General features: G+C 38.8%; 1 protein-coding gene across 1 annotated transcript; it reads left to right on the top strand.

The window, feature by feature from the left end:
* Positions 1-12,208: 12,208 nt before the first annotated feature.
* Positions 12,209-21,684, top strand: LOC149188595 (uncharacterized). Its single transcript, XM_089410005.1, has 2 exons — positions 12,209-15,266; positions 21,353-21,684. The coding sequence occupies exons 1-2, from the start codon at positions 12,209-12,211 to the stop codon at positions 21,682-21,684; spliced, it is 3,390 nt and encodes a 1,129-aa protein (XP_089266131.1).
* The last annotated feature ends 50,405 nt before the right edge of the window (positions 21,685-72,089 follow it).

A 72,089-nucleotide genomic window follows, 5' to 3' on the forward strand; every position in this document is an offset into this window, starting at 1 on the left:
GCAAACAAACAAATAAAAGATCGAAGAGAAAAAGAAAAATGGTGAAAGCAACACGAGTAAGAGAACAAGCAAGAAAGAAAACAAACATACAAAGTAAGAAAGCAAACATGCATGCAAGAAAACCAGGTAAAGAAAACACTACTCCTACTCCTAAGCTAACGGTGCATGGGTCTGATCACATGAAGTGATATTTCCAATGCAGCCACTGACGCATTGGTCGACCCATGTTGGTGAAGGAATGGTTCACGAACAATGCAGTTGCGTGAACCAACAAACATGAAAGATATGCCAATGAAGACAAACACACTCTGAGTCTAAATGTGTTCACAAAACATAGATGAGTGTATGTGTGTGACATGCAATCCGTGGACTTACCATGGTGATGTGTGACACTACATGAAGATGTTAAGAATACACATTCTCTTGACTGTGCAAGCAAACAAGAGAAACAAAGACAACTTGTGTCGCGCACGTGTGCTTGCTGTGAAAGATTCCTCTAATGCATGAGTGATGGGATCATGTAGTTCGAGTGGAGGAAGCGAAAGCTATTTGTGGGATTGATATTCAATGCATACAGATGAGTGATGATGAGCCTTGGGTGTTTCAACAATTTCCTGATTGGAAGTGAAACGAACCTCAACACAACGAGGGCCTGACATAACCATCAGCTCAGGTTGAAGTGCCTCGATAGTCTACGGGGTTTCGACTTCGTCAACATATAGATCATCATAAACAGGTGGCTTTGAAAAATAAACAACGATAGAATCATCATCATGATCGAATATAGGAGTATCTGGATCACGACAACTATGATCAGAGAAATCAATAATTTCGTCAGCATCCTCATGATCATAAAAATCAAACAGAGGGGTAGATGAGAAGTAAGAATGGTCACTCTCTGCGTTTCCTGAAAAAAGAAGATGAAAATTCAAGTGGATTTTCAATGAAGCATTTGTCCTCTCCACTGTCAAATGATGAGATGACATCCGGTGTATTCTATGAATGATCAACAATAGGTGCATCTGTTGGTGGATTTACACAAGAAAAATCAGTGATGGCGGAATCACCGAAGAGGTTAGGGAAAAGCGGAGGAGACGCAGACAAAAGGAGATCATCTTTCATCACCGGTTGATTTTCAGGTTCCTAGTCATACTCATCATGAATGACAGCACAGGTTGGTTGTGCAACACCAACTTCATTTATGGCTTGATCCTCGTTCACAACAGGTGCAGAGTCCAGAACAGAAGAACACAAGACAATGCAATATGGAGGATCAGTAGAACACGAAGACAGAGGCTGAGGTAGCAAAGGCACATGACAACCTATGGGCTTCACAACCAAATCTGTGTGAAAATTGAGAGAAGTGATGCTGGGAGCATATGACAATTGAACAGACGTGTGTGCATGTTCTCCCACATCACTCTGCAGTGGTGAAGTTGTTTAATGAGGGGACAACGGACATTCACTTGTGACAACGATTGTGTCCATTTGTTATTGTGTAACTCCATCACCAAAGTATGCTGAGTGAGGTTTGAACATCAACTTCATCTTGCGATTGACAGATTTGGTAAGGAAATATTCAAATCTGTCCATGAGATACTGGAATTTCATCTAAGTTTTTAGAGCTTCAAAATGCAATACACGGAAGCACTGCCAAAAATCCATATGCGATTCTTGTAGAGTCTTCCATTGTTTTAACATTTTTTTGTCAAGAGATTCTGGATCAAAATGATGGAAAGTAAATTCAATGAGATCACATAATTTCTCAAGTGAGGGTACACTGCCGGGAGGTAGGTTGTGGCACCATTGTTGTGGGGGTTTACGAAGTGTGCATGAAAGCAAGAAACTGGCCTCTTCATTAGAGAAGTCGTCTGCATTATCAATAAATGCATAGAAGTCTTGTAAGTACTTGGGCCAGGCCACTTTTCCTTCACCATCATATGTGAATTCTGACAAGAGATAAAAAAACTCCCTCCTGATGTCGAGATGTTCAGCATAAGAGAAACATCACGGAGGGATGAGTCTAATGATATCCATGATGGATATGTGAAGATTCAAAACAGGATGTAAGGACTCAACTTGTCATCTGGCCCTCCTTTTAGCACCAGAAATGTTGACAGTGTTGGACTCGCCAACATGTCAGGGGATCTCCCTGGTAAGAAGTCCCAACTAGACCTCAAACCGTTTGGTGTAGGAGTCCTAGCAGTGAGTCATACAGTATCACCTTGACCACAATTGCACGCAGAGGAAAGTAGGATGTCCTTATTGGTGGCAAGGGTGTGACAAGCGCAACAAGCCAAGGAAGGTACATGAAGGGTTCTAACACATGGAAGGTGGATTGAGTGCGCCCCATGGAAACCTGTGGAAACACGTAGCTTGGAAGGGAATACACGAGAAAAGATACATCACAAGCTAGAAGGAGGTGAACCAACAATCTAAAGTGATGGTTAAACCAGTGACACATCTCAACAAGATTCATACATACATATATAGAAAGATTCCATACATACATGCGTAAGAAAACAGATACATATATCGTTAGTGTAATCAAGAGAGTTGAAATACAATAACAACATATGCATGAAACGTGTTGGCTCTGTTATATTAAGAGTGAAAGATCCAATCATACAATACAACCATGACCAACCACTATTTCCAACTGCAAAACATTACAGTCACTGCTACCTGCTCCTCCAAATAGATGTACTAGCTCTGCACTGTGGAGAAGCCAAGGCTCATTACAATACACTCCAAGCTTTCTCTAAGATACTCCTATTGGAATCTTGGCCACTAAAAGCCCTTACAATGAGTTATGAAGTTTTATAAATAGCAAAGGGTGGAGTGACCCTTGACATTCCCCTTTGTGACTCTTCACCTACCCTCATGACTCTTCAGCTACTACATGACTGTTACATTCGACCATCGACACTTGGTCTTTCACTTTTACAAGATGCTACGTTACAATCTACGCATGTACCCATGCGAGACAAAATAGGCTTGAGCAAGCCATGCAAGACACTACTATGAATCAGACAACTGTGGGAAGACCAACTCTTCGACATCCTCGCGATGATCGACGGTGGTGAACTAATGCCAAGCTCGGTAGTTCGTGAAGGTGTCCACGTGTTGAATGGTCACATCTTGCTGAAAGTGAACTCTTTCCTCTATTGAATCCAGGTACACTGATCTGGAACCTTTGTCCAACTCATCTGCTAACATGCACATCATGGTCTTGAGTCCAACTAGGTCGGTAACATACTTATGCATAGTGTCTGCGCAGATTTCCAAGTCTGTGATGGTGGCTACACACATCAACTTGTCAAAGTACATGTACAACTCCGTTCTGACTTGGTTCTTTGACTTCACTTTGGTGAGCGTACCAATAAATGGGATCATGTGTGCACGCATAATGACATCCAAGCTTCTGAACACCCGTGCATGCGAAGCCTGCAAACTGGTGATGAGCTGTGTGAGTTCCTCATAGTTTCGAATCTGACTTCAGATGCATGCCTTCAACTCTACAGCCTTGGGCTTCATCATCTTTGGAAAATTAAATGGGGCTCCTTTGTATCTCATTTTCCATGTCTGCATGTGGTAGAAAATAGTATGCATATTTGACAAGATGCGTTCTCTCCTAGTAGCACTGGAACCAACTGTTGAGATGGACAACTGCCTTATGCATGGTACCGAATATAGAATACAAGATTCGCATAACTGTCTCAAGGGACGATACTTCATCTAGTATCATTCTCTTCAACTCTGCTTTAGCAGATGATGTGACCTATTCTCCTCCCTGCTTGGCCGCTTGTAACTCTTAAGCCATTCGCTCATTCCCTACTATCAAGAATTGGACACTCGAGCTGGTGGCTTCGGCATATGCTCTGGTAGCATCGGCTAATGCTGTTGGATGCTTGCACATATTAGATATGATCACTCATTCTGAAAACTGCGCAGGATATCTGTGGGCATCTGGAGTAGGCACTCTACGCGGTTGCACAACTCTGTGTTGCGACTCGTCGAAAGATATGTTGTGCATCTTCGCTTTGGGACTGTCTTCAAAGATCTATGTGTCTCCTTGATCGCTTGGGACTTTCTCTACTTCCGGATCTGGTGAAGTTGGTGGGGTGACTTTTTGGTTATGAGGCATGAGGTCTATATCCTAATCTAACTCTGAATGCACTACATCCGTATCCATCTACTCTAGCATCTGTTCAATCTCTTGAGCTAAGTCTTGCTCCTGCGACTGCTCACCCTGTCTACTTTGTTCCACCTACTCGGATGAGTCTATAACCTGTATGGGTGCAGTTTTGTCAATCTGTGCATGTTGCGCTTCCTGTTGTGTTTGTCCCTTCTGCACTTCCTTCTCTCTTATGTGCAACTCCTGTTCTCCCTGGAGTTTCTGCTTCAACTCTTGCAACTCCTTTTCTGCTTCCTCCATCCTCCATCCTCCATTTATCTCTTTGCCTTTGCACATTCCTCTTTTCGCGTTGTTTCCTCTTAGCCTCAATCTCCAAAGCTTCTTTCATCATGAGTGGACCTGCTTTGAACTTGCGGCTTTGTGCTGCCTCTACGTTGTCATCGACCTTTCTCTTGCCTTTGTTGTGCACAAGTATGTTATCTTCTTTTGTTGTTGATGATGGTGCTCTCCTAGATGTTGCTTGACGTTGTTTCGCTAACCATTCCAAAACTATGCCGACCAGTTCATTGAGCTTGAAGAAGTTATGACAATATTTCCATGGGTCTTCCTCAACCCAATGACATGCCCTGTGGATCCAAGGAAATTTCACTCTCGCGCAATGGTCCTTTACAAAGCAACGCGGGTCGTATGGATTGAAACGTTTGGTGCCAAATGTAAATCTTTTGAAATCTTCCGTCTCGACATCAACATGCTTGAGATTCCGTATCTCGTACAAACAAATTTGCAAAGAAAGAGTGTGCCAAGGTGCCTTGTTCTTCCTGTGCAGTCTAGTTAACAATCCTGTTGAGATGTGATACGACACTTCTTGCATGACGAGCTTGTGCATGGAAAACTTTGGTAAAACACGCGGGGCTTCTCCGCGCTATAAATCCATATGAAGGTGCCAAGGGGTGAGGCATACCAATCTGCCATGTCGATCAATGCCTCCATTACTGCTTGCGACATGCAAGGTGTATCCTGCTCAAATATCATTTTGTACACCGATGCGACAAAGTGTTCTGAAAACTGTGTGATGACTCCGCGGAAGCTGCATTCGGAGAATAATCTGCAATAAGTGTGCACAAGGGTTTTCGAAGGTTTCCATGCCCACTTCAATCTTGGGAACTTCTGACGAGCACAAATTGCATCCAGTATGTATGTGGAAATGTATATCTGTGCTTGCTAACCTTTGGGCGGATGTTGGGCTCCTGTCACTTGTTCCTTCAACCTGAGAGCCAACATGTTGGACCAGTTGCATGACCTTCCTTCGCTGGTCAGTTGGTCTAATGAAATCACCCATCTCTGCTAGAAGGTCTCTGTGTTTTCTTGGCCTTATAAGCAACATGAAAAGATGACTAAGTACTGATATGCCTTCTGCAATATCTTCATCTTGTAAACTAGGCTGGGTGTTGTCCTGAACTTGCATTGCTCTTTCACCCAACTCTTCAAGATATCTTTGGAGTTTGTGTTGCTGCGTGTGCTGAAGGGTTTCTACATTGTGATCACTGGCTATGGAAAGTGATACATCTCCTAATAGTCCTTTGCCTGAAGGTAGCAATCTTTGTCCTGCTGGCACTATTCAACATCATCATCTCAAGATTAGTGTGCGAGACAATCTAATGTATCATTTCCGCACATGGAAACACGGGATACCTGCATGTAATCCGGTACAAGCCAGACTTGTGGATGTTGACATAGACCCTGTGGTCTTCCATATCTTCCTCAAATGTGCCTAAGAATGTGTCGTTGATGTCCTGCCATTTCAACCTGATGTCTCTGTCTATGACCATCTTGGTGTCTTCGTAAACGGGCAAACCCATAGACACTTGTTCAACTGCATCTCCAATTTCACTTCCAATGGTGTCCTTTGACCCTGCTCTATTGGAGGCCATTGTACCTATACTACTGAGGGACGGATGAACACCTGTTATAACTGGAGACATAGCAACACTCATGGAAATAAATATGTCAGTTAAAAATAAAAACAAATTTGAGTATTGACATACAACATACCTGGGTGACTGGCAGTAAAGATTGCGCAATTTTCACTAAGAGGTTGGGAGACTGACTGCCAACACTGCACAAGGCACATTCCAGGATGTCAAGAGGTTACTTGATTGTTGGAAGTGCACAATGCACAGTCCAGTCTGCCTGCTAAGGGCTGAAACTACGCAATGCGCAATTTCATTCAGCAAGGTCATGCATGCCCAAAAATTTCGTATCTCGCAATTTTCTGGGTCAGCAGAGAACTGCCTCCCAAAATCGTGTAATGCAAGCATGGAGGTCAGTGATGGCTAGGTTTGTGCAATTTCTAGAGGGAAGGCAGAACCTTCACTTCGAGAAATGTGCATTTCTATCTGGGTGAGGCAAGGTCCGGGCGAAGGTAGCCCAGACCTGCTGACGGACAACTGAAAGCATGAAGAAGTTTGAATGCATGGCGAGACTGAATGTAAGCAAGAATGAATGATCATTCATGCAAACAGTGAATGAAATATTCAGAAGACGGGAATGAATGCTTGTGTGTGAAATGAGACGTCGCAACGATGACCGTTAGTGAAAAAATAATGTCATGCATGTGACAATAGTGAGATGCAAACAAAAACTGAAACGATCCTTCTACAATATAATATACATTAAAATGACAGCGAGAATTCAACAAAACTAAGAAAACAACATTCGTACAAAGCGAAAGAAGCAAAGCAACAGAAAAGCAACAAATGACGTGAAAAACAAACTTACCTTGAAAAAGCTGAGTTGAATGTGCCGAAGACTCCTAGATGCAATGTGGGATGTCAAAGCTCCATGATCGATGTAAGGAATGAGATTTGCAACGTTAAATAAATAAGTTTGAGGCTTATGATGCGCATGCCACAAATCTGGGAAAAAGTGACACTTAGAGGGAAGTTTCTAAAATGATCTTTGCATGTAACCTCTAGCTGCTAAAAATAGATCCCTAAAATTTAGGTATGCTTTTTGCATGTTGCTTTTGCTATTTAGGGAAAAAGAAGCCCATGCATGCAAATCAAGATTGCTCGGTCCCGGAGGGAACCAGACAACCTGAAGGCACATGCAATAGTCTGCAAACCTAGGAAAGGGATTTGCGCAGTTTCTGAGCTGAGCAGGGTTGGCTGTCCCTCGGGCATTACACAATTTTTGGGGTCAGCAGGTCATTCCCTCCTAGAATTGAGAAATTTCTGGGCTGAAGCCCAGTGACTGGCTACATTGCTCAGTTTTCTGAGGGAGCGCTGCCTGGCTAGATTGCGCAATTCTGGAGCCCAGCAAGATTGCACAATTTTTGGAGGGAAGGCTGGTTCCCCTCCAGAATTGTGCAATTTTATGAGTGAACATCTTAGCTAGAAATTTTCCTAAGTCCGGAATGGCAGCCTGTGATGGGAAACAAGCAAGTAGACATGCACAGGCTAGCAAGCCTTTGAAACTTAGCTGAAGCCTATGTACTTGACAGTGCAAGACATTTTGCTAAGGATGGTTGGTAGGGAGGCTCCAAAACGAAGCTAAGGAAAAATTTTGGAGGGTGGTTGTAAGCACTACAACAACTTGCAAAATCCTTCCTTGCATATTTTTCTAGTCCTTCAAACCTCCTATAGAGATTGGCATATATTTTCCTCTTGCTCTTAAATTTTCTTCTATGTTTTTCACCAAAATCTACACCATATGGATGCCAATGGCGCTTGCATGGCTTCTTCTACCATTTATGTCGTATTATAAATCCTTGATTGTGATTTTTTCCCACAACTTAAATCCCATAGAACACCACACTTTGTCTTATTTTTTCATCAAATTTTGCTACTGGAACTCATTACTAACAATTACCCTCCTCTCTCCATTTCCATTTCTAAAATCCACCCCTCCCATGACTTAACTCCCCTAATTTTGTTGTTGGAACCCACTACTAACAATTTCCATCCTCTCTCCATTTCCCTTTCTAAAATCCCACCTTGTAGTCTATTCATGTTCTTGAGACTTTCAAAAACCCTGCTTTCTGCCTCGAACCACTGTATATTATGCAACAAACAATGTTTATCGAGATCAACATCTTTCTCTAAAACATGCCCTTGAAAAACTCTACTTTCTATTCTAGTATGATTTTGAAACCTTTCAATATCACTCCCCTCGGCTCTATTGACATCCAAAAAGACATCACAATTCCTACTTCCATATTTTGTCCTGCTTGTAAACCCTTTAAAAACCCTAATTTCACCATTTTCTCTCTTAAAACCTTACAAAACCTTAATTTTGTCTCTAGTCCTACCCTCAAACCATTCCCCAACCCTGCCTAGCATATCGGCACAACACTTAAACCCCTATGAGAATTTATGGAATATGCATGAGATTTGAAACAATTACAATTCACTTGTCACCGTTTGTGTATATATCTTTTGAAGTGAGTTATTCCATAGTCTTTGTATCCTCAAGGGCCTTGGTTACCAAAACAGGTTTATTATGTTGGGGAGGATAACAAGAGATGCATCAAATTCCAAATCTGATGCATTAGTTTCAATGTCTCCCACTATTTTGTATCTGCGGAGTAAATGAAATGGATAAGAACCATGGATTGGAGTTTTTTTCCCACTTTGAAATCTGAAAAAAAAAAAAGTTGATCTCCTTGTGAATCCAGGGGAAGAATTCTTTAACTTTCTATGTCGTTTTGTTTCTTTCATAGTATTTTACTGCCATATTTTCAACACATTAGTTTTTTTTCTTCAAATTTTGTGTTCTTGATGTCAGAATATCCCATCATATTTAAAAACACAATCCTTTATACATGTTATTTAACCAGAGCAGAATGTTTTTGAACAATCCAAACGTTCACTATAAAAATTGTATATACTGGAATAAAAAAACAATTGACCAAAAATGGATCTTCTCTGTATATCTACTAACAAACACGAACATGCAAAGAAATATAATTAAAAAAAAAAAAAAAAATTCATCATGTATATTTCTCCTACTTTTTAGGAAAGCTCAAGACTACACAAAAAATAATTGAACAAACAAAAGGAAGCATGATTTAGAGTGGTCAAACTTTTTATTTGAAAATCCTCTAAGGCTTTACCTGAAGCTCTCACTTGTTGTATAAAAGATAAAGCAAATTAAATTTTAGACTCCACTTTTTTCTATCTGGATAAATTTGCCTTTTATTGTTTAAAGAGATAATTTTTTATTATTATTGTTGGAATCTAGGGACACACTTCTTGTTGAGATCACAATGTTCCATTCTTTAAATTTTATTTTTGAATGAAGAAATAGATTCAATGTCCTAGAAAATCCTAGGGCACTAAGATTGTGCAAACAAAACAATTTAAAACTAAGATTTTCTCAATTCCTGACTCAATTTCAGAAAAAATCTACCATAAATTTTACCCATAAATGGACCAAAAAATTGCCTCATTAAACTGCTGCATTCTGAAGTGACACCTTACCTTTAACTTTATAAGTACAAGTGATAATAAATTTAAGTATCATAGTGTACAATGTGAGTAACCTATCTTCTATACAAAGTAAACAAGGTGAATACAATAGAAGTGAAGATTGAATGATGTAACTCTTCCATTTTGCATTAATATAACTCATCATATTCTTAATCTCAATTCTTAAGTTCAATTGATCATGTCAAATACCCAAATCAATTTATGTTTTCAATGGACATGGAATAAACTAACTTGTGTCATAAGAGCATAAAGTGGAAGTTTGATGTAAGGGCATAAACTCTGTAGTTGGTGCTTCAAAGATTTTTTGAGACACTAGAATCTATTTATACATTCAAAAACAAAATTGTACATACCAAAAATAAAATAAAATGGCCCAAAAATGGATGTTCTCTATCTATCTATCAACAGACAGGGACATACTGAGAAATAGGATTAAAATAATTTCAAAAAAGAATCATCATGTCTATTTCTTCTGCTTTTCCAGAAAGCTCAAGACTAATTGAACAAAAAAAAGGAAGCATGTTTTAGAGCGGTCAAACTTTTTATTTGAAAATCCTTCGAGGTTTTACCTGGAGCTCTCAATAGAGTGATAAGTGTTGTATAAAAGATAAAGAAAATTAAATTTTAAACTCCAGTGTTTTTCTATCTCTAGATAAATTTGTCTACTATGAGATTAACTAATTCTATTCTCTAAAGAGGTGACTTTTTTGTTATTATTGTTGGAATCTGGCTACACACTTTTTGTTGAGATCATAATGTTCGATTATTTAAATTTTATTTTTGAATGCAAAAATTGATTCAATGTCATGGAAAATGCTAGGGTGCTTTGAGATCACAATGTTCCATTATTTAAATTGTATTTTGAATGCAAAAATTGATTCAATGTCGTGGAAAATCCTAGGGTGCTAGGATTGTGTAGCCAAAACAATTTAAAACTAATATTTTCTCAATATCTAACTAGATTTCAAACAAATCAACCATAAATTCTACTCATAAGTGGAATAAAAAATTGCCTCATTAGAGTGTTTCATTCTTAAATGACACCTTACCTCTAACTCTATAAGTACAAGTGCTAAGAAGTTTAAGTATCACAGTGTAGAACCTGAGTAACCTATCTTATATACAAAGTAAACAAGGTGAATACAATATAAGTGAATATTTCATGATGTAACTCGTCCATTTTGTATTAATATAACTCAACATGTTCTCAAGTTCAATCGATCCTTTCAAATACCCAAATTGATTTGTTTTTTCAATGAACATGGAATAGATTGACCTCTATCAGAAGGGAATAAAGTGGAAGTGTGATGTAAAGGTATAAACTATGTAGTTGGTGCTTTAAGGATTTTTCAAGACACCTAAATCTATTTATACATTCAAAAACATGTTCTAAACAATAAAATGCCATAATCTCATCTAAAATTGTAGCGCCAGATTCTAATCAAGAAAAAAAACATATAAGACCTTTTTCATATTCTTTTATATGAAAAAAAAAATTAAAATTTCAACCTAGTCACCTTTAAAATTGAAAAGTCAGATTATTAGAGGTTTTTGTAGATTCTAGTTAAGAAAAAAAAATATAGAAAAATTATACAAAACATTTTTCATATTCTTTTATATGAAAAAAATGGTTAACATTTCAACCTAGTCATATTTAAAATTACTATTTTTTATTACTTGAAATCCATTTTTAAATACATAAACAAATTCAAAATAAAAATACTAAAAATCAAATATTGAAAAACCATCCACACATCCCATCTATATAAATTTAATAACTTAAATCTTATTTTCCAATAATTTTTCATAAAATATCAAACAAAACTCATAAAAACCTCTATAAATTTTAATTTTATTAAAATTTATAAATTTCATGGAATGAATTGAAATTCAAAACATCATACCTTATCAAATTCCCATACAGATAATCCAAAATTAATTTTAATTAAAATTTCGAATTGTATTTCAAAGCTCAACTCTATAATCTCATAAATCTAATGTTCTTGTCTCTGTCACAATTTTAATTTTTCAGGGAGATTTGACTTGGTCGCCTTTGTGAAGTTGATACACTCTAAAGGAGTATACGTAAGTCTTGGAATTGGACCATATATTGAATCTGAATGGAATTTCGGGTAAGTACGTTTTTGACATATGTATTATGTATATTTGCATGGAATATATTATAAAAATTGAATTATATTTTAATATAGTAAAATAAAATTATATCATCTTTTAAAGTTGAATAAGATTATATTTTAATCATATTTAATATATTATTTTTATTGGAGTAGGGAATTGAATTAGTAATTTCACACCAAAAAGTGTTTTAACAGAGTACTTTATCACCTCACATCAAAAAATATTTCAACAAAAACATCTCATCACTGTTTATCCAAAATCTCATAAACCAATTTTAATTTATTTTATTTAAAAATATAAACACAAAAACTCACATATTTCCACTCCATATATCTTTCATCTTTTCTTTGTGAAATTATTTAATGATCTCATTAAAAAATCATGGTCTGAGCTGACAAAAAACAAAAGTCCTTCCACGCTCTTGATGACCTTTAAGGACAAAATGGATTACCTGAGGAGAATTGTGAAAAATTGGCAATATGAGAAAAGGCAATCAAATAGAAAAGAATTAAGAAGTATCCAAGAGGCTTTAGATAAGGCATCAAAGGCTTTTGCTTCTCAGAGTCTGTCATTGGAGTCGAGATGCCTCATAAAGGAGCTGCAAAAAAAGAAAATCAAAATCATGGAACAAGAGGAATCCTACTGGCGGCTAAAAAGCAGAGTGACTTGGATTAAACAAGGGGATAGAAATACAAAGTTCTTTCATAAGTTCGCAAATGCAAGGAGAGAAAAAAATACCATTTGGAAGATAAGAAATGGCAATGGTCAGCTTATTTATTCTCAGAATGATATAACAAATGAGGCAGTAAGTTTCTTTGGGAAGCAATTTCAAAGGTCTGAAGTATGCAACTTTAAAGATATCTTGTGGGGTATCGAAATCTTCCCAAAGATGTTTGATGAAGAAGCAAATGATAAAGTCTTCCAAAAAATCTCTGAGGAAGAGCTGCTTGGGATTATGAAATCATTTAAAGCTGATAAATGTCCAGGGCCGGACGGCTGGACAATAGAGTTCTATATCCATTTCTTTGACCTGTTCAAAGGTGATTTGCTAAAAATGGTTGAGGGTTCAAGAATAGCGGGCAGTATAAACTCTAAAGTTGCATCCACCAATATCGCACTCATCCCAAAGAAAGATGAAGCTGAGTCTTTTATGGATTACCGACCGATCTCTTTATGCAACATATCTTATAAAATTATTGCGAAAATAATCGCAGAAAGGATAAAAGATTACTTATCTACGCATATCTCATCAGAACAGCATGCATTTCTAAAAGGGAGGAATATACAGGATGCAGTGGCAAGCACCCAGGAAGGACTATTTACTATACAGAAAAGGAAAAGGAATGCAGCCATCCTTAAGATTGATCTCCAAAAGGCATACGATTGCCTAGATTGGGGATTCCTCAGATGCTTATTGGTAAAAATCGGCCTAAATACTGGTATGACAAACTGGATAATGGCGTGTGTCGAGATGGTGAATTTCTCGGTGATCATAAATGGAATCCCCTCCCCTTTCTTCTCTGCATCCAGAGGGCTCCGACAAGGATGCCCCTTATCGCCTCTGTTATTCATTTTGGCAATGAATACTCTTAGTCTCCACATAAATAAAGCTGTTGAAGAATCCAGAGCTTTTCCGCTTAAAGTTTGCAGAGGAATCTCGATATCTCACAACCTGTTTGTTGATGATATCATATTATTCGGAATGCTATGCAAGATTACTTGGGCATGCTTCTTCGTCATCTTGGATAATTTTCAAAAAGCAACAGGTCTCAAGATCAATTCTGAAAAGTCTGCCTTTTTTCACAACAACTCGAGCCAGGAGATGATCGATTGGCTGTCGGAGTTGTTTGGAATCAATGCCCATCCTATCGGGCGTGGGCTGAAATACTTGGGCTTTCAGCTAAAAGCCGCAGGGTACAAAAAGGAGGACTGGGGTTGGATCTTAGACAAATACCATAAGAGAATTTCCGGCTGGCAGTACAGATATCTTTCTCTTGGAGGCAGAGTGATCCTTGCCCAGTCGGTGTTAAATCAGATGATGGTATATTGGGCTCATTTATATGCCATCCCAGCAAGCATAATTTCGGCAATGAATAAGCTCACGGCGAGCTTTATTTGGGGAGACCGTGCAGCGAAAAAAAAATATCATCTATCTTCCTTAGCCAATTTATCCAAACCAAAGAAACTCGGAGGCTGGGGCCTTTTAGATTTGAAATCTTTCGGCAAGGCATTACTGTGCAGGACGCTATGGAGAGGAGTGTTTGAGGATGGGCTGTGGAGTTACATTATTCGAGGCAAATACCTAAGAAGGAGGAGCCTGGCACATTGGCTCAGGAGAAAGCAACTGGGCTCTCCAAGAGGATCGCCTATATGGCAAAGCTTATGGAAAATTGGCATGTATTTTCTGGAAAATTTATCCTGGCATTTTCAATCAGGTAAAAATATTCTCATTGGAAAAGACTGCTTTATAAGCGGTTCTGATGTGATTGAGATACAAATGCCTCTGCTAAACTTTCTCCACAGACATGGTATTTTTTACTGGGAAAATCTCATTGCAGAATGGAACGGTCCCATTCCCCAATGGAAGGAAGCTGAACATATGCAGATGCCAACAGACATTGCCTCACAATGGGACAAAATTAAACTTCGACTCAGGAACTATGGAATCTTTCGTTCAAAGGAACATGATAGTCTCACCTGGAGAAGTTCTAAGGTTTTATATCAGGTCCAAGTTAAGGATGTTTATAAAGACTTGATAAGAAAAGTTCCTACGCTGCTCAATCCCCCCTTTCTGTCCATTCTATGGAAAACAGGCTGCCCCTTAAAGATGATTTTGTTTTCTTGGCTGGCATTTCACAACAGGAATCTTACTTGGGATAACTTAAGGAAGCGAGGTTGGCAGGGGCCGGGTGTTTGTCCCATCTGTTGGGCTGAAGAAGAATCCAATTTCCACCTTTTCTTTGCCTGCAAGAAGACTCGTCTTTTATGGTGGAATTTGGAGCATGCCCATGGTGTCCAGCTCCTACCTCATTCTTCGACGATTGATGCATTCTTATGGTGCTGTCTTCAAAAGAAATCATGGAGATCAATCTTCATCATTACGGTATGGTGCATATGGAAATGGCGCAATAAGGTTGTCTTCAATGGTAAGATCCCCCAGCACATGGAAATTCTTTCCTCCATCTCTTCTATTTTTGAATCAATCCCGCAAAGTCCTCCTAAGATGCCTCTCCAAAAAGAATGTGGGATTCAGCAGGACCTATCTGTCATGCCGAGAGCCTTCTTCGATGGGGCTGAGCAGGAGGGCCAATGTGGCTGCGGGGTTTATATTGTGGTAAATGAAACATGTAATTTTCAGCTGTTCTGGAATGGAGGCAGTGGCTCAAACAGTAAGGCGGAAGCAATGGCCCTTGCTGGTCTCCTGCATTTTTGCCTTTTTCTCAATCTTCAGGGTGTTTCCATCTTTGGTGATTCAAAGGTCTTGGTAGATAGTCTCTGTGGTAAGAACTTTATTAGAAATCTGCAGCTCTTGGGTTGGATTGAGAGGATTAATTTTTTTTGGAATAGATCAAAGGGGGTGTCCATTTGTCATATCAAGAGGGATCTTAATCATGTTGCAGATGTCTTATCCAAAAAAGGTCTCCGGGTGGCCCCAGGTTTATGGTTCTTGCAGGTTTCTTTTGAGGGCAACGTTATCTCCATTCAGGACTTTCTTCCTCCTGATTTCTAATCCTTGTTTTGATCCTAGCCTCTCTTTCTTTCTCTGGTTTTGTTTCAAAACTCTGACAATATTTCAGGTTGATGAAGGTTTCCTTTCGCTAATTATGTTGTTCTAGTGATCGCAGGTTGTGCTTTCAATCCTCAGTCGATGGACGTTGTATGCCAGATCTTGTTTTCTTTTTTGGGGTTTTGTGCTTTGCTATGGGCTGTGTTTTTCGCCATAGCTTTCCTGGTTTAATTAGGAGTTTAGTCAAGACGTTGTTTATTGGGTGGTTTTGGACTATGTTGTTCAATGGGAGGTTTTAGACAAATATATGTGGAACATTTTCGTGTTTTATTCCTGGCATGTGCCTTGGGGTAAAACATCTTATATGTTTCTTCTTTTCAAAGTCATGAGGAGTTGATAATTTGTCAATGTTTATATTACTGATATAAATGAAATATAGTTTTTTTCGGCCTGAAAAATATTTTATATGTTGCAGTGGATATCCGTATTGGCTCCATGATATCCCGCGGAAATTTTTCGAGAAGATAACATCCCATTTAAGGTATGGATATATTTCATAATTTTATCACGGCAATCGTCATTATTTTAATTTCTTCAAATTTCAGATATAAATTTGCCACTATATTTGTGGGTGCAGATAGAGATGCAGAGGTTTACAACCATGATTGTAAACATGATGAGAAAAGAGGGTCTATTTGCTTCTGATGGAGGCCTTAAAATCGTAACACAGGTTCCAAAACTTATTTCATTAATATTTTAAATTTTTGCCTATAAATATTTAATTTAAATTATCATAATGACCATTTAAATTAAATGAATACAAAATACTATTAATATTTTTAGTTTAGATTTAATGTAAATATTTAGCACTACATCACACTCTTACCAACCAGTATAAAGTAAAATTCTGAAACCACTTTAATAATAATATATACTAATATCACAAGCATAGAAAACCTGCGAAGTATTAAACTTTTCTCAAACAAAAGCATCGTTGTTTTGTTTTTAATTCAATATTGATCTTTCTTACATTAAAGAAAAGTATGTGTGCTGAAAATCTATGTCGATCTTTGTGTGAATGTGATGTAGCTACATAGAAACTGCACAACAACCGTAGACACAAACACAGGCAATCCAATGTAGGCCTTATCAGATTCGTAATATGGTCTCTGTCAATATTCTCCTTCTACATATTAAAGCTGCCAAAGAATCAACTAGTGCTAAGCCAAAGAAGCAATATTGATATTAAATATATACAAAATAACACAATTAAAAATAACATAGATAAGTGTTGAAGACTTACCATACACATTAAGAAGCAAGAAAATTACAGCAAAAGCCCACAACGAAGAATTGCAGATAATGCATAAAGTCATATGACCCTTTACAAATGGAATTTCATGGGTTAATTTGAATCTTGCAGGATCTGTTTGGACCAAAAAAGAAAACGAAACCCTCAATATATAATTTTCTTAACACACTCAAAAGGTTACCCAACCCTAATGATTCATTTTGTGCCCTTTCAATCTTCTATATTTGAACTCAAAAACATTACCCAATAAGCCTATAACTAACACAGTATATCCCATTTCAAATTTGTAGGTTGCAAACTAGTTATTACTTTTCAACTTAAAGAGTATCCGAAGGCTGAATTTACTATGATACCACACCAACCCAGCTAAGGGAAAAGAACTAAAAGAACTCACCATTTGAAAACATATAATCCAAAGTTTGTGATTCCCTTTCCCACTCTTTCCAACGCCTCGTATAGGCATCAACAAGACATGTAGATCTCAGTACTAGTAGAGGATATAATTGCATGCAGAGATTAAAAAAGTAAAACCCAACAAAAATATTCAACTAAGCATTGTTGGAGAAAATAATTGATCTCCATTTCCACTTATCTTTGATCTTGCTAGCACGACAATTAAGATACTATATAACACATGGAGAACTTCCAGCATAAAGACGAAGATGTGGAGTTGATGCATGCCGCTTTGGGAAAGTGGAGGATACTTGTGCTAAATACAAAGGAGAACAATATCTTGCTAGCACGACAATTAAGATACTATATAACACATGGAGAACTTCCAGCATAAAGACGAAGATGTGGAGTTGATGCATGCCGCTTTGGGAAAGTGGAGGATACTTGCGCTAAATACAAAGGAGCACAGTTATAAGTAAAATCAAGATGGACTAATTTTAAGATGGTCTAAATCACCTTGGTCTCAGTAGGAAAATCAAACCTGGATAAAGAAACCGTGAGCATTAAGACTAAGAGTAGAGTGTGACCTCATGTTCAATGGACATAAATTCTCATCAAGTCCATCAATCCATACCCCCTCTATCATAAACAAATCCATTTTTACACCTAAAAGGCAATGCCAGCGAAGTTGACTGGTGTATGTTATGCCCAATACCATTGAATAATATTTGATTTGTATACAGTTGTGAGATTGCTTCAAATTCATCGACCCAAGGTGTCCACACACTTCCATGCAGAGCTAGACCATCCCAATATCTTTCTCATTTGCCACACCTATTGCAAAAGTGTTTTCAGAGGATATTTACATCTATAATAGGATCTCATGCAATTTCAAAATCCAAAAATTATCAATGATTAAAATCATTTAAAAATAAATTATACCAGTGACAAATATCATGATCTCCCATAACCGACAAAACCACTTACCGAAGAGCAACAATTCTGGGATGATATCTATGTGGCTTCTTCATACCACGAGTGTTGGGAGCAGACTTACAAGCAACCTGAAACATTAAAAATCATAACGTTAAAACCCTAACATCTGTTGGTCGAAACCATAAAGGTCAAGAACGAAAACCCTATCAGATTTCGTAGAAATAACTAAAATTGAACCCACTTTGTAAGAAAGAGGTCCTTCCACAACTCCTCTTGGATGGCCCAGAGGCGCGAGACGGAGGCGGCCTTGGCTAGGATTTTCCCGTCTAGCCTCCCAAATACCTACAAAAGCATGTACCATCCTTTGGTTCTATCGTCCATAGTCATTTTGATCTGGAGTCTAGTATTGAAGTTACAACTGCATGACTTAGATTAACCATGGTAATCACATGGTATGATGCATGCTCAACATGTATACAAACACCCACATCGGGAAACCTTGAAACTCACTTATGTCAGGTTCTGGAAACATGGCCAAAATTTGGCATGTTAAACCAACAACACAAAAGATGACCAAAATTTGACATTTTAAATCAACAGTGGGAGAGACTCCAATCATCTAATGATTGATTGGATAGGTTGAAGTTATGACAGGAGGGAATGGAGGGGAGTTCATCTCAAAGGGAACACCTTATGGCATAATTAATTAATCATTATAATTATCAATAAAATATTCTGGTTCGGTCAAATTATATAAAAATAAAAATATAATAAAATTAATAATTATAATTATAATTAATGATTAAGAAAATCTAGATCCATCTTAACTCTAGATCTACCAAGGTCTGAGAGGGATCAAATGTTTGGATATGAAAACCTCTTTCAAAGTGAAAAGAGATTTGGTCCCTCTCGGTGCTTGGTAGATCTAGAGTTAAGATGTATATAGGATGATTATATTGATATCTGGATATTCAGTATTATTATAGGGTGAGTGTAAACTAATGGTGTTTTTTCATGACATATTAGTTGTAATGTGTACAAAGGGCCAAGTGGGATTAAATGTCTTGAGATGCAAACCTCTTCTGGAGTGAAAAGAGCTTTGATCCCTCTCAGCATTTGGTAGATATGGAATTAAGATGGATATATGCTAGTTACATTGATATGTGAATTGTAGCCCTACCTCCCATCCCCTTGGATTATTCTCGGGCAGTGGAAGGTGTTACTTTCATTTAACACAACCTCCATAGTCTCATCATGGAAATGGGGTCACAAATGTTCTCTTTTCTTGACTTATTAAAAATTAGAATAAATACTACCATCGTGTTCGCCTTGTCGAGAGCTTGACGATGATATAAATTTTATCGAAATCTGACTCCTAGATCAAAATTTATAGCCATTTAACATTTAGCCCATAAACCCTTGCCACATAAACTAGGAACTACAATGTGGCCCCATGTGATGCCTATGTGGCAACCCCACCCCACCCTGGGTAGCCCACATCACCTTTCTATGCCAACATATATTTATTGTGCCCATGTGGCACCAAATTACTTCTTTAACAGTCCCTACTTGTTTGAAACCTAAAGTGATTTGTAGCGAAATCATGTTATAAAGAAAATTCATGAGGCTAAGCCCATAGATAAAATGCACTTTCCAACCACATCAAACCCCCAAACCCTAAACACCCTCCCTCCAAACTAACTCGAACCCTAAACTAGCTTGAATGTGGGCCCACATTTGGGCCCCAAACTACTCCGAAACTTCCCGCATTTTGACCCTTCAGACCTCCAGCCCTCTAAGGTAGCTTAGCCCCTGGCCCACATATAGGCTTCAAGCTTATCAATCAGGCTTTGCACTCTGAAGGCCCCAAACCTCTAGATTGCCAGTCCCCCGTGCTATGAAATTCATTCATTTTGTTTTTTATGCAGGAGCATCTAGCTCAGGGTGAACAAAACGAACGTGTTTGTCTCACGGGTTACATGTTGACAGGTTGACAGGTCATTGTACCTGAGTCTTTTAATTTCCTTTTAATTTCTAGCATTTAGGACTTGACAGCAAGTTATGTTTTTAATTTCATTTTAATTTCCTTTAGTTTCTGTTTTGAATTAATTATAGAATTAGGTGAACAGACATTAACAGTTATCCAATGTAACTACTTGTAACTGTTGACAGTTTCTACAACTGTTCAACAAATCATACAAAAAGGAACAACTGAGACATTTGCCGGGTTGATTTTCCATCATAGCAAAAAAAGAAAATAAAATTATACAAGAGTTTTTTTTCAGGATCATCTGAGTCCATTCGTAACTAAGTACTTTCTTTCTTTCTTTCCATTCATGATAAATTGAATGCATTTACAAACAGTAGCAAGAACTGGCAATATAATCGTTTTCTACAGGCATCAAAGAAACAATAGAATTAATGAAGCCGAGAGCAGGTGGAAGTGACCACATCGAATCTATGAACGAGGCTACGGTCAAATACCAAAGGCACCTAGCAACAATAAAGAGCTACAGTTGCAGAACACGCTGAGCATTTTAGGCAAAAGAAGTCACTAGAGCATACGAAGGGTTTCATACAAGAACAAAACCATTACAGAATTTACCAGGTACCATTCCAACTGAAACATTGTAATTTCTTTACGAAAATAACACAAGAAGAATTATACAAATTTTTGAATCATTTATAGTCCCAAAATATACAAAATACATTGCATGTTCAACAAGGGGACTGGGTTCAAAACCCCAGTACCGAAAAACAAGAAAACTAACTGTGAATGCTACACCTAGAGAAGACCTGACAGAGAGTACCCATCTCAAAGCTATTGACAAAGTTGAACCAGAAACGACTGATAGGAGAGCCGAGGCTCAGACCCTAGAAACCCCAATTGTTGACAAGAGATAATAAGAAAAGACCCTACCCATTTGAGCAAGCAATAGCCAAACCGGAGTCCACACCTAGAGTGCTCGACAAGCCACCTGCAAAGACAACAACCAGAAGTTAGAACCGTGGAACCTTTGAAACCCTGAAATGGAGTAATGTGCAGAGAGGGTTTGTGAGCTTTTGCTTACCAGAAGAGCAGCGTCGAACTGAAGGAAGGTTTTGACTGGTCACCAGCTAGCAAGGGAGCCCTACTAACAGAGGAGCAAGACCCTTAGTACAACCAGAAAAACCAACTGAACATCTAAAGCATAGAGAGCAGACTTACCACCGTTTAGCCGACGAGTTGAGGCCGAACGTCGAGTTCCCAGATGGCGGCAACTTGATAAACCACAGTCATAGAACCAGTCAGATCGAAGAATACATACGGCGAGAGAAGAAGCCTGGTAAACTCTATTCCCATGGTTCTGTTGCTGCTGCTGGTGATGGGCTTCAATTTGTTGGCGCTGGTGAAATGCAGCCTGAAACTGCTGCTTCTGAAGAGATTGAGACCCAGCTGTACGAAAAGGTGAGGAGCATGAAGAAGAGGTATACAAATATTCAAAACAAGATGGTTAAGGGAGGTATTAAAGAAGATGCTTTTGTTTACAAGAGCTGGCACGATAAATAAGTGTAACAATGGTGCCTCAGCAGTCTTCTGAATGGGAGAAGGGATTGAGAGGGTCTCCGATAGGCTTCATGGGCCCATAACCCATAGGCCTCCAGAGCAATTTATTGGGGAAATGGGATTTTTGGTTCACCCCAAAATCTCGTCCCCATCAAGTCCGACCAAACCCAAAGAAAGGCATTGTTCTGGACAGTCTATAAATCACACGGAAAATGCAACAAGCTGATTATCGACAGTGGGAGCACGGATAATCTAGTTGCCACGGAGATGGTGGAGAAGTTTGGTTTGAAACGGTTGAAGCACCCCACCCCATATAAGGTATCGTGGCTGCAGAAAGGCCATCAACTGTTGGTTGACGAACAGTGTGAAGTCAAGTTCCATATTGGCAGAAACAAGGACAAGGTTATTTGTGATATTATGCCTATGGACATATGTCACATACTGCTAGGAAGGCCATGGTAGTATAACAGAAAGGTAGTACATGATGGAAAGAAAAACTGTTACAAGTTTGTCAAGGATGGGATTAAGCACACGCTTGTACCCATCAAGGAGGAGGAGACAACAGAAACTAGTGGAGTCAAAGCGTTGCTGGTGGGAGGAAAGGAATTTTGAAATAGATCAAAGAAAGCGAGATAAAATACGTTGTTGTGAGGAGGCCAAGAACAATGGTGTTACACACTGAAATTGCAGATTTGCCTGAAGAAATTCAGGACATGTTGTAGGAGTTCAACGACATTGTGGTGGATGATTTTTCGGATAAATTGCCTCCTAAGAGAAGTATCAGTCATCACATAGACTTTTAACCCGGAGCTAGTTTACCGAACAAGGCAGCGTACTGCATGAGTCCTAAGGACAATGAGGAGATTAGAAAATAGGTACAGGAATTGTTGGATAAGGGGCTGATAAGGGAGAGTTTAAGTCCCTTTGCAGTTCCGACAGTTTTAGCTCCCATGAAAGGAGGAGAGTGGCGAATGTGCACAGATTTGAGAGCCATCAATAAGATTACCATCAGGTACAGGTTCCCATTGCCACGAATGGATGACATGATGGAGTGCTTAAGTGGGGCAGCGTATTTCTAGAAAATCGATCTGAAGATTGGATACCACCATATTAGAATCAGAGAAGGGGACAAATGGAAAACAACTTTCCAAACCAATGAAGGTATGTATGAGTGGCTGGTGATGCCATTCGGGTTAAGCAATTCCCCTAGTACTTCTATGTGATTGATGAATGAGATGTTGAAAGAATTCATTGGAAAGTTCGTTATTGTATATCTTGATGATATACTAATTTTCATTAAAACCAGAGAAGAACATTTTTGACACGTTCGAAGTGTGATGGAGAAGTTATAGCAAAACAAGTTGCTGATAAATCTGAAAAAAAATGTTCTTTTCTTCAGAGGGAATTGATTTATTTGGGTTTTGTAATTGCAGAAAATGAGCTGAAAATGGACCCAGAAAAGATTGCAGCTATCATTAGCTGGCCATCCCCAAAAAGTCTGTTCGAAGTTCGTAGTTTTCATGGGTTGGCAAGTTTCTATCGTAAGTTCATAAGGAATTTTAGTGAGATCTGCACACCTATGTTGGACACAATAAAAAAGGCAAGTCAGCCTTTCTGTTGGACTGAAGCGGCAGAGAAAAGCTTCCAGACCTTGAAGAAGAAGATCACTGAAAGACTGATTTTGAGGTTGCCTAATTTTAACAAACTATTCCAAGTTCGTTGTGATGCTAGTGGTATAGCCATTGGGGCCGTACTCAGCCAGGAAGACAAACCGATTGCTTATTTTAGTGAAAAATTGAACGAAAGCAGGCAGAAGTACTCGTCTTACGACAAGGAGTTCTATGTTGTCGTCCAAGCATTGAAGCATTGGAGACACTATTTGCTCGGTAATGAATTTTTTTTGTTTTCTAATAATTCTGCATTGCAGTACATTATGCAGCAGCATAAGCTGAACCACAAGCATGCAAAGTGGGTTGAGTAATTGCAAAGCTTCACATTTGTATTGAAGCATATTAGTGGACAAGCCAACAAGGTAGCAGATGCGTTGAGCAGGAGAGCTTTTCTCTTATAGGAGAGCACGATACAAGTGTTGGGTTTTGAACACTTGAAAGACTTGTATCAGACGGATGTGGATTTCAAGGAGGCTTATGAAGCCTACCAGAATCCTTTGTTGAGGAATAATAGTCCATGGCTGGACTATAACTTACAGGAGAAACTGTTATTTAAAGGAGGACAGCTATGTATTCCCGACTATTCAATGAGGGAGAACATCATTCAAGAGAAGCACAACGGAGGTCTTGCCGGAAATTTTAGCATTGATAAGACCTTACATCAGCTCAGTCACTTTTATTACTGGCCAAAGATGCGAAGGGATGTGCAGCGATTTGTAACTAGGTGTAAAGTGTGTCAGTTGGCGAAAGGACATAGTCAAAATATGGGACTCTACATGCCATTTCCTATTTCGGGTAGACTGTGGGACTTAGTCAGCTTAGACTTTGTCTTGGGTATACCAAGAATGCAACGGGATTACGATTCTGTGATGGTAGTAGTGGACCGGTTCTCAAAGATGACACATTTCATCCCTTGTAAGAAAACCAGTGATGTCACTCACATAGCACACTTGTTTTTCATGGAGATAGTTAGGCTGCACGACCTACCTAAGTCCAATGTTTCTAACAAGGACGTGAAATTTACAAGACATTTTTTGCACACCTTTTGGAAGAAGTTGGACACACAACTAAATTTCAGCTCTGCTTATGACCCGTAGACCGATGGACAAATAGAGGTGGTGAACAAGAGTTTGGGAAACCTGCTACGGAGCTTTATTGGAGAAAATTCCCGGATGTGGGATCGTGTACTTGCCCAGGTGGAATTCTCTTATAACGATTCACCGAATCGAAGCACAAGATATAGTCCTTTTCAGATCTTGTATGGCATGCATCCTCGCGGAGTGCATGAACTACGGGACCTAGGACAACTAGAATGAAGGAGTACTGACAGGGAAGATTTCGCCAAGGCGATGAATGACCTACATGAGCGGGTAAAATATGAGTTGCAGGACAACAGTCAGTGGTATAAACAACAAGCAGATCTAAAATGGTGGGAGGTGCAGTTTAATGTGGGAGATGACGTTCTCGCACATTTACGCAAAGAAAGATTCCCTAGGGGTGAGTACAACAAGTTGAAGTTTAAAAAGATTGGCCCTTGCAAAATTCTGCGAATGCCTATGAATTATAGCTGCCCCCAGGAATAGGCATATCACCTATCTTCAACGTGGTAGACTTGTTTCCATACACTACCAGTCCCGAAGACGATAGTACGGCATAGCCAGAACGAGACACCCAGACGGAAAGAGGTTCTTGGACGAGGAAAATGCCTTCGACTTAGCCCCTTGAGATCGAGAGAATTCTCGACACACAAGTGGCCAAGCAAACTCGCAGAAAAGAGTACCTTCAGTACCTTGTCAAGTGGAAGGACCGTCCCATTGAGGATAGTTCATGGCTTGATAGGGCACAGATACAGCATGCAGGATATTCTGTCGAGGAGCTCATGGAACGAAGCCATGAATTTTTGTTACCCCGGGAGCCTGACGCAGGAGCATCCAGCTCAGGGTGAACAAAACAAATGTGTTTGTCTCACGGGTTACATGTTGACAGGTTGACAGGTCATTGTACCTGAGTCTTTTAATTTCCTTTTAATTTCTAGCATTTAGGACTTGACATCGAGTTATGTTTTTAATTTCATTTTAATTTCCTTTGGTTTCTGTTTTGAATTAATTATAGAATTTCAATCACTGTATTCAGATCTCCTTGCCCTTCTCTGTCTCTGTACAATTCCCCTCCATTAAAATTCTAGAACCCAAATCGCTGGCAAACAATTCAAACAAAAGATACAGAGACATAAATCCACAAAGACGCATTTCCATTATTTACAAACTTAGTTACAATTTAAGGCATCTCAGCCTTAATCCCGAATTCCCCCGCAACTACATTGTATCCTCTTATTTTCACTCTCTCACATGCACAGGTTCTCTTTTCTTCTTGATGCACGAAGGAATTCTTCCTTAATATCTAGTTATACATACATGGCAGTTTTAACTGAAATTTTTTCACTAACTGAATTTAGTTCACGGTTGGCCTGGTTGTCCACGTGTCTTCTTTCTCTAGTTTTTCTTTCCATTAAGGTGCTCGGATGCTCCTGCATCAGACTCCCGAGGTACAAAATTTATGACCTCCTGGTCATATGCATTTCCTTGTCCTTAGCAATTCTACCCACTGTTTCACTTCTTCAGTGGAACTGCCTTCATGGTCTTCTGTGAGCTGCAACCAAACCTCTGCAATAGCAAGTCCTCCCTGCTACTAGATACCTTACCAAGCTTCTCTCCTGAGCTTAGTCTTTCGGCATCTTTGTGGTTCTCTCCTCTCGAACCAATTGAGCACTCTTGCTCTAGGTTTGTTGCAATCTTCTCACCTTCACAAAATAAAATAAAAAATTACAAGCTTACAAATCTTCAGTAAAACTGTGGCCTCAAACTACTCCCACACTTCCTGCATTTTGACCCTTCAGACCTCGAACCCTCTAAGGTAGCTTAGCCCCTGGCCCACATATAGGCTTCAAGCTTATCAATCAGGCTTTGCACTTTGAAGGCCCCAAACCTCTAGATTGCCAGTCCCCTGTGCTATGAAATTTATTCATTTCGTTTTATAAATTATCTTCGTGTATTGTTTAAACTCTTGCGCCTATGTGAAATTTTAAATTATTTTATCACGAGGCCCCTGTCATGCTTCAACATTATACTCATATATTTTAGTTAAAGCCTAGGCCTACACTAAACTAGCCCAGGTTCTAGCCCGAAATCCTCCATGCTATCATTATTTTAATGAAATATATTATATGAATAGGTATCTGACCCAATCCAACCCATTCAAGTTCGGCCTAAACATGTGGTAAAGACAACCAATCATCTTAAAGGCTTAACCACTAGAACCTTTCTAGTTCAGCCTAGAAACAACACTCATAGGCCTGCCTATTTTTTGTAGCCTTACACTGGTTCGGCTAGGTTCTCCTGAGAGCCTAACCTTGCCCTATACATGGTTAAACATAACTGCTTATTTCGTAAGAAAACAAGATAAAACTAAATAGTGAAACACCAATAAATGAATATGTACATAGGGACATAAATTCAGCCTCATGCACAACCATTATCACAACCATCTCTTAGTAATAGCATGTTGTAACTTATTAACAACCACACTAGGCCTTACTACTATGTCCATGCATAAGTTTTCATTTAATTAGTAAGGAAGGAAATGACCAACAAAACAAGTATAGTCCATGAAATACCTAACAAACATATTTAACACATTGAAGAACTTTCCTCCGACCACTGAGGCTCTATGTTGCTTATAACATGCCAACCATGGGATTCAGACACATTACAACAACATAAATAGATAATTCAATGTTCAACTAAGTCATTAAATTACTATGAATATACTAGCAGTACAGGGATTTCCAAATCCCTTATAATATAAGAACAAACACATGAAAATCTCATCCCAAGCATACAAGAGTGCATCATCTTAATCAACAATCATTAGTGCACCTTAAGAAACCACACATAGCCATGCATACAACCTTGTAACCATTAGAATACAATATCCCATAGATCATAATCCCTACCATGTCCATGAGCATATTTATGCATAACACTCACTATGATTCACATAGATATTTATGCAATAATCTTTGACTAAATCTATCCCACACACACACATAGTATATGAATTGTACCACTAAAGAAATCACATGCAATTAAGGTCACAATAGTAAGCTGCCAAAACCTTGAAGTACAAATATATCTAACACCTCAGATACTTAGGGCATCTAAGCATTCCATAAACATCTTGCATCAAACAACTTAGTTGCCACTCATTCTCTTATTGACAAAAGATAACTAAGGAGTATAAGGAAATAAATGAAAACCTGCTTGCTATAGACCACCAGGCATGCAACCATCATATCTCTTGTAAGGATACTCAAGGTCAACTCCATCATATGAATTAGTCCATATTTTCCATAATCAGACTAGATAACTAAATCATCCATAGTCGTGTAATAAAACATGTGCTTCTCCTTGAATTTACAAGTGATATTAATTGAGAATTCATGTTACAATCACATACAAGAATAATCATTTATCTAATTTATACCAAGATGATGACAAGAAGGGGAGGGACTTTGAGTCTCTTCCAAACCATAGGCTAATCTGCATTGCAATATTTCTTGTAGATAACCACCCCCAAGCCAGATTCAGAGCCTGAGTAAAGATGATCTCAAGGGAATGTGCTACATCCAGTCAACAAACTTCCCAAGAATCCAAGGACCTCATAGTGACCCCACCTATAACCCCATTGATACTTTTCAAACCACTATGACTCCTTCTCAACAACAAAACGTTGTCCATTCTCAAAATCTAATCTTCTTTCTCTCTTTAGCTGTAAAAACCATGCTTACTCAATCGTTTAGCCCATTCCTTCTTTCTGCTCGGCCTCTTGTTTGAACTCATTTCCTTTTTTTTTTTTCTTTGTTGTCTATCTCTCTAATTTGATGTCTATGAGTAATGATTTGTCTTTGTGCTCCTTCTCTTGTCATGTTCCCTTACTTTTCCCATTGTGCTTCCTCAAGGTTTTGACCATGCTAGCATCTTCCTGGAGAACAGTATAGGCCTTCATCCTTATGCGTAGGTTCCCTTACAACCATAAAAATGTTTGTACAATGTTTTTCTTTTATTTCTGCTGGAGCCCATACTTTTTCTTAATTACCTATACTACTTCCTTTTTCTTTTGCAGGAAGCTAAATGGATTCTTAATTGCACCTCTAAGTATAGTATTTTCCCAAGCACTCACCCCAACAAATTCCGCACTCAAGCTTTGAATTTGTTTACTTTAATTAGTGAGTATTTGTATTACATTTTCACATTATTTACATGAATCTAATTCATAATACAATTACAAGAGGGATTAGTGAAAGGGGATGTCAAAATCCCCACCCCTTTAGATGAACATCGTCCTCCGTTTTTTGTTCCTGGACAAGAATTTAACAGTGGGATTTATAAACAAAACTCATTTATAATTACATTTACATTCATAATTGCTTTCCCAACAACTCAATTGGTATAACACCCAATTAAATCAACCATTTTCTTAGTGGCGTTTTATAGTTCACAATGGTTTCAATGCACCCAACCCAAATTTGATGACTTGCTTTCTGGATTTTTGTCTACCTCCCATGTCTAGCATTGTTTTCCACCATATTCAGTGCTTCTTTAGTGAACAAATTTGGCTAATTCCTTCCTGGGACACACCTAATTTACCTATGGTCCCAATAAACATTCCCATGACTCTTTAAAACTAATTCATCTTCAAATTTTGGCATCCCCTTCTACGTTTCCTCAGTCTCTTAGGAGATCTAGTTCCTTTTCTATGTAGTCACTCACCTTCAAAGTTTAGGCATCCCCTTATTTTCTTCCCAGTCCCTTGTGCGATCTGTCCCTTGGCAAGGCTTCCTCCCATCAGAAAAGGTCTTCATAACTAAAGAAATTTCCTACCTTAAAATAGTCACATCATTCATGGCATACCTGATGGAAATTGGTGCATACAACTGAGTTCCAGTATCACCACAATAGCCCTGTTCTAAATTCTTTAACTCCAGAACACTACTACACACTATGATACCATCAAGATACAACTATTTGACTTGCAATTAGCCTCATATGTTCATGTTGGAAGTTCAACATTCCTCCTACATAATAAGTATCTGCATTTTATGAGATTCATCATAAAGGAGTTCCAAACAAATTTAAAGCATACCTCTACCAACAGATTTATTTGTGAGGTTAACCCTACCATTTAAATTCAATATAGATCACAAAAAAAATCATATTAGATCATAATTTCGAGCCACTACAAATCTAAAATTTAAACTAAATAAAATCATGGTCTGAATTGGGGATTTTTTAAAATTAAATATTTGATACTTATCTCTAGTTTCTCTTTTCTTCTTTGACTCGTACACACTAAATGGTTTTCTAGACCATGCAAGCACTCAACAGAGCTCACACTACTCCATGCATTCTTTTCCTCTTTTGTTTTTGTCTCACATGCATTGAATGGTTTTCCAGACTAGGAAAGTGCCCAATGGTGTATATGCTCCATGATATCTTTATCTTTGTCTTCATATCCAATTCACTGAGTGGTTTTCTAAATCAGGAAAGCACTCAATGATGCTCACACTGCTCTATGCAGTCTTTTCATACAGGTCCAAATATTCCCCCCCTCTCACTTGCCTCCTAGCAAGTGTGGACACTACCAATACTAGTAGTATTATGTTAATAGAAATATTATTTATCATCACACCTTCTAGGCCTTGAAACCCCTGAATCTTGGGTGGTCTACTTGTCCCAATATCGTCACACCTCCCAGGCCGAGGAAACCCTAATCCCAGGTGGTATACCTGTCCCAATATCATCACACCTCCCAACCATAGGAAACTCGCAATCTCAGGTGGTATTCATATCCCATTATAATCATACCTCCCATGCTTAGGAAATCCCCAATCTTGGGTGGTCTACCTATCCCGAAGTAGCACTCAATGGCATGTGGGCCTCATACGTTAGTAGCTAGTATGCTTGTTGATATCACAACCAACTTTTCATTATCATAGATAAAATATAAACATGGGCACATGATATCATAAACAAATAATGATCATCAACAAGAATGCACACTTGTTAAACAAATTCATAATGTGGAAATCTCATTGGATAACTTCATTATGTTATCCCAAACATTCCATTCATATATTATTCAAATTTTACAAGGATAACCAATCATTCTTCCACAAGAATGAATCCTGATAACAACCTTTCAAAAACAATGGAATTATATACATTCCTTTATCATCAACATGCTCATGAAGCATAACATATTCACATAATGTTAGTGTTGGAGGACCTCTTGCATCCATGCAAAGCATGCATAAAATTGAAACACATTAGTTTCCAACTGAGGCAAAGGAATTATTTACCTAATCCCTTTCTTTTACCTTTTCACCTTTCTTCCATTACCAATGTTATTAGATAATATTTTCTGCTATTATAATATTCAATTGTCTATTTACTCATCATGTCGTCACCCATTTTGTTCATGTGCCATCAATTTTCAACCTTTTTCATTTTTCTCTCATGCTCACCACAATTCTTAGTAGCATCATCATAAAATACTTATAAGTAATGGGCCATTCTTGCCCACTTTCCCAAAGAAATTCCACATAGCTTGGAACCCATTATATAACCTTGTTATGTTACCCAAACATGGAAAATGCAATTTCTACTCCAATGCCATCACATAGTTATGATATTTTAAAAATTATCTGCTTGTCTTATTACTATCATGATTCTCAACCAATGGCATTCCGGACTAACAACATCATCATACCTTCACTACATCATGAGCTAAATAATGCATGTGTTCATATTAGCCATGCAGTATCAAGTTTAGAAGACATCCCTTTTATGCCATTCTCATGGTTGTCATGTTGTTGTCCATTTATTCCCATGGACCCAACCAATCCTCTTGGCTATTCTGTCATTATTTTCACCTTATTTCCATTTCTTCATGTACAAGGTTTAATTTAATCAAGGTCTTATACTTCCAATGGGGTTTTATTTAGGTCCTCTCCAGAGCTCCATTTTTTTCCACACCCAACAACAGAGAGAAGTAACAAAGAACAATAAAAGCTCACGACAATAACATATAATAACAATATAAGGTTGCAAGCCAATACTCAAACTCAAAAATCAAAACAGTAAAGAAAATATAAAGCTAATGATAATAAAAAACATATAAAACATTCATTAATCTGTAACAACTCATCCTCATGAGTTACAGTGTTCAATGTGCCCTTTACCACCATATATAAATGTATATATATAAAATGAAACTAAATCTTCTCCAAGGTTTTATGGAAACCTTAAAATTTCAACGCATTTCAACTTAGTTCATGGAGGGACCTTGCAATATATATCATAGATCTTGAGGGGATGTTTCCTCCTCTCCTCTAGCATTACAAACTACTGGTTTATGTGCATGAGGCTCACATGAACTACTCTTCTTCCCCTTTTGTTGTAGGTTAGGACAATCTCTTTTTAGGTTCTCCCCTCCACAGTGCGAACAAGAAAACAATTTCCTTTCCTTTTTACCCTTGCAAGGCATATTTTTTTCCCTTTATGGATTAAATTTATCAACATCTTGGGAGTTTGAAGCATGTTGCAACATCTCTTGTATGAGTGGCAAGTTCTATGTCAACATGGTGTTTAGCCTTGCCTATTCCTTTTGCTTCCTGATAAGTCTTCTATTCTCTACATTGTAGCTCTTTAACTGGGCCTTCAAGCCCCTAAAGGTCTCTACTCTTTCAAGGGAGTTTTTCCTCTCTTATTCATGATGGATACCACTATCCATGCTTTTTATTCTTGTTGCAGTTGCGTCATCTTATGTGATTTCACACACACACACACACACTATTGTTAGTTATAACAATATAAACAATGTAGTTGTTAACTGTTATAGACATATTTGGGCACTGCAACCCCAATCATACATGTCCATAAACCAAGGGCTTCTAAGTCCCTAAAAGTGTTGTTTCATACCCTAAAGGAGCAAGGTCAGCTGATTACATCATCTCCCAGAAGTTTTCCATGAAAAAATACTCAGAACTGGTCAAAGCAGGACCATACAGACTGCCTAGTGCAAAGGGTACGATGCATCTCACCTGCCACATGCAAAAAGTACGATGCATACTGGAAATCCCTTCTGTAGGGTGCGATGAGCGAGAGCAGACAAATGGCACAAGAAGTTTGCTAGGTGGAGACCCTGAGAATCTTCTAGAAGCTGCTCATTTGACACTTGTCTTCCTGAGTTCACCCAAGGATGAGTAAGAGATCATGAAATCTCCAAGTGGAACCAAAAACTATCAGAGAAATGACACTAATCAAAATCCCAGAAGCTGACTCACCCCCATGCAAATATCTATAAATGGATCCCTCATCCCAGAGATCTAGAGGTTGGAATTTGGTAATTTGCAAAGAGGTGCTGCTGGTTTCTCTTTGAAGACATTGTTGGGTGATCTTGCTTTGTGTGAGGTGAAGAGGGCTTTCAAGCTGGGAGGATGGCGCTGGGTCAGACCAAGTGGTTGTAATCCTCTCTTCTACTACTTTTACTAATAAAGCTATTTGAGTTTTCCTCCATATTCTTGTGTATCTCTGAATATTGTGTTGATATATGCATTTGTATGGTCAATATATATCTGATCCTATATTTTTTATAGTGAATGATCTCTATGCTTTGATGGTAATGTTGTTGTGAATCTATAGGTGCTCTTTGAAGCGAGACAAGTAAGGAAGCAGTGGCGAGATTCTGTCAAAGGGGAAAAGAAACAAGAAAGGAGCCAAGCTGAAGACTGAGGTTGGTACTCTCTGCTTCTTTCTCATCTCTCTCTCGTAAAGGAAAAACAAGTGACTTTAATCTGTTTGTTTCTAAGATAGCTACCCCTCTTAGTGGGACTAGCATCTCTGAATAGACACTAGATTTCCTGATAAAAAAATGGCGACTCCACTGGGGAAGCGATTAGTTTGATTGCTTGTCTCTGTTTGTTTGATTCATAAACCACAGACGGAGCCTGAAGTTAAGCCAGCTAGCCTTCGAACTGCATTTGCTATGCAACTGCAAAGTAGATCAACGCTGCTTCAGTCAATCTCCAGGTTTGTTTATGAACTGAACAATTGACTTGCAAACATCCTAAGTGCCCTAGAGGTAGCTTGAGTAACCTCATTAGATCATCCCTATACTTTGTAGTTACTGACTATCATTTGCTCGGCCTAAATCCCTGAACTAAACTGCAAACTATGGCCAAAAACCAAGCTAAAGTTTCATTCCTTGACCATCGCACCCTCTCCTTTAGGAAATCTGGATGCATCGCACCTCCCGTGTGAAGTAGGTGGGATGCATCCATGTTTCCCTATGTTACAGGTGCGATGATCAGACAAGACTAGATCTGCCTCCAGATTTTGGTTTTTTCTTCACTGTCTTCAGTTTTATTCAGGATTTTTGCTGTCTGTGATCAGTAGACCACTGTTGAAACCCCCTTCTTTGCATCATCCAACCTCCATTGTGCAAAGATTTGTGAATGTTTTTTATGTATTTTTCGCCATTCATAGTTCTCATTTACAAAATAGTAGCTTAATCGAACTGTCATCTTTTGATTCGAAAGTGTCGCTTTCAGTCAAAGAAAAGAATACTTCTCTTTTTGATAGTCGATTACACTGTTACTCTTCTATTTTATCTAAATTTATAAGTATTTGAAGTGTCGAAATCAGTTTTCAATTCAAAATTACAAAGTGTCGTCTTGCCTTCTTGTCATTTTTTGAAAAGAAAATCGTTAGTACTGTCGCTTTGAAAGAAGAGATAATTCAGATTTGTATTTAGCATTCTTTTTGTCATTCACACATTAAGAAAGCGGAAAACAAATACATGAATTTGCATTTAGACTACTTGTTGATTATGATTTAGGATAGTGCATCTTGTGTGTGCTCTCTGCTCTATGGTGAAAGGATTTCATTTCTCTTTCCTTAGTAGCTAGGATTTTCATTGCAAAAAGAAGATTAAATGACTGTTTATCATCTTAGATTGCATTTTAGGAATTGTATATCTACATCACGTGGTGAACCTTAAAGGCAAACTTCTTAAGAAAGATCAACTGTAAAATAAATTTAATGAACATAAAAACGCTTTGGAACCTAACGCACAACATTTAGAAGTCTAGGTTAGAGACGTATTCCGATGTCGTAAAGCCTGGTAACTATCACTTTCATCGTAGGTTGGGTCATTCCTCCTCTTTGAGATGATAAGTGCCAGTACGGACTTGTGCTCCCATGTACCGTCGAGTATATATTGGGAGACCACAATAGGCTATATCCTTTATCCTTAGGAAGCCGTGTTTGTCGCCCTGTCGATCGCAATGCACTGAACACAGCATTCGCGAAGATTGACTGTCGTACCGTAAAAAGTATTCTGCAGTTTTGCGATTGGTTTGGTAATCCCTATGTCTAGATTTCCAGAGTAGTCTCTTTCATTCCTTTTCAGACTCCTTAAAGGAAAAGGTCCATCTGAGCACATGTCACTTCAGGCTCATTAAAAATCGAATGTGACTAGAGTCATCTTTAGCTTTTTCTCGACTCTTAAAAATTGAAAAAGCAAGTTGTGTCAAAGCGTCTAAAATTTATTTTAATCGGAATAACGTCACTGTTCCCTCGTTGGTCTTAGGTTGAGAAAATGGCGTCCACCAACCAAGGATTTCCCATTGGGGGAAATCCTAGTCCTTTCTCCTCTTGGGGAGATGTTAGTGCACCTCATATGTCATATGGCCACATTGTCCCTTCTAGGACTGACAATTGGCCTGCCAGTATGGATTTTCTCAACCTCTGTCGTTCAAAGCACCGTGATTCCTGAACAATCGAATCAACAACTAGATGATACCAAAGTTCCCCCCCAACCTTCTACTTCGTTTATCTCTCCCTCTCCTTCTTACTCTTTGCTTGGTGAAAATAGTAAAACTAAAAACCAAGTCACTGAGAAGAAGAAGAAGGGGAAGGAGAAGAAGAAGAAGGAGGAGGAGCCAACAGCAAAAATGGGCAACCGTGCATCGCCTAGCGAAAATCCACACACTGCATCGCCCAAACCTAAATCTCCATGTGTCATCTGCAAAGGAGACCACTATCACCGAGATTGTCCTTGCATCCCATGGATCCTAAGGGACTGGTCTCCCCGCTTGCATAATCTTGTGTCGTCAACCTCTGACGATCATGTTGAGAGTACAATGTCAACTAGTGAAAACGAAGTCACTGGACAAAAAGAGAAATCTAAATTTCCCTGCAGACTCTGTGAAGGCAATCATGTCCTCCACCATTGTCACTTCCTAGACGAAGCTAAAAGAGTCTTGGATAATCGTCCTGCATCACCGCAGCGACTCCCTCCTCGATACAAGAAACTCTTGCTGAATCCATTGCTAGTTGAAAATCCGACTGACCCACCTCTATTGTCGGTCGAAGCACCTATCATTCAAGATAAACCCTCTGAGTCCACGTCGGACCAAAGTCAACAGGTCGAGACGGCAGTCGACCCCATCTTGGCTTCAGAAGATTTACCTTTAGATGATACAGTCACCAAAGAGAACGAGAACGACACCGTTCAAATTCTTTTTGTAAACAAAAACTCCGATGAACATGGGGGCAATCCGCCCATTCCTTTACTGCAGGAAGGAAATATATCAAAGTTGTATCCGGCCATTTATTCGGTCCCACCTCCAAGCAACCTAGTCATTTCCTTCGATTGGAATCTACTAGGCAGACCCCGTTTACCCTCTAATGTACCATTCCGAATCATAGTGAAAACTTACAAAATGGTCATGGTTGGTACCATCATAGATGAAGGGGCTTCTGTGAGTATCCTTTCCTCAACTGCTTGGAAAGTGCTTGGTTCGCCATCGCTTTTGCCTGAGATGTGATATCTGACAGGCTTCGACAAAGGAACCAATCAACCATTAGGGATACTTCCAAGTTTGCCTATAACTTTGAGAAGGAAAACCATTTATCTGAACGTAATGGTAGTCAAGGACCTTTAGATTACAATCTACTCCTTGGGCGTGACTACATTTATAGCATGGGAGCCATTGTCTCCTCACTCTTTCAAGTAATGTGTTTTCCACATGAAGGTAGAGTGGTCCAGCTCATAGACCAGCTTTCATTCCCCGGTTCAAACATAGCTAATAGTCAAATGCCATCCCTAACAGGTCTTTTTTCGCAAGGAATGTCTCATCAATCTCCAGTCCGTCCACCTGATGAGCGTAAGTGATTCGGTGGTCATGACTGAAACCCAGGGGGCATGCACCCTGGTTTGCTTCGGCACGATTACTTCAGGTATAGGGTAGGTTTCCGCAGAGGATATATGACTAGTCTGACACACCCGTCCGTTTATGAAAATGGGATTAGACCGGAATAAGATACCTCTGTTAGAAGGTAGGCCTTTCCCGATAGAACAAATGTTTTGTTTGCAAATTGAAGGGTAACTTGGAAAAGGTAGGCCTTTCTCGATAGAACAAATGTTTTGTTTGCAAATTGAGGGGTAACCTGGGAAACTATACTTCATTATACCTGGGGGCATGCAAACCTTTTTGCGTGAAAGTGAAGAACGACCATTTATTTTCTTAGTTTGTAGGTTCTTAACCCTTTAAACTCGTAGGATTAGTTGTTACTAGCTTACATAATAAGAGGGGTCAGAGCATAATTTCGAATGGTGCAAGCTCCCTAAAAAATGAACCTATCGATGAGGCATCCTTATTATACGACTGGCATGAGCAGTTTTAGGCGAAGTTCAAGATCATTAAAAAATAAACCTAGTAATAAACATACGTTCCACCAGAGTTTAAGCTCATTAAAAAATGAACCCACCTCCGGTAAATAACCATTGTGAATGCATCATCATTAGCTTTTGAACCTTGGTCGTGTTCTTACCATCACCTCCACTCTGTTTTTGCCGATCATTCACCTCTATTTGATTGTTTACCCCTTTTGAGGAACAGCTACGAAGAGTGATCCTATTAGCCACCTTTTTACACTACAGTGATCGGAAAGTTCCAAACCTTACCTGGAACCAGCTGCTACCTGAAAACATCACTTGTTCCCCAAAAAATGAGTCTCCTTTAAGCTCTTTTCATCTGACTCGTAAAATATGAAAAGATTGCTGAGAAATTGGCCTCTGCAGCTCATTAAAGTGATTGGAAGTGCTATCCCTCCTCTAGATTTTAATCTTTTTGGACCTGAGGGATTATTACACAAAAAGATCAAGCGTTTGTCTTGTTCGGCTCGTTAAAACTACCGAAAAGTCATCCCTTTCGCATTATTTTATACTTTTTCGGACTTAAGGGATTATATTACGAAAAAGGAATATTGGAGTTTTCTTTCCGTCTCTTTTCAGACTCTCTAAAATTGAAAAGGATCGAGTTATCCTTGTCGTTAAACTCGTTAAAACAATAGTGACAAACTTGTCCATTCAGACAAGAGCAAGTTTCACTGTCGCTAGGCTCGTTAAAACATAGCGACAGGTTTGCCCGAAGTGCAAATTATAGAACAAGCATATGTTATCCTCCTCAAGCTTGACAAAAATAAAGAGGTACTAGTCAGAAATGACTGGGGAAAATTGGAAAGAAAACTTGAAGAAACTTTATTGGTAGCAGGTTGCTCTTGAACATGACACTTTCACTCCATCACCATGATTGAGTCGGGTTGGATTATTCCGTTCACCAGTCATATTACCATTGGTCCACCGTACCATCCACTTTTGGGGTTAACGCTACCAATCCATTTCAGTGTCGCCGATATGTTCAAGAGAGGTTGCTCAAAGAATTCACCTACCCACCTTGTGTCTCATCCGCTGCAATACCTTCACGCTTCATTCTTTCATGACCGCCACCCTGAAACTTGTATCATCAAATCATTTTCACCTCTACAAAATCATTTGCTCCATTCCGTGTCATAGATGTGGGATCCATTAATGCCCTCCTATGACAGGTCACTTCTTGTCGACATTAGCTCATTATCCAAGAAGCCGACTTAGGGACAACCCTTCCAGTACTTTGAAGCTTGCATGCCTCAATGGCAAGTTTCTCACTTCCGGCGACAGGTTTACATTAATGGCCTTCGACCGAAAGAATTTGCGTGGTGTTCGACATCAACTCATGTATTCACACCACGTGAATTGTACTGCAGTACCTTGAGGGTCATCATCATCATCGGTGATTCCTCTCGCGCCTGTTAACATATTACATCATTGGCTGGTAATCAGGCGATGTCTTTCCATGTTTGACATCAGATCATCTATTCACATGGATCGACTTGTACTTCGGGAAAATATTGAACGAGTTTTGAAGACCCCGGATCTAGTTTCATCCATCCGGGTTGCGATATAATCAGGAAAATAAAGACATCAAATGTACATCATTGCTGCACATATAATCATCCAAACTAAGGGATGATGGCTCTACCAGAATCATCAGTCTGCACACAGACGATTGTCTGTCCTATGTACATGAAAATGAATTTATCGAGCTGAGCATGGGAATGCCCACCTTAGCTAGATCATGAAAATATTATGAAGATAATTTATTGTATTGTATCTTATTACAGGTCACCTTCCAGTGCGAAAAACCTTGGATCCTCATTATAAAGCATTTCACCAGACATCAAAAGGATTTACGACCTCATGCTTTAGGGTCAACCTTGGGCACTGCAACCCCAATCATACATGTCCATAAACCAAGGGCTTCTAAGTCCCTAAAAGTGTTATTTCATACCCTAAAGGAGCAAGGTCAGCTGATTACATCATCTCCCAGAAGTTTTCGATGAAAAACTACTCAGAACTGGTCAAAGCAGGACCATACAGACTACCCAGTGCAAAGGGTGTGATGCATCTCACCTGGCACATGCAAAAAGTGCGATGCATACTGGAAAGCCCTTCTGTAGGGTGCGATGAGCGAGAGCAGACAAATGGCACAAGAAGTTTGCTAGGTGGAGACCCTGAGAATCTTCTAGAAGCTGCTCATTTGACACTTGCCTTCCTGAGTTCGCCCAAGGATGAGTAAGAGATCATGAAATCTCCAAGTGGAACAAAAAACTATCAGAGAAATGACACTAATCAAAATCCCAGAAGCTGACTCACCCCCCTGCAAATATCTATAAATGGATCCCTCATCCCAGAGATCCAGAGGTTGGAATTTGGTAATTTGCAAAGAGGTGCTGCTGGTTTCCCTTTGAAGACATTGTTGGGTGATCTTGCTTTCTGTGAGGTGAAGAGGGCTTTCAAGCTGGGAGGATGGCGCTGGGTCAGACCAAGTGGTTGTAATCCTCTCTTCTACTACTTTTACTAATAAAGCTATTTGAGTTTTCCTCCATATTCTTGTGTATCTCTGAATATTGTGTTGATATATGAATTTGTATGGTCAATATATATATGATCCTATATTGTTTATAGTGAAAGATATCTATGCTTTGATGGTATTATGTTGTTGTGAATCTACAAGTGCTCTTTGAAGCGGGACAAGTAAGGAAGCAGTGGCGAGATTCTATCAAAGGGGAAATGAAACAAGCAAGGAGCCAAGCGGAAGACTGAGGTTGGTACTCTCTGCTTCTTTCTCATCTCTCTCTTGTAAAGGAAAAACAAGTGACTTTAGTCAGTTTGTTTCTAAGATAGCTACCCGTCTTAGTGGGACTAGCATCTCTGAATAGACACTAGATTTCCCGATAACATTAACCTACCATGCTAGTACCAAGCATGTTAAAATGTAGTTGTTCATACTTATAAAATTTCATGTTAGTCACATGTTCCAAGAATGAGGGATACATATTAGCATATTTGTAACTTTATCATCACAATATTAGAAACCATCCTTTTTACCAAGAATAGCAACCATGACAACTGTAAGCTTAAAATTCAATTAGAAATAAATATAACAAATCAACATCTTTTATCTATAATTTCACAATTATAATTTTATCATGGATAGGCATACAACACAATTTGCAATCAACACATATCCCTTAATCACAATGCTATTATCAACACCCACTTGCACAAATAAGAAATCACCAGAAAACAATACAGTCTATAACATGGTTACAAAAAATGTATTCCCATAGGTCTAGCATCATTGATCCCATCCAATCCAAGCACTGAACTTGAATGCCCCAACATTACCTTGTAAAAACTCTTAACATATTATCATAGAACCTTAGAGTCCCAACTTTGTCTCCATAGGTCTAGTGTCAAGCCTTCTACTTTGATACCACTCTGTAACACTACCTCCCACCCCCTTGGACTATTCGTGGGTAGTCGAAGGTGTTATTTTCATTTAACCTGACCTCCATAGTCTCATCATGGAAATGAGGTCATAATATTCTTCTTTTCTTTACTTTATTAAAACTTAGAATAAATACTACCATTGCATTCAACTCATTGAGCGCTTTCTGATGATATGAATTTTATTGAAATATGACTCATGGCTTCAAAGTTATGTCCATTTAAATTTTGGCCCATTAATTATTTCCATTCAAGTAGGTACTTCCATGTGGAACCCATGTGGTGCTCACATGGAAACCTTGCCCCAACTTGGGTGGTTCATGTCACCTTGCTACGCCAACATATCTTTATTGTGCTCGCTTGGAACCTACCCCATTAAGAATTAGTAGCGAAAATCAAATTATAAAGAAAAATTAGGAGTCTAGGCTTGCAGAGAAAATGTGCTTTCCAACCACCCTAAACCCCCTACCCTCTCAAACTAGCTCAAATCCAAAACTGTTTTAGACCTGCACCCACATCTAGGCCCCAAACTACTCCCACACTTTGCGCACTTTGGCCCTCTGGACTTCCGATCCTCCGGTCCTCCAGGCTAGCTCGACCCCAAGCCCACATCTAGGCTTCAGGCTTATCAATCGGGTGTTGCACTCTAAAGCCCCCAAACCTATAAACCTATAGTTCCATGCACTATGAAAATCACTTTTTCTCTTTATAAACTATCTTTCGGTATTTTTTAAAGTTCTGCACCTATGTGATTTTTTCAATTATCCACCCTGCTTCAACATTATATTCATATATTTTGTTCAAATCCTTGGACCACACCGAGCTAGCCTAAGTTCGAGCCCAGAAGCCTCCACGTTATCATTATTTGATGAAATATATTATATGAATGGGCATCCGACTGAGTATATATCATTCAGGTTCAACCCAAATATGCAGTAAAGCCTACCAATCATCCGGAAGGCCCAAACTCCTAAACCTTTTTGGTTTGTTCCAAAAATAACACTCACAAGCCCACTTTATTTTAGAACCCTACAGGGGTTGGAACACGTTCCTAAGAGCCTATCCTTACCCCACACACTCCTAAACATAATTTCTCATTTTAGAAGAAAACAAGATAAAAATCAAGAATGAAACACCAATAAATGAATACACATGAGGACATAAATTCAGGCTCATGCACAACCATTATCACAACCATCTCTTGGAAATAACATGTTGTAACTTAGTAACAAGCACACCAGACCTTACTAGTTTTTCCATGTGTAACCTTCCATTCCATGAGTAAGAAAAGCATTGACCAACAAAGCAAGCAAAGTCCATGAAATCCATAAAAAAAATATTTAACACATTGAAACAACCTTCCTCCAACCTTAGAGGCTTTATTCTACTTATAACATGTTGACCATGGGTTTCACATGCACCACAACAACATAAATAAATACTTCAATGGTCTACCAATTCATGCAATTACATTGAATATACCAACATTATAGGGATTTCCATATCCCTCATATCATAAGAACAAAGATATGAACATCTCATCTTAGACATACAAGAATACATCATCTTGATCAAAAATCACTGTTATAGCTCAGGAAACAACACACAACCATGCACATATCCATGTAACCTAAGAATACAATAGCCTATAGATCATAGTCCCTAACATGTCCATGAGTGCATATAAGCATAACACCCACTATGATTCACATAGAGATCTTTGCAACAATCCTAGACTAAATATATCCCACATACACACACATAGTATATGAACTGTACCAGTAAATAAATAACATGCAACCAAGGTTACAACAGTAAGTTTCAAAAACCTTCAAGATACAAAGGTACCACATCAAATACTTAGGGCATCCAAGCATTCCATAAACATCCCGCATCAAAAAATTAGCTGCCACTCATGCTCTTGTAGACAAAAGCTAACTAAGGAGTATAAGAAAATAAAAGAAGTCTTGGTTGTTTTAGACCACCAAGAATGCAACCATAACATCTCCTCCAAGGATACCTAAGGTGAACTCACTTGTATTAGTTAGTACATATCTACCATAATCACACTAGATAACTAAATCATCCATAGTCATGTAATAAAACTAGTGTTCTTGCTTGAATGTATAGGTGATATTCATTGATATTTTGTTATACAAGCATATAAAATAACAATCATTTATCTTATTTACACCCAGATGCTAGAAACTAGAGGGAGGACTTCGACTCTCCTCCTAACAGTAGGCTAATCTGCACTACAATCTTTCTTGCAGACAACCCACCTCAAGCTAGATACAGAGCTTGAGTAAAGAAGAGCTCAAGGGAATGTGCCACATCCAATCAAGAAACTATTAAGGAGTATATGGACCTCACATTGATTCCACCTGCAACCCCAACAAGACTTTTCCAACCATTGTGTATCATTCTCCTCAACAAAAATGCATTATTCCTTTTAAAAATCAATCTTCTTTCTATATTTGGCTACACAAATCATGGTTACTCAATCGTTCATCCTGTGCCTTCTTTCTCCTTAAGCCTCTTGTCTAAACTAATTTCCCCTTATTTTCTTTGATGTCTCTATCTCTAATCTGATGTCTGGTTGCGACAATTTGTTTGTGCGCTCCTTCTATCAACATGTTCTTCTACTTTTCCCTCTTCACTTATTCAACATGTTGACCACGCCAACATCTTCCCAGATAATAGAAATGCATTCATCCATGTGCATAGGTCCCATAAAAGCATTAAAAATGCTTGTACATGGTGTGTCTTGTATTTCTGTAGAAGCCCATACTCTTTTTTAATTATGTGTACCAACTTCCCTTTTCTTCTGCAAGAAGCTAAATGGATTCTTAGCTACATTTATGACTGTAGTATATTCCCAAGCACATCCACCAATAACTTCCCCACTCAACCTCTCAATCTATGTCCTCTCCTTAGCCAATATTTGTATTACATTTTCACATTATTTACATGAATCTAATTCATAATACAATTACAAGAGGGATTAACAAAAGAGGATATTGCATGAATATTGAATATTATTATTGTTGGATAGTTGGCATTATCTGAATGGTTGGTGGCACTTGGTATGTTGGAATTGATGTCAACCAGACTAGAATTGAGGTTAGAGGCAACAAATGTTGGCATTGATGAACATGTTGTTTAGGGTGAGTCCCATGGTTGTTGCAATATTCTGTAGAGAATAATCATAGTAGCAGATTTAGTGGAGAAGCCATAAAAAGATGACTATCCTGGTTGGGGAGTCTCAGACTTTGGAGGATATTATGTCTCAATAGATCAACTCAGTTTCTCATGAAATTGGCATAGCTAGAAATTTCTTGGAAATATATTTCCAATGGTATGTGGAAGTCTGCAAATGGCCCTCTGGATCAAAATTTATGGTCAGTCAAAGTAAGGATCTTAAAGCCTTAAGTAGCAGTGCTTGGAACCCCAAAAGGCCTGAAAGCCTAGAGGTTTATTTAAAAAGGTTATAGGATTGCCTTGAGCTAGGGTTGAGGGAAACTTGGAAGCCCAGAAGGCCCAGAAGCCCAAAGGATTATTTAAAAAGGTTACGTGATTTCATTGAGCTGGGATAGCGGGAATCCTAGAAGCCCAAATGGATCAAAAGCCCTTAAGGAATATGGAATTCATTTTAAAAAAGTGCTATGGGCATGCGGGCATCCAGGATTTGACTCTACAATAGTAGATTTTTATATGTGAGTGGGGCTGACATGCAAAGGCTAGTGTGGTGTACAAGGTTCATACAGGTGGTCTAGGTCGGAAGCCCATAAGGAATAGGCAGAAAAAGGATGAAGCATCGAGATTTTACGACAAGTAATAGAGATGGGTGACGAAAGTATTGGCCAACATTTGAAAGTTTGTTAAAAATAAAAACGTGCACCCAAGACTTGGTCCTGTAGGGGTTTCACATGTTTCAGTGACCAAGGGACTTCAAGCTATGAATAAAGAAAAACATTGGGGGAAATAATTTAAAATGGTTTGGGCCGAATGAAAAGAAGAGGGCACCAATACCGACTGTGCATAGTCTGTAGTGCACCTGAGTGCACCCTAGTGGGCCAGTTCCCAAGAGACCAAAAGCTCGTAAGTCTTGTGAAATGGAATTTAAAGAAAAACTACAGGAACTAGGCCATCGGGGATCCATCTCAGCAACATTATATTTTGTGATATGAATGAGTAAACAACTCTTTCACCTATGTACCATATTTTTTCAATGTGTCATAGTCATGGATGAGTTGACAACTCCACGACACAATATATAAAGGATGAATGGGTTGGAAACTAAATTAAATATGCACAAAGAGGTTGGTTTTGATGAGCCTCATCAATGGTTAATTATATGGGCCTCAATTCAGCTCCTAGCTTAGTCAAACCAACTATTCTCATAACTTATTGCATACTTTTGATTATATTTTGTTTATGAGATGAGTTAGAGTTGGATATTTTTCTTTGTGGTCTAATGTGCATTTAATGCAGGATTAAAGGACAAAAGCAAGGAATTTTGGCAAAGACCATGGTTAAAACTTGAATGGGACAAGGGAGAGGGATTATAGGAGGTAAATCCTCCTCATTTAATACCCCTCCATTTGAATATTCCTCCATCAGCTCGGAGTACAAACAACCAAATCATGAGGACTAGAAGGCAGTCGAGAAAGTGAATGACGAAGCACCAATTTATCTCGATTTTGGGAGACGAGACTCCCTAATTTTAAGGAAGTCATTGGAGACTTCAGATGTATAAGTAGAGAGGCCTAGGACCTCAGTAGGATTCATATTTTTTATTGTAAAACTCTATTCTATTTCCGAGCTGTAAGACTTGTGGTAGGTTTTTATGTAATCCATTATTTTGGTAATAAGAATGAATTTTTTTTTGAGTAAGCATTGAGTTAACTTAGAGGGCTGAAGCTCTTGGGTCAGGGCCCAACCCTGGTAGCCAACGCTCCTCTTTATTGTACATGTATGCTAGTATATATTCATAGTTTAATTGTTTATTTGCTTAGTAGATGCATTTCTGTTACAACAGTGTAGATTAGATTGGTTGTGTGATAGTTTGCTTCCATTTGTGCCTTCTTTCAAGTAGTAGGTTAGCAAGGAGATAAAGGATCACCATAAGGTTGTCAGCAAGTGTCTCAGCCTCACTTCCTCCCTTTGGGACCATGACTTGAGGAAGGGACCCTTCAGCAGCCCCAAAAACATAGATTTCTAGTTCTTGCATGAGCTTTGGAGTTTGTTGTCTTTGACTCAGTATTTGTTTCATGTTGCAAGAAAGATTTCATTATCATCTTTTTTCATCTCCATTTATGAAATAAGATCTCAATCATTCTTTCATTCCCTTCAACAACTTTCTTCATGCATAATATAGGCAATTGATTCATGCTTTTCTAGTTTATGAAAATGTGTCTTGTTGCACAGCTTTTGGAAGGCACACATGTTTTAAGCAAAGTAGGTACTTCAGGAGGAGACCCAAAATTCCTCACCAGCATCCTTCTTCCACTTCATCCACCTTAGCCATCTCTTGTTCCACCATCAAACTCTCTAGTTTATTTTATCATTTTTCATTGAAATTCCCCTAGTTACATTGAGCGAATCTAGCCATCTCTTATCTTGGATATTGACTCTTAAGTGCTCCTAGACTGTATAACACCCCATTCCACTCATCATACACCTTTCCCAAGCTTCCCAACACCTCACAATTAGCTCTCGGTTGTATACTGTAGGTTTCCTGTAATTCCTACAGGATCATTCTGTAGGTTTCTAATACATCCTGTAGGTTTTCCTGAAACGACCTATTTTGAAGCCAAATTGATGGGAAACCTCTATGAAGTCACACAAAGCCTCCTAGGACCCTTCCACACCATCCAACCACTCCATAAACCTTCTAGCCATCCTCCATCACCTTTCATTCACCCGTCACATCCACAAGAACAATTAATTTGCATACTTGATTTTGCCTAAAAAACAAAAAAAATGAAAACAGATTTAGTTTAGTTTTTTTGCTTACACACTAGTATGGTTTGATGCTCTTTACTTCTGTAGCTTAGATAGTAGCATTTGTTTAGTGTTTATTTAGAAATTCTGCTTAGCGTAACTGTTTAAATGGTTAATTAAGATATGGTGTGATTTAGCATTACATGTTGTTTTCTTCATTATTGCAGTAGAGTAGCTCTCTTGGAGTAGATTTACTTTTCTTCCATCAAAGAATAAAGCTTCTTTTGACTCTATAGAAGTCTAGCTTGGAACCCCTGGGGTCTCTCGCCGGACGAACAGTGACAACAGGAAGGACCTTCACTTTTACTTGTGCATACAGCACTGTCACCTCCAAGTTTGTACGAACCCCAAGTTAATAAGTAATGTTGGTAGCCGAGGAGTTGAAACATCCTTGCTGCAATACTGGTGCTCATCAGGTGCCATTGTATTAATGGTGATTGTTGAAAAAAACCTCCTTTGTTCTCACTTGCACTCCACGAGAAATTAATTGAGGAAGATGGTTTAGGGACATCAGACCAGTAAATTTATGAGCTTTGATTGCGTGCTACAAGTAACTCAGGAATGAGAGACATGCCAGAAGTATGAGTTGAACACTATGGGCATTTAAGAGGAATGAAGGACTAATTTATCTACGTGGGCTGAATTCAATAAAGGTACTTGTTGAGTGTGTAGGTTCGACTAGGATTTAATTATTAGCATGGATAATCCATAGGTTCCCATTCTTATATTTAATGCAGTTGCAGTGGTGTAACCACCCTTTCCCACATTTACCCAATTTCACAAGCTCGTTAGGGTAAACATGAGAATAGTGTCAGTATGACTTGACCTGACCTCCTAGTCCCCATTAAGGAAGTGGGGCATACAATATGACCACAAATAAACATCCTATAGGGACTATAGATCACCTAGGAGGTAAAGAAACACCCAAGGTGGACAATCCTTGAGTTGGAATGTTGTTTCACTGACCTAGACTCAAAACCATACCCTTGAAACTTATTCCATGTGGTTATGAGGCGATAACCGCACTTAAAGGGTTTCCTCCATGCGGTTATGGCCTAAAATGATTAGTTCTGAACATGCGGTCCCAGGATCTATGCCACCTTTTTAGGCCAACCTCTAGACCAGTACCCAGAATTTATAGAGACTTTGCAAAATCATTCTTAACATGATGACAAAGCTAAACATTCGATCTCGAATCAAAAACTTGACCTATAATTCCTAATCCATAACACACATTCTATCAAACACATGGAAAACATATAAGCTATAGGCCATGAATGAATATTTGATCACATATATAATTTGAGATTCATCTGAGAATCACCATGAAGGCTTTATTTCCTCTCCACATAACTACAACAACACTTATTAGTTCATACATTCATCAACCAATAAATATTTAAACAATTCATGACAAGAGCCATAGATGGTGCACATCATATAACCAACATATAATCCAGAAACTAACCATCATAGAAATCATGGAAACTCAACCATAATATTACTAACATAATCACTACAAATGCTCATAGATCACAATAGGAAAATCTCTCATATTAACATATGAAAATGCAAACCAATTCACGGACTTCCACGTACCACCTGACCATAGATTGCGCTGAATGAAATATCTCTTTCATCTAATCACCCCCATGCCATATTCCAAGCATGAATGTGGGATATCATGGAATAAACTAAGAAAAAATGAAACCAGGGCTTCTAGAGGCCAAACCACCTCAACCCTCAATCACAGTAATCCCACTTCCAAGTCTCCAGAGCATTTTTCCAACCTAGATCTAGGGACTAGCCACTCAACCCACCAAGGGCTCCAAAGAATTTGTCCCAACCTAGGCTCTAAGACTAGTAACTAAACCCAAGTTGTTCTAGGGATTCTAAAGCTTTTTTCCAACCCAGAACCATAAGGAACATGAGCACCAATCATAAAAACAACAAGTGGAAAAACCTACAACAACATGGCTATCCAGGAAATGGCAAGGGAAGGCTAAAACCACTGTCAATCTATGAAAATATCCATGCCGATGTCATCACATAACCGAAAAATCACATGCATATACCATACATCTAGATGTCGATCCAACTGTTCCCTTGCACTTTCCCGCACCTTATTTCTCCAAATCCAATGTATGCCAAACTTCTCCAAGAATGCGTTGTCTGAGAGAATGAGAGAATGAAATGAGAGCTCCAAAACTGAACAGACAAAAGCTAAAATAGCAAAAGCTGTGAACTGATCCTCGTAAGCCTTTTTATCACTGAGGCCTCTATTTTCTTCATTTTCCTTCATTTTTCCTCTAATTCCCCTCTCATGCATATTTGTGTCTTTTCACCTTCCTTTTGTCTTATTTTCCTTTATTTTCATAAATAAATACCAATTAATGCATCTTTTCCTTTTCCAATGCATTCTCAAATTTACTTAGCCATAAATAAACCAAAAGTGATCCCTGCTATAATACTTATCCACCACTTAGCTTGGAATACATGTTCCATGACCTTGGTCTTATAGTTTTTTTTACATTGAAAATCAACTAGGGTTGTTACAAGTGGCCGTGTAGTTTGATAGAACAACAATAGGGAGAGCCTTGCAGAAGCACACTTTCATGCATTGTGTTGTAGAGACCGCAAGAGGATAGTAGAGAAAACATCGACCTTTGTGCGAAAGAGGAACAAAAACCAGGGATTTCCATTGAGTAGGGTGGGGGATGCAGCAATTGTGTTGAGTCTGAGTGAGTGAGGAGAAAAGAGCTAAATGCGAAGAGTTAACTGTGTTTATAGTAGAGAAAAGGGCTGAGAATAGAGCTTGTCGAGAAGTAGAGTTGTAGAGCCAAAGGGAAGGAGTTGGTACAACAACACATTAGGCTTATATTTCTAAGCATATGTATTAGCCTTTGTTTTCAATTTGAAAATTGTATGAAAAGAAAAATAGTGGAAAGAATAGGTAGTATTCTGCACTCAAAAGAGGTGTTGGGTTGTGTTATATTCTTTCCACGACTAACCGATGTAGTGAACTGGGGGGTTAGAGGGGGGGCGGCAACCCCCCCTGTTCAGGGGATTCTAGTGGGGTGGGTAGCCCCCCTCTACGGGGTCTAGGGCAGCAACCCGGGAAATTTTTTTTTGGACCCTATATTAGATTGGGCGAACCTAGCTATGGTTTTTGGTCCATGGTTTTGGACGCGATGGTTTTTGGTCCATTGTATTGGATGCTTTGGCATGTATAAATATGTATTGTAACATTGAAAGGAACATAATGAAAAATAAAGCTGGTAGTCTCGGTTTTGGGATCCAGGGGAAAATCTCTGTGTATATGTGTTTTATGTGTTATTCTCTCGCATTGTTTATTTTCTGTATTTAAGAATTCGTATGTAGGTAATTTCTGTATGGGGTTAAAACCTACATTTGGTATCAGAGCTGTTTCGGCTTCAAGGGGACGCCTTTGTTATTGAGGGGTTTCGCTCGGGCTTGTGGTAGACCCTGTTCAGTGGGAGTTTTGCAAGATCGATTCTGGTGGTGAAAGAATATGGTGAGCAGTGAAAAGATAGAGATCGAGAAATTTAATGGTCAGAGTTTTGAGTTGTGGAAACTCAAGATGGAGGATCTGTTAGTGGATAAATATCAGTGGATCGCAGTAGATCCGGGTACTAAACAGATGGGAGTGTCCGATGAAGAATGGAAGAAGTTGGATTAGAAGGCAAAGAGCACTATACGATTATGTGTCTCAAATTCAATGTTGCTGAATGTATCAGGGGAAGCTACGGTGAAGGCTTTGTGGGAGAAGTTAGGGACTTTGCACCAATCTAAGTCTTTGTTGAATACATTGTTCCTATGGAAAAAGCTTTATAACCTGAAGATGAAAGATGGAGACTTGGTGAAAGAGCATCTGAACACATTTAATACTGTGGTAAGTCAGTTAGCATCTGTTGATATGAAAATTTCATATGAAGATAAGTGCTTCATTTTGTTGTGTTCTCTACTTGATTCATGGGATAGTTTGGTTATTGCAATAGGTAGCAATGCAACTGCCTTGCAGTTTGATGAAATAGTCTCATCCTTGCTAATGGAAGAGATGAGACGAAAAAATATGGAGAGCCAGAATGGTGATGCCTTGTCTGTACGAGGATGGTCCCAGAATAGGAAAAAAAAATTCATCGAGTGGGAGATCTAAATCTCCAGGAAAACCTTTAAAGGTGGTGTGCTGGAAATGCGAAAAGGAAGGGCACTACAAAAGGGATTGTAAATCTAAAGCTCCTGACAAAGGAAAGGGATCTGATGATGCTTCTTCTAAAGAGGCGAAAACCACCTCAGATGAAGGTGGGGATGTGTACTTGGCTTCTTCAAGTACACATGTAGATCATGAGGCATGGTTGATTGACTCAGGTGCATCTTTTCAGTTCACTCCCCATAGAGAATGGTTCTGCGAGTATGATAAATACGATGGTGGTGATGTCTTCTTAGGGGATGATAGGAAGGCTAGAATCATTGGTCACGGAAAAGTAAAGTTGAAGTTGCAAGGTGGAAGGGTTAGAACACTTCCAAGTGTTTTTCATATTCCCGCATTAGCCAGAAATCTGATTTCTGTAAGCAAGTTGGATGATGCAGGTGTAAAAACAATGTTCGAGAAGGATACCTGCAATATGGTTCGAGGAGAATTGGTATTGATGCGGGGAGTTCAGACTGGAACTCTGTACAAGTTGCAAGGTATCACTGTTGTTGATGGGTGCAACAGTTCTTTGGTTCCTGAAAGTAGAGCAGAAAATCTAGTGGTCTCTGGAGAGAAGACCATGCTGTGGCATCAAAAGCTTGGAAATATTGGGGAGAAAGGCCTTCGAATACTTCATGGTAAAGGTATGGTAAAAGGTATGAGTAATAGCTCTCTGGATTTTGATTTATGTGAAAATTGTGTATATGGGAAGAAGAATCGGGTGAGTTTCCCATCAGGTGGTAAGAGGGCGAAATAGATATTAGATCTTGTGCACAGTGATGTGTTTGGAACTGTGAAGGTTCCATCATTGGGTAAGTCTATGTACTATGTATCATTTATAGATGACTTCTTAAGGAATACATGGATATATTTCCTTAAGAAGAAATCTGAAGTCTTTGACAGGTTTAAAGAATTTAAGGCTCTAATGGAAAACTAGGCAGAGAAGAAGATAAAGGTGCTGAGGACAGATAACGGTGGAGAGTTTTGTAGTAAGGAATTTGAAGAATTATGTAAGAAGTATGGTATAGCACGGTAGAAGACTACTCCATATACACCTCAGAAAAATGGAGTTGCAGAAAGAATGAACAAGACGTTGATGGAAAGGGCAAGAAGCATGCTCAGTGATGCCAGGTTAGGACATGAATTTTGGGTAGAGGCAGTGGAGACAACATGATACCTGGTCAATAGATCACCTTCATCAACGTTGGAGGATAAGAATCCACAAGAGGTATGGACTGGTAAGAAACCCTCTCTTTCACATATAAGGGTATTTGGATGTGATGCATATGTACATGTTCCAAAGGAGAAATGAACCAAGTTGGATAGTAAAACTGAAAAGTGCATCTTTATTGGTTATAAGGATGGTTTAAAGGGTTATAAGCTTTGGAACCTAGCAACAAGGAAGGTTGTGTATAACCGAGATGTGGTTTTCAGTGAGGTGAAATATGTTATTAAACATGAAGTCCAACCAAAGAAACCTAAGAAGATAGAGTTTGAGCTAAAGGAGGAAGAATTAGACTCTACAACAGAGAAGGAATCAAAAGATGAAGAGCCACAAACTCTAGGTGTAAGAAGATCAATTCGAGAAAGAAGGCAGCTAGAAAGGGATAGTCCATCTGCTTTCTATTCAAACTTTTCTTTATCTATTACTGATGATGATCCTAGAACTGTGAAGGAAGCAGTAGATTCAAAGGATGGAAAACTCTAGAAAGAGGCCATGGTTGATGAAATGGCATATTTGCACAAAAATGAGGCTTGGGATCTGGTGGAGTTGCTGACTGGAAGGAAACCCATTGGCAGCAAATGGGTGTTCAAGAGGAAGACAAATGCAGAAGGAAAGGTGGAGAAATACAAAGCTCGGTTGGTAGCAAAAGTTTATTCCCAGGTGTCGGGAATTGATTTTGATGATATTTTTTTTCCTGTTGCCAAGGTAACTTCTATTAAGTTAATTTTATCTGTTGCTGCTGCTTTTGATTTTTAGGTAGAACAGATGGATGTGAAGACAACATTTCTTCATGAGGATGTGGAAGAGGAGATCTACATGAAGCAACCTGAAGGCTTTGTGGTGAAGGGTAAGAAAGAACTGGTATGCAAGTTAAAGAAGTCTCTATATGGGTTAAAACAGTCACCAATAATGTGGTATCAGAAATTTGATACATTTATACAGGGACTTGGCTTCACCAGAAGCAAAGCAGATCACTGTGTGTATTTTAAATTAATTGGTGACCCTGTTATTTATCTAGTCTTGTATGTGGATGACATGTTGCTGGTTGGAAATGACAAAGAAATTATCCAGGATTTGAAGACCCAATTGTCCTCCAAATTCAACATGAAAGATCTTGGTGTTGCAAACTATATTTTGGGCATGGAAATTAAAAGAGATTGGGCAAAGAGGAAGCTCTGGTTAAATTAGAGGAAGTATGTCGAGACAATATTGCAGAGGTTTAATATGTAGGATAGTAAACTGGTGAAGGTTCCTATTCCTGTAGGTGTAAAGTTATCTGCTAAACAATGTCCCAAGACACAAGAAGAGGAAGAGGATATGTCTCGTGTTCCATATGCAAGTGCAGTCGGTAGCCTGATGTATGCAATGGTCTGTGCTAGACCAGACATTGCACATGCAGTGGGAGTATTGAGCAGGTTTATGTCAAAACCAAGGAAGGAGCATTGGACAACAGTGAAGTGTGTTTTTCATGTATCTTCATGGCACTAGAGATTATAGTTTGTGCTACCAAGGAAGACCATGATTGGACAGAGTTTTGGATATACATGGCTTTGTTTATGCAGACTGGGCTAGAGATTTGGATCAGAGAAGATCTACAAGTGGGTATGTGTTTAACCTATTTGGAGACGAAGTCAGTTGGATGAGTAAGAAACAATTTGTAGTGGCATTATCAACTACAGAGGCAGAATACATGGTAGCCACTCATGCAAGTAAGGAAGTAGTTTGGTCGCAGAGATTGTGTTCAAGTATGGGGTTAGTACAGGGAGCTATAAGGATAGACTGTGATAGTCAAAGTGCTTGGAAAAGAACCCTGCTTATCATTCAAAGACAAAGAACATTGATGTTCAGTATCACTTTGTGAGGGATATGATAGAAGACAAAAAGGTGTTGCTGGTAAAGGTGGACACTTTGAAGAATACTACAGATGCATTGACAAAATATGTGAGCTTTGAGAAGTTCTCCTGGTGTAGAGAAACAATGGGCGTTTCAAGGCTGGAAAAATGACTAAGCTCTCCTATGGAAAGAAAACAACAAGTGGGAGAATGTTGGGTTGTGTTATATTTTTTGGACCCTATAGTAGGTTGGCGAACCTACCTATGGTTTTCGGTCCATGGTTTTGGATGCGATGGTTTTCGGTTCATGGTATTGGATACTTCGACATGTATAAATATGTATTGTAACATTGAAAGGAACATAATGAAAAATCAAGCTGGTAGTCCCGATTTTGGGATCTAGGGGAAAATCTCTGTGTATATTCGTTTTATGTGGTATGCTCTCACATTGTTTATTTTCTATGTTTAAGAATTCATATGCAGGTAATTTCGTATGCACTTTCAAATTTACTTAGCCATATATAAACCAAAAGTGATCCCTGCTATAATATTTATCCACCATTTAGCTTGGAATACGTGTTCCATGAGCTTGGTCTTATAGTTTTTTTTACATTTAAATCAACTAGGGTTGTTACAAGTGGTCTTGTAGTTTGATAGAACAACAATAGGGAGAGCCTTGCAGAAGCACACTCTCATGCATTGTGTTGTAGAGACCGTAGGAGGATAGTAGAGAAAACATCGACCTTTGTGCAAAAGAGGAACAAAAACCAGGGATTTCCATTGAGCAGGGTGGGGGATGCAGCAATTGTGTTGAGTCTGAGTGAGTGAGGAGAAAAGAGCTAAATGCGAAGAGTTAATTGTGTTTATAGTAGAGAAAAGGGCTGAGACTAGAGATTTTCGAGAAGTGGAGTTGCAGAGCCAAAGGGAAGGAGTTGGTACAAAAACACATTAGGTTTATATTTCTAAGAATATGTATTAGCCTTTGTTTTCAATTTGAAAATTGTATGAAAAGAAAAATAGTGGAAAGAATAGGTAGTATTCTGCACTCAGAAGAGGTGTTGGGTTGTGTTATATTCTTTCCACGACTAACCGACGTAGTGAACTGGGGGGCGGCAACCCCCCCTATTCGGGGGGTTCTAGGGAGGCGGGTAGCCTCCCTCTACGAGGTCCAGGGCAGCACCCCAGGAAATTTTTTTTTGGACCCTGTATTAGGTTGGGAAAACCTACCTATGGTTTTCAGTCCATGGTATTGGATGCTTCGGCATGTATAAATATGTATTGTAACATTGAAAGGAACATAATGAAAAATAAAGCTGGTAGTCCCGGTTTTGGGATCCAGGGGAAAATCTTTGTGTATATGTGTTTTATGTGTTTTTCTCTCGCATTGTTTATTTTCTGTATTTAAGAATATGTATGCAGGTAATTTCTGTATGGTGTTAAAACCTACATTTGGTATCAGAGTTGTTTCGGCTTCAAGGGGATGCCTTTGTTTTTGAGGCGTTTCTCTCAGGCCTGTGGTAGACCCTGTTCAGTGGGAGATCTGCAAGATCGATTCTGCTGGTGAAAGAAGATGGTGAGCAGTGAAAATATAGAGATCGAGAAATTTAATGATTAGAGTTTTGAGTTGTGGAAACTCAAGATGGAAGATATGTTGGTGGATAAAGATCAGTGGATCGTGGGAGATCTGGGTACTAAACCAATGGGAGTGTCCAATGAAGAATGAAAGAAGTTGGATCGGAAGGCAAAGAGCACAATACGATTGTGTGTCTCAGATTTAGTGTTGCTAAATGTATCAGGGGAAGCTACGATGAAGGCTTTGTGGGAGAAGTTAGGGACTTTGCACCAATATAAGTCTTTGTTGAATACACTGTTCCTGTGGAAAAGTTGTATAACCTGAGGATGAAAGATGGAGACTCGGTGACAGAGCATCTGAACGCTTTTAATACTGTGGTAAGCCAGTTAGCATCTGTTGATATTAATATTTCAGATGAAGATAAGTGCATTAGTTTGTCGTGTTCTTTACCAGATTTGTGGGATAGTTTGGTTATTGCAATAGGTAGCAATGCAATTGCCTTGCAGTTTGATGAAATAGTCTCATCCTTGCTGATGGAAGAGATGAGACGGAAAAATATGGAGAGCCAGAATTGTGATGCCTTGTCTGTGCGAGGACGGTCCCAGAACAGAAACAAAAATAAGTCATCGAGTGGGAGATCTAAATCTAGAGGGAGATCTAAATCTCTAGGAAAACCTGTAAAGGTGGTGTGCTAGAAATACGAAAATGAAGGGCACTACAAAAGGGACTGTAAATCTGAAGCTCCTGACAAAGGAAAGGGATCTGATGATGCTTCTTCTGAAGAGGCAAAAACTACCTCAGATGAAGGTGGGGATGTTAACTTGGCTTCTTCAAGTACACATGTAGATCATGAGGCATGGTTGATTGACTCAGGTGCATCCTTTCAGTTCACTCCCCATAGAGAGTGGTTCTGCGAGTATGATAAATACGATGGTGGTGATGTCTTCTTAGGGCATGATAGGAAGGCTAGAATCATTGGTCGCGGAAAAGTAAAGTTGAAGTTGCAAGGTGGAAGGGTTAGAACACTTCCGAGTGTTCTGTATATTCCTGCATTAGCCAGAAATCTTATTTCTGTAAGCAAGTTAGATGATGGAGGCGTAAAAACAATGTTTGAGAAGGATACCTACAAGATGGTTCGAGGAGCACTGGTATTTATTCGAGGAGTTCAGACTGGAACTCTGTACAAGCTACAAGGTAGCACTGCTGTTGATGGGTGCAACAGTTATGTGGTTCCTGAAAGTAGAGCAAAAAATCTAGTGGTCTTTGGAGAGAAGACCATGATGTGGCATCAAAAGCTTGGACATATTGGAGAGAAAGGCCTTCAAATACTTCATGGTAAAGGTATGAGTAATAGCTCTCTGGATTTTGATTTTTGTGAAAATTGTGTATATGGGAAGCAGAATCGAGTGAGTTTCCCATTTGGTGGTAAGAGGGAGAAACAGATATTAGACCTTGTGCACAGTGATGTGTTTGGACCTGTGAAGGTTCCATCATTGGGTAAGTCTATATACTATGTATCATTTATAGATGACTTCTAAAGGAATACATGGATATGTTTCCTTAAGAAGAAATCTGAAGTCTTTGACAGGTTTAAATAATTTAAGGCTCTGATGGAAAAGCAGATAGAGAAGAAGATAAAGGTGCTGAGGAAAGATAACGGTGGAGAGTTTTGCAATAAGGAATTTGAAGAATTTTGTAAGAAGTGTGGTATAGCACGGCAGAAGACTACTCCATATACACCTTAGCAAAATGGAGTTGCAGAAAGAATGAACAAGACGTTGATGGAAAGGGCAAGAAGCATGCTCAGTGGTGCCGAGTTAGGACATGAATTCTGGGTAGAGGCAGTGGAGACAACATATTACCTGGTCAACAGATCACCTTCATCAGCGTTGGAGGATAAGAATCCACAAGAGATATGGACTGGTAAGAAACCCTCTCTTTCACACATAAGGGTATTTGGATGTGATGCATATGTACATGTTCCAAAGGAGAAATGAACCAAGTTGGATAGTAAATTTGAAAAGTACATCTTTATTGGGTATAAGGATGGTTTAAAGGGTTATAAGCTTTGGAACCTAGCAACAAGGAAGGTTGTGTACAACCAATATGTGGTTTTCAGAGAGGTGAAAGATGTTATTAAACATGAAGTCCAATCAAAGGAACCTGAGAAGATAGAGTTTGAGCTAAAGGAGGAAAAATTAGACTCTACAGCAGAGGAGGAATCAAAAGATGAAGAGCCACAAACTCTGGGTGTAAGAAGATCAGATCGAGAAAGAAGGGAGCTAGAAAAGTATAGTCCATTTGCTTTATATTCAAATTTTGCTTTATCTATTACTGATGATGATCCTAGAACTGTGAAGGAAGCAGTAGATTCAAAGGATGGAAAACTCTAGAAAGAGGCCATGGTTGATGAAATGGTATATTTGCACAAAAATGAGGCTTGGGATCTGGTGGAGTTTCCGACTGGAAGGAAACCCATTGGCAGAAAATGGGTGTTCAAGAAGAAGACAAATGCAAAAGGAAAGGTGGAGAAATACAAAGCTCGGTTGGTAGCAAAGGGTTATTCCCAGGTGTCGGGAATTGATTTTGGTGATAATTTTTTCCTGTTGCCAAGGTAACTTCTATTAAGTTACTTTTATCTGTTGCTGCTACTTTTGATTTTGAGGTAGAACAGATGGATGTGAAGACAAAATTTCTTCATGGGGATCTAGAAGAGGAGATCTACATGAAGAAACCTGAAGGCTTTGCGGAGAAGGGTAAGAAATAACTGGTATGAAAGTTAAAGAAGTCTCTGTATGGGTTAAAACAGTCACCAAGGATGTGGTATCAGAAATTTGATACATTTATACGAGGACTTGGCTTCACCAGAAGCAAAGCAGATCACTGTGTGTCTTTAAATTAATTGGTGACCCTATTATTTATCTGGTCTTGTATGTGGATGATATGTTGCTGGTTGGAAATGACAAAGAAATTATCCAGGATTTGAAGACCCAATTGTCTTCCAAATTCGACATGAAAGATCTTGGTGCTGCAAACTATATTTTGGGCATGGAAATTAAAAGAGATCGGGCAAAGAGGAAGATCTGGTTAAACCAGAGGAAGTATGTCGAGACAATATTGTAGAGGTTTAATATGCAGGATAGTAAACCGGTGAAGGTTCCTATTCATGTACGTGTAAAGTTATTTGCTTAACAATGTCCCAAGACACAAGAAAAGGAAGAGGATATGTCCCGTGTTCCATATGCAAGTGTAGTCGGTAGCCTGATGTATGCAATGGTCTGTACTAGACCAGACATTGCACATGCAGTGGGAGTATTGAGCATGTTGATGTCAAAACTAGGGAAGGAGCATTGGACAACAATGAAGTGGGTTTTCAGGTATCTGCATGGCATTAGAGATTATGGTTTGTGCTACCAAGGATGACCATGATTGGAAAACGTTTTGGATATACATGGATTTGTTGATGCAGACTGGGCTGGAGATTTGGATTAGAGAAGATCTACAAGTGGGTATGTGTTTAACCTATTTGGAGACGCAGTCAGTTGGATGAGTAAGAAACAATCTGTAGTGGCACTATCAACTACAGAGCTAGAATACATGGCAGCCACTCATGCAAGTAAGGAAGCAGTTTGGTTGCAGAGATTGTGTTCAAGTATGGGGTTAGTATAGGGAGCTATAAGGATAGACTGTGACAGTCAAAGTGCAATTTTCTTTGCAAAGAACCCTGCTTATCATTCAAAGACAAAGAACATTGATGTTCAGTATCACTTTTTGAGGGATATGATAGAAGACAAAAAAGGTGTTGCTAGTAAACGTGGACACTTTGAATAATACTGCAGATGCATTGACAAAATCTGTGAGCTCTGAGAAGTTCTCCCGGTGTAGAGAAACAATGGGTGTTTCAAGGCTGAAAAAATGACTAAGCTGTCCTGTGGAAAGAAAACAACAAGTGGGAGAATGTTGGGTTGTGTTATATTTTTTGGACCCTATATTAGGTTGGGCGAACCTACCTATGGTTTTCGGTCCATGGTATTGGATACCTCGGCATGTATAAATATGTATTGTAACATTGAAAGGAACATAATGAAAAATCAAGCTGGTAGTCCTTGTTTTGGGATCCAGAGGAAACTCTTTGTGTATATGTGTTTTATGTGTTATGCTCTCGCATTGTTTATTTTCTATGTTTAAGAATTCGTATTCAGGTAATTTCGTATGCCTTTTTTTGAGTACTGGAGAAGGTATGTTATTATCGTTTATTTTGCCATCTTTTTCTTTAAAAATCATAACCTCTTTGCATCATGAACTAGGTAGATAATAAGAAATTATCACAAAATCTATGGGATTTGTATGCAACGCAAAATAACTAATAATTGCCCTTTTCTTATGCAGGAAAAGGAGAAAATGGAAGATTGTTGTCCCAAAGGAAAAGACATGACAAAGTTAACTGTTGTCCCTTTGGCAGGGAACCACATGCAAACAAGGCGATCCAAATTGAAGCGTATCAGCCAGGAAAGGGAAAAGGAGATATCAAATCGACGCAAGAGAACAAGAGGATAACTAAGAATTAATAGTCTGGTGAATCCCTCAGGATCCTTTGATCCTGAGGGATTGTTATCTTAACGATTTTTGTATCATTAATATCTCTGCTCGGCTGTTATAAGAATTGGCAGCACTGCTAGCCCGGGGGACGACTTGTTGTTATTTTTTATGAAATTCTCCTTTGTATTTGAAACTTTGATCATCGACTCTCGTTGAAGAGCAATCCACTGTAACTCTATTTTGATGTTTTAATATAAATCTGGTTGTCGTTCCATCTTTAATTCTGGAGTAATTTCAAGTGGTGTTTCCCTGGAGGCTAAGGGCCTGGCCTTGGTGGAACGCTTGCTCCTGTACCATTATTTCCAATTCGTGTGTGGTTTTCGTTATTAGCTTTGTTCGCTAATCTGATGTGTTTTGCTATTTTACATAACAGTTTTGTTATATTTTTTTTATGCTCAACTGAGTAATGTTGTTCTCTGTAACAAGAATGCTTTGTTGTTCATTCTAACTTTGTAACGCATTGCTGTTCCTTTAACCATTGATATAACATTGCTGTTCCTTACAGAATGTTATCGTTGTTCAATTACAGAGTAACCGTGTTGTACATTCATAAGTCGGTATTACTGTATTTGTCTATGGTTTACACTTAACCGCGATTGTTGTTCAACTGGTGTTGTTGTTCCATTACGAATCACAATCGTTATTCTTTATAACTGTGATTTATACTTGTTGTATCGAAGTCAGATAACTGTTCCTTTTAATATTAAGCGTGCTATGTGTGATATCCGTTTTGGTTCATTGTACATTTATATTTGACTCTAGTTTGTATTCCATATTTCATCTATGTTCGTTGCCGTTCTATTTCTGTTTGCTGTCTGATTTATCTTTAGAGTAAAGATTGTTACCTAATTCCTGTAGGATACAATTGCTGCATTCATTTTCGTAGACTAAGGTTTTGTTGTTCAATCTTGTTTATAGGAATAGTTGCTGTTCCATTTCCTGTCATTTGTATTATCATTTCTTTGGTGTGAAAAATGATCTGAGACTGTAGCGAGCATCGACATTTGTTGTCTAGTTCCCAGATTGATGATCTTTTCCTTGATTGTCTTTAATTACATCAGTTTACAGAGGGATGAGTTACCGTTACTATACCCTTGAATGATAAATTGCTCTAGTTTTCTGAGTGCATGATTTGAGTTTTAAGGTTCATTTCTGTAAGTAGATCTTATTTCAAGCATCCGTTTACTCTTGTATTTAGAGCACTATACTACTAGCATTACTCTGACAAATGACCGCCTCAAATTGAGTACACTCTTTGAGATAACAAATCGTTCCTGGATTGATAAGTTAATGTAGGGTAAATAGAGGTGAAAAATACCCTTTTTACTGCTCGACATTTTGGCACCGTTGTCGAGGAAGAGTGTAGCCATTTGTTTCTTTTCTAGAGTAATGTAAGAACTTGCTAGGAGAGAACTGGGTTTTAAAAATGGAAGGTAAGAACCTGCGTACGGAGCATGTAATAGCCCTGATCCCATGCTTGCTTTCCTCAGTTTTGTTGTTGTTTTTTGGGTAGAAATTAGCATTTGATTTGTGTGCATGACTAAGCAGAAAAAGCCTAAAAAGAATCCTAAACCCCTACCCAAGTCTGACAAAGCTAAGGGGCCGGTGACCCTTGGTTGATCGACCTTTATAGATGAAATCTTTAAGAAAGGAGAATCTCAGCCTTTAGTAGGACCTAAAAAAGTTGCTTCTAGACAACCTACTTGTTCCCTTCAGGCCACAGGATCACCATCTGTAGCCTTTGCTGAGGTGCATAGTCAAACCAAAGAGCAAGATTTTCAAGAAATTGAGAATTCTAGCCCAAAATCATTGCAATAAGGTCACCTTAGCAACCTCTGTGAAGGGAGAGGAGAAACAGGAGAAATTGAAGAACCAAGATCTCCTCTTGGGATAATTCAGCCATTAAGTAACCTATATAAGGGAAGTGCTGCAAAAATCATTTATAACGAAGTTTAAGAACGTCAAGAACCAAAATCCCCCCAGATATTAGGCACTCTCATCATCCTAGATAAAGGAAGTGTTGTTAAGGCCATTCCTGTTAAAGCCATTCCCCCTCGACAGCCTAGGAATACCCTCCTAGATATCCCAGAAGGTTATTGGCACATATTTGACCAAATGGCCCACAACTAGCCAAACACCCAAACCTCTACACTGCAATACCCCATTGTGGATACTGCAGCTAATGCACCTATGAAAGCAATTCCTCTCCAGCATATCCCTACATTCCATGGCCTTACATTAGAAGATTCGGATGCATTCTTATTTGAATTTGATGTGCTGTGTAGAGGATATGACTATACCACTGATCCCCAAAAACTGAAATTGTTCCCCTCTACATTAAAAGGGGTTTCTTTAAGATGGTTTATGGGATTGGGAGGTGGTGTTATAAACAATTGGGATCAAATGAAAGATGCTTTTCTAAAGAAATATCAGGACTATTGCAAGTCTAGAGAATTAAAAGATGAAATATTTCAGATGGTAGCTAGACCGAATGAAACATTAAAAGAGTATGTTGAACGTTTCCAGTATAATCTTCAAAGATCTCCTTATGTATCATTACCCTTACCTGATAATGTATTTAAAACAACATTAATTAGGGGAATGAAGGAACAATGGATTGAAACACTAAATATTATGGGAAAATGAGATATTTATCAGGAAAATTTTGTTGACATTATTAATTTATGTATCAGGAGCTCGAGAGGCAGAACATGACAGGTTTACAAAAGACAACAAGATCTTTGCAGAGGGAGTAACTCACTCAGAAATTGGAAATTTATTAGAAAATTTTAAAACTGACATTTTGGGGACACTGACAACACAACTTGATATTATGCAGGCCAAACAAAAGCAAGCAGAGGCATAACAGAATTTGGAAATCTTCTATCCCAGATGCAGAAAGAAACACCGCCACAAGGAGTGCCCATTAGATGCAGTCCAAGTTTGCGCCATTTGTACAAAAGACCACTCTACAGAGAGCTGTCCCTCACTTCCTGGATTGAAATTAGTATACAAGGAAGCGGAAGAAGAGCCAGAACCAGTGTACCTACTCAATCAGCGCCGTCAATGGCAGCCGCAACAATCAAGTATGTTCCCAGATCTAGCTTCTTCTTTTCAACCTCCACAATATTATGCTCAACAATATAATACAATGTGGCAAAATCAACCTCCCTTCTCAAATTGGTCACAACAACCATTCCCTTCATCATCACGATGGCCAAACCAAACAAGTCAACCCAGTTGGCCAAATTTTCCCTATACTCCACCATATTGGTAAAACAATGTATATCCAGCACAATGGTCCCCTCCTACTTCACAGAGTCAAGTCTAGTAGATAAACTGGCAAAGACTGATGAATCAACCAGTAGGAACCATTCCGCTCCCTCAACCTACACTGCCAGCATTACAACAAAACCCTCAGTCTAATTTAAGACCGTAACTCCCGGCCCAGCCCAACCCTAATCCAAATAATAGATCGGTCCAATCTATCCAAATAATTAAAACACCAGAACCATAAACTGATCTAAGGGAGTGTAATGACCTTTAATTAAGATCTGGGCGCATTATAGAAACAGAGGGAAATAAAACCACTCAAGTTGAAAATCAGTTACTTACAGAACAACCACCACAAGAAGAGGATGTGACCACACAAAAAATTCATGATCAAGAAACCACATCTTCTCTCACATTCCCAGAATGATTAATTATACCTCGACCTATACAACATCCTGATTTTGTCATTCTGGGAGAACTAAAAAATTTGTACATAAAAATCCCACTCCTCCAAGCCATCCAAGACATCCCAATATATGCAAAGACCATCAAAGAGCTATGTATAGAAAAACCAAGGAGGAAAATAACAAATAACTCAAAAGTCCAAGTAGTTGGTACCTTATCCGATCTATTATCAGGAAAAGAAACACCCGTTAAATATGAAGACCCAGGAAATCAAATAGCAACAGTACAAATCAATGGACAAACCTTCTCAAATGCCTTAGTTGATCTAGGAGCTGCAATCAATATCTTAACAACCACCAGTTGTCAAAAAATGGGCATTACATCAGTAGAACCGACTTCCACTTTATTAGAATTGGTTGACCGGTCCGTGGTTAGGCCAGAAGGCACACTGCATGATGTCATGATATTGGTTTATTCCTGGGAGTATCCTACCGATTTTCTGATAATAAACCCCAAAAACTGACTTGATGGACATCCATTGATTTTAGGCAGACCTTGGCTTGCAACTGTTGATGCTTATATTGGCTGCCGACAAGGCAGTATGACCATAACTAGGGGGGCTAATATCAAGAATCTAGCTTTATATCCTCCAGCCCAGCCAAGTGTCACAATAATAAGAACTAACAAACATCATGTATCATACATCACTGAAAATATTAGATCTCCATTAACCATAGAAGATGCCCTCGATTTCAAAGATCAAACAGAATATGATGCCATTAACAATTTTATTAGCCAAGCTGAATCTAGATCCCACATACAATGTCACATGATAGAAGCAACATTTGATAATTAATTAGAATAAGATCCTCTTAAAGATACTCATGATCAAACAATACCTACTACCTCTGTCTCAAATAGCAAAACTGTAGAAATTGAGCCAGGAAAGACTTTAAACATTAATGCCAACCTGAATTTTGAACAAGAAAAGAAGCTGATCCAAATACTGAGGAAATACAAAGAAGCATTTGCATGGGATTACCCTGACATGAAAGGAATTGATCCCCAGTTATGTACACACCACATTTACATAGAGAAGGATGCAAGACCCGTTCGCCGACCACAAAGGAGACTTAACCCTCATCTAAAAGGCATTGTAAAAGCTGAACTTCAAAAACTTTTAGATGTGAACTTCATCTACCCTATCTCCAACAGTAAATGGGTCTCTCCACTTGTTGTGGTGCTAAAGAAGAATGGAAAATGGAGGATTTGTGTAGATTATAGAGAATTAAATAAAGCAACACAAAAAGACCAATTTCCCCTTCCATTCATTGACCAAGTATTAGACACTTTGGTAGGAAAGAAATTCTTTTCTTTCTTAGATGGCTTCAGTGGATACAATCAGATTCAGATTGCCCTTGAAGACTAAGACAAAACTACTTTTACTTGTCCTTGGGGAACATTTCCCTACAGAGTTCTACCTTTTGGCCTATGCAATGCCCCTACTACATTTCAAAGGGCTATCCTCAGCATCTTTTCAAATTTAATAAATGAAGGGCTCGAAGTATACATGGATGATTTTACACCATATGGAGATGATTTCGACCCAGCATTAGAGACGCTCGAAAAAGTGCTGCAGCGGTGCATTTCCACCAGGCTCTGTTTGAGCCATGAAAAATGTTATATGATGATGACTGAAGGACTTATTTTAGGTCATTATATCTCAGCAGCTGGAATACAGGTAGACCCGGCTAAAATTCAAATAATTTTGCTAATTCCCACTTCTACCACTCAGACAGAGGTACACAGTTTTCTTGGATTTTCTGGTTATTATAGAAGATTTATAGAACATTTTTCTCATATTGCTGCACCTATAAATGCACTGATAGGTAATGTTGAATTTCTTTGGATAGAAAAATGTGAGCGTGCTTTTCAGGATCTGAAAAAGCTTGTGTCAATAGCTCCAGTCCTTAGAGGTCCAAATTGGGACCTGCCATTTCAAATTGCATCAGATGCTTCAGATACAACTATTGGAGCAGTCCTTGGGCAGGAAGAAGACAAAAAACCATATGCAATTTATTATATTAGCAAGAATTTATCTCCTACTGAATTGAACTATACTGTTACTAAAAAGGAATTTTTAGTTGTAATACATGCTGTCAATAAATTTAGGCATTATATTATTGGATATCCTGTTATCTTGTACACAGATCACTCTTCCATAAAATACTTAGCAAATAAACCAATCACAAATGGTAGAGTAACCAAGTGGCTGATTTTATTGCAGGAATTCGATATCATAATAAAGGACCGACCTGGAAAAGAAAATCCTATAGCTGAATTTCTCTCACGAATGCCAAAACCAGTGGACGCAGCAACAGTTGAAGATCATTTTCTAGATGAACATTTGTTTTTTTTCACTGTTAAAACACCATAGTATGCTGATTTTGCAAATTATTTAGCAGTAGGCAAATTACCAAAACATCTGATCCCCAATGAACGAAAACATATTTTCCAACGAAGTACTTGATTTTCTTGGATTGGGGGCTACTTGTTCTATACAGGGGCAGATATGCACATCAAGAGATGCGTCTGTGAAGATAAAATTTTTGACATTTTTAAAGCTTGTCATGACGGACCATGTGGCGGACATTTCGTCAATCGAAGAACTGGTCACAAGGTGCTGCAAATAGGGTATTATTGGCCCACAATCTTCAAAGATGCAAAGAAGTTCGTTCAAGCTTGTGATAGCTGCCAAAGAGTAGGACGCCTTGGACAGTCTAACGAAATGCCCCTGAACCCCCAGCTAGTTATTGAACCATTAAAACGATGGGCCCTCGATTTTGTTGGTCCAATTAACCCATCATCGAACCAGAAAACATATATTTTGGTAGCAATAGAATATGTCACCAAATGGGTTGAAGCAGAGGCATTGCCGAGAGCCACAAAGGATTCCGTCATACTATTCTATTTCCATATATTTGTGCGATACGGCCTCCCAAGAGATATAATTACAGATGGTCGACTACAATTTGCTAGTAACAAGATTGCTGCAACACTAAAAAACTATCATATCCAGTATAAATTACTACTCCATACAACCCCCAGGAAAATGGTCAAGTAGAAAGCAGCAATAAAATAATAGAAGCAATCCTAACAAAAACCATTGCGTCACATAGACGCGATTGGGCTACAAGATTTCTGGAAGCCTTGTAGGCTTACAGAACTACATGGAGAAGCACTACCGGTTATTCACCATACCAACTAGTATTTGGAAAGGAACCCATCTTTCCACTAGAATTCGAGATACAAACACTGCGAACAACACAAGAAGTCGGTCTAGATCTAAACGAGGCACAAATTAATAGATTACAACAGATCAATGAGCTAGATGAAATCAGGCTCTCTGCCCTTCAACACACTACATTGATCCAACAACAGCGAGTTAAATGGCATGACGCCCTCATTAAAAAGAAAGTCTTCCGCGAAGGAGATTGGGCGATCCTATACAATTCCAGATTTCAGGATTTTTCTGGGAAACTTCAGACTCGTTGGATGGGGCCATATGAAATCCAGTAGGTACATGATAATGGCACCCTTACTCTAACCACCATTGACAAATCTGGACATACCTTCAAGGCAAACGGCCACCGAGTTTGACTATACCGCAAACCACTTACTCGGGAATCCTCCTACCAGCAACTCTGCGAAGACTCCGACATCCAGATTTTGGTGAAGGAAGAGAAATCTTCTTCAGATCTAGTTCATTAAGTGATTCAACTGTTCTTACATTCTGTATATAATTCTTTTGTTTTGTTAGCGTAAATTATTCGGTGTACATTTTTTTTTGTATTTGCACTTTGCTGTTCCTTTTAGGAAAAAACAACATTCTCACCGACTTGTTGTTCCTTTTTCAAGGAACAACACCTCTGGATTTTGCTGTTCCTTTGAAAAGGAACAACAGTTCCATCGTTTTTTCTGTTCCTTTTCAAAAGAACAACACTTTTGCATTTTGCTGTTCCTTTCAGAAGGAACAACATTTTCACCGTTTCGCTGTTCCTTTTTCCAAAGGAACAACACTTGCATTTTTCTGCTGTTCCTTTTTCCGAAGGAACAACACTTTCGATTTTGTTGTTCCTTTTCTGAAGGAACAACACTTTTGTTTTCTATTGTTCCTTTTTCCGAAGGAACAACACTATCATTTTTGCTGTTTCTTTTCCAAAGGAACAACACTTTTGTTTCCCTGCTATTCATTTTTTCGAAGGAACCGCACTTTCGTTTGTGTTGTTCCTTTTCCGAAGGAACATCACTTTTTTTTTTTGCTGTTCCTTTTGCAAAGGAACAACAGTTTTGTTTTCTGATGTTCCTTTTTCCGAAGTAACAACACTTGCATTTTTTGCTGTTCCTTTTCCGAAGGAACAACACTTGCATTTTTTGCTGTTCCTTTTCCGAAGGAACAACACTTGTGTTTTCTGTTGTTCCTTTTTGAAAGGACGACATTTTCATATTCCTTTTACTTACGCTTGTTCTCCTTGCTGTTCCAATTAAAGGACAGCTGCGGTTCCTCTCAATATACAAAAGTTTTGAGTCTTTTTTTTTGTGATTTGGAGCAAAGCTATACACTTATGCAATGGATATAAAATTAGAGCATACTGAAATCAAAAAATTACATAAAATTGCTATTTTTTGACAAGAAAATGCTTTGAATTGATAGCAGAAAAGAGGAAAGGACACAACTATTCATCACTTTGCTGTCATTATTCTACTAATACTGATATGATTGGTTATCTTTATCATGGTGGTTCTTTTTAAATTCCCATAATCTTCTTTGATCATTATTTATGAATAAGAACAAAGGGTATATTTTTCTATTGAGATGTTAAGACTTCTTCCACCATTCTTACTCTTAAGGAGTGATAAACCACCCTTTGTGTGTAAATAGGAAAGTACTTTATAAAAGAGAAAAAAGAGAAAAATATTTATATGATTTGCTAATATGGGTTGTCAAATGAAGGATAGGGGGTCTCATCAAGAGCCAGCCTACCATGATCATAAGGAATAAAGTGAAGTGGCATTCCTACTATGGCCACCACACCAGGGGTATGATCCAAGAGGCACATCAGAAAAAAATAAAGAGTCCTTGGAACAGGAGGTCTCATCACGAGCCGGCATGCCCACCTTTCACTCCTTCCTGGTGAATGGCATTATGGTTTATCTGGTTACCAAGCTAGCATAATGACCTCCATTTTGACATTGCACCACACTTCCTAAGCATACACAAAGGATCATGGTTCCATGGGTGAAAGAAACAACTCTATCAAGGTTATGGACACCTGTGGGCAACAGAGCTATATTGATGGTATTGAAGTCACATTCCTTATACACCAATAGAAATTATCAAGACCCTTCTTTGTCTTATACCTTTGTAATAGCTCAAATGAGATTATGTATATAACTTCCCCGAACCTTTAAACACATGAAAATATATTATAACCAATTATGATGGAAAAAGTTGATAATACCGCATCAGACTTTTTTTGCATGTCACCTATCCTATCCTCCCAGCCTCGCATCATATCACAACATTCTCTTATTTATTAAACGATTCGGCAACCTGCTCCTTTTGTAAACATGGCATCTCGGTATACGCTGTTCCTTTATGGCTCTGTACCATGGCAGTTCAACACATCGCTCCCTCATTTGACAGCTGAGGAAGGCCTATCACATTGCAGGGGGGAAGCATGTGACCTCATAATTTGCTGATATACGTGTCAGACTATTGTTTGGATAAATTTCACTTGGGAATAGCAAGGCTTAACGATATATTGTTTTCCAATTTGCATGGCTTGCTGTTCCTAAGCTATTTCCATATTATGCTCTGAAACAATTAGTAAGTGACTCGGGATTTGAACGAGCTTGTTGTTTCATTATTTTCTTTGTATTTTCTAACAGTTTGAATAGCCTGCTGTTCCATTGTCGTATCTGCGTTTTTACAGTGTGCTAAGCATGGGAGGAAGATCAATTCGGAGAGAACCACAAGTATTGATAGTTTCTGATGCTGCACGAGAAATCCTAACAAGGGCAGGATGGATAGTTTATCTCAATTGTTTACAAGAATCCAACGAGACCGTAGCAATAGAATTCTTGCAGAACTTGCAAGAACATCACTCCACGGTAAGAGGGAGACACATAGCAGTCACCAATGACATAATTGTAGAGGTCTCAGGACTGCCAGCCACTGGACCTGTGTGGACTCTAAAGAAGGAGAGACTGTGAAAAGTCATAAAAATCTTCCAAGATGAAGGCCAGAACCTGACTGTAAGAGGAAAGGGAGTTCTACCAGTAGCATTAGGAGAGCCGTGGGCAGAATTGGCAAGAATCATCCAGAGCTACATCACCTGTGAAGGCAGGAAAGACGTGGTAAGACCACGCCACCTTAAACTTTTAGCCGTATTAAAACAGAAATGCTCTGTGAATTTGCTTGCATTTTAAAATTCTTTATTACATGATGTTGCCCGAAGCATGAAAAAATTACGCCACATAGAATCGGTAGTAAGTCACCATGGGCTGATACGACTGATAGTTAGCTACAGTCTTGCTCAACAACAGAGCAGTTGGGAAGAACTGATCATCAAGATAGACGGGGGACTGGCTCAGCCAGCCCCAGAACGAAAACATGCTACCAGTACATCAAATAGACCATTGAAATGGAGGAAATCTGTTAGATTGGCATGGATCAGAGGGAGGCTGGAAAATTCCCAAGGAAATAACAGTCAACCAATGGAGATATATGATTCAGGAGATGAGCAACCCTCACAATTGGAAGGAGAGGAGAATGAGAAAGAGTTGGAGGAAAATGAGGAAGGAGAAACAGAGGAAGAGACTGAGCAGTCTGGTCAGGCGGAGGAAGAGGCAGAGCAACGCGAAGGAAGCCCATTGCAAAATCCATTGCAGGAGGATGAGTTGGCCCAAATTCTAGCCAATATGGGCGAATATGCTCAACCTATCAGCCCACTAAACCTCCACATCGAAGAAGAACCGAAGGAGCATTCTGCTCATGACAAAAATGCATCTGAAGAATTGTGCAAGGAGGAGGAAGAAGAAGAGAATCACTCCATTCATGATGAAAGTATATCTGGAGAGAAAAGTGATGAAAATAAAGAAGAGGAACAATCTGTTCCCAGCCAGACTACACTGGAAGAATTTCATGGAGGAGAAGGGGTGGAAGAAGAAGTCACCCAGGAAATAACAGAACAAGCTAGGGTTTTTACTCCTGAACAACCCGATCAGAACAACAAGGAAGAACCCCAAGAAGAGAACCAGGGAATTGGCCAAGGCGACAGTCCAGGCTCGAGTAAACAAATAACTGTTCCTTCCAAGAAAATAGAAGAAATTAAAATATTATGAAAATAACAACAAAGATTGCTTAATGTGATAGCACGACTTCGACAACAAATCAGGGTTTTGAAAATGGGAAAGAGAGCAAAAAGGACCTCAGGGGTAAAACATGCAACCATTCCGACGAAAACCCTCAAGAAAAAAATTAGGAGGACTCAATTCTAGCCTGCCGTTCAAAACTAAAAGGAACAGCATTCAGTTGTCACCCATGTCGAAGTACAAAGAGATAATATATCGGCATGTGACAAAGAAGTTCAGACAGAGGCACAGTCCTCTAAAGGAATGCGAACCATAAACACGAGACGATGCAATAAGAAGATTCAAGTAAACCTTCCGCTTACAACTACCATGTGGGACAGTGATCCAAGGATAGTAACTTTGCGAAAGGACTTGGTGCAAGCCCAAAAAATAGTAGAGAAACTTATAGAACAGACTGTCTCTCGAGAAGAGTATGAAAAATTACAACAGCAGCTGAGGAATGTCAACTTATCTGAAAGCCAAGCCTTTGAAGGATGGCAAAAGGAAGAAGAAAGGGTCAAAAAAGTAACTCATAGACTAGATGTAGTCATCAAACAAATGGATACCTTATGCTCTTTGTATACTGACATCCTAGCGTGTAGAGCACCTGCTAGGAATTATGCCTTGTTTTTAATGGAATGATATTTGCAATTGAAAATTAAAGCTGTCAAAGCAGGAGCCTCGATATAAATAAACACTATTGAAAATTTCATAAATTGTTGTAAGAACTATGGGGTGAAGGTTCAAATATTATTATGTGAATTCTATCTGCATAACCTTGTGTTAGATCAAGAAACAGAGCAGAATCCCAGCCCTTTCGTTGGGGATATCCAACTGCAGGCATTCATTTCTTTTGGTGTCAATCAAATAAAATGGCTTAAAGCCTATAATGCCTTTCAAA

The sequence above is a fragment of the Pinus tabuliformis genome, chromosome 3_1, assembly GCF_031772625.1.
Source record: "Pinus tabuliformis cultivar Carrire ecotype Pingquan chromosome 3_1, CPIR1, whole genome shotgun sequence".
In the NCBI taxonomy this organism is placed as follows: domain Eukaryota; kingdom Viridiplantae; phylum Streptophyta; class Pinopsida; order Pinales; family Pinaceae; genus Pinus; species Pinus tabuliformis.

Coding starts and splice junctions, on each gene's coding strand:
- LOC149188595 (XM_089410005.1), top strand. CDS start 12,209: ATGGATTACCTGAGGAGAATTGTGAAAAATTGGCAATATGAGAAAAGG. Junction 15,267..21,352: donor CTTGGTAGATAGTCTCTGTG/GTAAGAACTTTA, acceptor ACCACCGTTTAG/CCGACGAGTTGAGGCCGAAC.